The 72089-nt window shown below is 41.1% G+C and overlaps 1 protein-coding gene across 2 annotated transcripts; it reads right to left on the reverse strand.

The window, feature by feature from the left end:
* Nucleotides 1-30466: 30466 nt before the first annotated feature.
* Nucleotides 30467-37302, reverse strand: LOC123063152 (protein ESSENTIAL FOR POTEXVIRUS ACCUMULATION 1). 2 transcript variants are annotated; one of them, XM_044486891.1, is made up of 10 exons: nucleotides 36990-37301; nucleotides 36766-36837; nucleotides 36351-36421; nucleotides 35354-36199; nucleotides 35155-35248; nucleotides 34234-35061; nucleotides 32307-34127; nucleotides 31931-32213; nucleotides 31414-31565; nucleotides 30467-31086 (listed from the first exon to the last, which is right to left on the reverse strand). In XM_044486891.1, exons 1-10 carry the CDS (start codon nucleotides 37030-37032, stop codon nucleotides 30767-30769), a joined length of 4530 nt encoding a protein of 1509 aa, XP_044342826.1. In that variant the 5' UTR covers nucleotides 37033-37301; the 3' UTR covers nucleotides 30467-30766. The 2 variants fall into 2 exon arrangements, with proteins under 2 accessions (XP_044342826.1, XP_044342825.1); XM_044486890.1 differs by having other exon boundaries at nucleotides 31931-34127; nucleotides 36990-37302.
* Nucleotides 37303-72089: the final 34787 nt, after the last annotated feature.

Raw genomic sequence — 72089 nt, forward strand, 5'->3', positions numbered from 1 at the left:
CTTTGCTTGATCGGTTTTGGTCCTGTGCATAATTGCTCGTCGTAATGGGCTCAAATTATCTAATTTGGCCTAAAGACATGAACGAACTTTAGTGGGCCCATTAAGTTAATGGGTCGTTACTAGGCCGAAAGTTAATGGTCGGCCCTCTTACCTCCCGGGTCGTTAACAGACCGACATCGAAGCGGTGGCCCCAATTTATTTCACGGGCCGTTAACAGGCCGTTACTAAGTTTGGGCTACATATGGCCCAACTATATTGTAGGCCTTTAGCAGGCCGAAAGAGACAGCGGGCTTGTACTGGACCATGAAGAGCATGGGCCGCTAAGAGGCCGAAAGTCAGGTCGTATTGTAAACGGCCCAACTGTGTTGTGGGCCTTTAGCAGGCCGAAAGAGAAACCGGGCTGGTATTGGACCATCAAGGGCATGGGCCGTTAAAAGGCCAAAACTAAGGTCTGACTACAAATGGCCCAACTCATTTATGGTACGTTAACAGGCCAAAAGGCACACAGGGCCGGGAATTGGCCCAACACTTAAATGGGTCGCTAAAAGGCCAAAACTCAGGTCCGACTACAAATGGACCAACTGATTTATGGGCCGTCAACAGGATGAAAGTGACACCGGGCCAGAAATTGGCCCAACACTTAAATCGGCCGCTAAAAGGCCGAAACTCAGGTCCGACTACAAATGGCCCATCAGACTTATGGGCCGTCAACAGGCTGAAAGACACACTGGGCTGGAAATTAGCCCAACATTTAAATGGGTCGCTAAAAGGCCGAAAGATGTACATCCTGAAAATTGGCCCATCCATTAAATGGGCCGTTAACAGGCCGAAATCTCATCGGGCCGATATTGAGCCCAAATATATAGCGGGCTGTTAACGGGCTCGAACTGATGATGGGCTGCAATGGTGTCAAATCTTTAACGGGCCGTTGACGGGCCGAATTGGCACATCTCGTATGGGTCGTGGGCTTAAATGGACCTGACACAAGTAGGCCTTATATGGGCCGGCCTGCTAATTTTTATTGGGCCAGCCTTTTTCACCGGAATGGGCCACTATTGGGCCGTGCCACGTGTCGACCTATCATAGGCGCCTCCTGTCCAATGAGTGGATGACATCTGTCCCAACGGTGAGGCAACACGTGTTTCCTGCGGCCAACGATGATTTTACACGTGGAAAATCCCCATTGGTCCAGGCTGTTAACGGGTTATCGGATCCAAAACCGGGCCCGATAGCTTAACGGCGTTCCGTTACGGTGGATGCCACGTGTCGGTCACCCTTGACGAAAGCACTTACGTGACGCGCGATTTATTGTCATGGAAGTGGACACTTCCGTGATGATAATTTTGGTAATGTCATGGAACACTTCTACGACAGCACAGGTATGACTATCTTGATTCTGTCATAAAATCGTCATGGATGTACATGCATGACAAAAAACGTGACCTACTGTGACAAACACGTATCATCACGGAAGTGTATTTTTTGTAGTGGGAGTACCTAAAAAACTTGGAGATCCGGGAATACCAACTATACCTTGCTCCATCAAAAATAATTATGCCTTTCTCTTTATATAAAAGACTTGATTTGAATAAACTCAGACCTACAGAAATATCTTTGCAAATGGCTGACAAATTAACTGCCATACCTATTGGTATCCGTGAGGATGTGCCCGTTGTTGTTGCTAATGTTACTATTTTGACTGACTTTGTTATACTTGAGATGCCTGAGGACGACAACATGTCGATTTTCCTTGGTAGACCCTTCTTGAATACTGCAGGGGCTATTATTGATTGCCGCTGGGTGGGAGATGAGAGAGGGGTGTAAGCTATCACTGTCGCTGGCTTGCATTTTCCTGTTGTTCATTACTTTGTTATTTTCATTGCAAAATGCTTGCTTGCTAGAGAGAAGGTGAGTGCACTCAGCTGACCAGACCTTGCTGTTTTGCATCGTGCATTAGAGGGCGACAACACTTGTATCTTGGGAGCTATTGTGGCACGTCGCCTCCACATTAATAGGTCCAAGGGTAAAATACATGGTGGGATTTTTGCTACGCATTTGACGGCTCACTTCGAGGTTGAGATATGCCCTCATGATTACCCTCTGGCCAAGGTTTACCTAGATCGCGTGGCCATGGATCACCACCATTTTACTGATATCGAATCTCCTAACATCCCTATTCCATATAACCTGGTTTTCAGCGTTAACACTCGTGATATTATTCCCTTGCTTGATCCTGTTGTCAGGGGCGGATATAGGATTATGCCTGCGGACATCATCGCCTACTGGAACGATCAGGCTGCAGAGGAGGAGGAAGAGCCTCGGCAGTGGGATCAGTGGATGCCGCTCCTTAGTACCCCAACTACTATCCAGGCTTCTGATTGGTTACCAAGTTAGGCCAAAATCCTAAGCTTGGGGGAGTGATAACCCACAAGTATAGGGGATCAATTGTAGCCTCTTTCAATAATAAGACGGTCGAACCCAACGAGGAGCTAAAGGTAGAACAAATATTCCCTCAAGTTCTATCGACCACCGATACAACTCTATGCACGCTTAATGTTCGCTTTACCTAGAACAAGTATAAAACTAGAAGTACTTTGTAGGTGTAACGGGATAGGTTTGAAGAATATAAAGAGCACGTAAATAAAAACTAGGGGCTATTTTAGTTAAAGAAGCAATAAAGTTAGTATAGCGAGTGTGGAAAAGTCATGGTAGGAGTTGCGAAATTGTCCCTAAGCAATTGACTACGTTACTAGACCGATCGATAGCAAGTTTTATGTGGGAGAGGCCACTGCTAGCATGTCATCCCTGACTTGGAATTCTATGCACTTATGATTGGAACTATTAGCAAGCATCTGCAACTACTAACGTTCATTAAGGTAAAACCGAACCATAGCATTAAGATATATTGGTCCCCCTTCAATCCCGTATGCATTAATTTCTATGCTAGGTTGAAGCTTCTGTCACTCTTGCCCTCCAATACATAGTCCTATCAACATACAACTAACCCTATGATGTGATCCACGCATGCGCTCATATGATGGGCACCAAAGGATAGCAACATAACCACAAGCAGATTAAACCAATCATAGCAATTCACCAATTACCGATAGGACAACGAAAATCTACTCAGACATCATAGGATGGCAACCCATCATTGGATAATAATATGAAGAATAAAGCACCATGTTCAAGTAGAGGGTACACCGGGTTGCGGGAGAGTGGACCGTTGTAGATAGATGGGGGAAGGTGATGAAGATGTTGGTGAAGATGACAGAGGCATTGGTGTAGATTGCGGTGACGATGATGGCCGTTGTGGCGTTCCGGCGCCACCGGAAGAGAGGGGGAGAGGGGGCCCCTTCTTCTTCTTCCTTGACCTTCTCCCTAGATGGGAGAAGGGTTTCCCCTCTCGTCCATGGCCTCCATGGCGGTGGAGGGGCGAGAGCCCCTCCGAGATTAGATCTGTCTCTCCATCTCTCTCTGTTTCTGCGTTCCTGATTCTAGCCTTTCACCATTTCTTATATTCCCAGAGATCCGTAACTCCGATTGGGCTGAAATTTTAACACAAAATCTATCCGGATATTGGCTTTCTTGCGGCGAAAGAAGGGCACCAACAGCCTTATGTGGTGGCCATGAGGGTCAGGGGCGCGCCCACCCCCTGAGGCGCGCCCCTGCCTCGTGGCCCCCTCGGGCATCGTCTCGCGTTGATTCTTCTTCCCAAAAATCACATACATTCCAAAAAAAATCTCCGTAAGTTTTATCCCATTTGATATGGATTTTCTGTGAAGCAAAAAACATGCAACAAACAGGAACTGGCACTGGGCACTGGATCATTATGTTAGTCCCAAAAATAGTATAAAAAGTTGCCAAAAGTATATGAAAGTTGTATAATATTGGCATGGAACAATCAAAAATTATAGATATGACGGAGACGTATCAGCATCCCCAAGCTTAATTTCTGCTCGTCCTCGAGTAGGCAAATGATAAAAAAGATAATTTTTGATGTGGAATGCTACCTAGCATAATCTTGATCATGTAATCTAATCATGGAATGAATATTAAGACACGAGTAATTCAAAGCAATAGTCTATCATTTGACATTAAGACAATAATACTTCAAGCCAAGCAATTATGTCCTCTCAAAATAACATAGCCAAAGAAAGCTCGTCCCTACAAAATCATATAGTTTGGCCATGCTTAATTTTTGTCACACAAAATGCTCCCATCATGCACAACCCCGATGACAAGCCAAGCAATTGTTTCATACTTAGCATTTTCAAACTTTTTCAACTTTCATGCAATACATGAGCGCGAGCCATGGACATAGCACTATAGGTGGAATAGAATATGATGATGGAGGTTGTGTGGAGAAGACAAAAAAGGAGAAAGTCTCACATCGACGCGGCTAATCAATGGGCTATGGAGGTGCCCATCAATTGATGTCAATGCGAGGAGTAGGGATTGCCATGCAACGGATGCACTAGAGCTATAAATGTATGAAAGCTCAACAAAAGAAACTAAGTGGGTGTGCATCCAACTTGCTTGCTCACGAAGACCTAGGGCACTTGTGGAGGCCCATTGTTGGAATATACAAGCCAAGTTCTATAAGTGTATGAAATCTCAAATTGGATACTAAGTGGGTGTGCATTCAACTTGCTTGCTCATGAAGACCTCGGGATTTGAGGACGCCCATCATCAAAATATACAAGCCAAGTTATATAATGAAAATTCCCACTAGTATATGAAAGTGATAACTCAAGAGACTCTCTATATGAAGAACATGGTGCTACTTTGAAGCAAAAGTGTGGTAAAAGGATAGTAACATTGCCCCTTCTCTCTTTTTCTCTCAATTTTTTTTTTGGTGGGCTTCTTTGGCCTTTTTTTATTTGGGCTTCTTTGGCCCCTTTTATTTATTTTATTTTTTTAAGTCAGGAGTCTCATCCCGACTTGTGGGGGAATCATAGTCTCCATCATCCTTTCCTCACTGGGCAATGCTCTAATAATGATGATCATCACACTTTTATTTACTTACAACTCGATGTCTAGAACAAAGTATGACTCTATATGAATGCCTCCCACGGTGTACCGGGATGTGCAATGATCTAGCATAGCAATGACATCAAAACACGGACAAGCCATGAAAACATCATGCTAGCTATCTTACGATCATGCAAAGCAATATGACAATGAATGCTCAAGTCATGTATATGATGATGATGGAAGTTGCATGGCAATATATCTCAGAATGGCTATGGAAATGCCATAATAGGTAGGTATGGTGGCTGTTTTGAGGGAGGCTTATGTGTGATAGAGCATATCATATCACGGGGTTTGGATGCACCGGTGAAGTTTGCACCAACTCTCGGGGTGAGAAACGGTAATGCACGGTACCGAAGAGGCTAGCAATGATGGAAGGATGAGAATGCGTATAATCCATTGACTCAACGTTAGTCATAAAGAACTCACATACTTATTGCAGAAATCTACAAGTCATCAAAACCAAGCACTACACGCATGCTCCTAGGGGGATAGGTTGGTAGGAAAAGACCATCGCTCGTCCCCGACCGCCACTCATAAGGAAGGCAATCAGAGAAACACCTCATGCTTCAAATTTGTCACACAATGGTTACCATACGTGCATGCTACGGGACTTGCAAACCTCAACACAAGTATTTCTCAATTTCACAATTACTCAACTAGCACGACTCTGATATCACCACCTTTATATCGCAAAACTATTGCAAGGAATCAAACATATCATATTCAGTGATCTACACATTTTATGTAGGATTTTATGACTAACCATGTGAATGACCAATTCCTGTCAACTCTCTAAATAGATATAAGTGAAGCAAGAGAGTTTAATTCTTTCTACAACAGATATGCCCATGCTCTAACAAATATAAGTGAATCAAAAGAGCATTCTACAAATGGTGGTTTTCTAAGTGAAGAGAAACAGGCAATCCAAACTTCAAATGATATAAGTGAAGCACATGAAGCATTCTATAAAGCCATACTCAAAAGATATAAGTGAAGTGCAATGATCATTCTATAAATCAACCATGGACTATCTCATACCAGCATGGTGCATCAAAGAAAAGTGAAAACTAAATGCAAAAGATGCTCCAAGATTTGCACATATCACATGAACGAAACGAATCTGAAAACATACTGATACTTGTTGAAGAAAGATGGGATGCCTTCCGGGGCATCCCCAATCTTAGACGCTTGAGTCTACTTGAATATTTACTTGGGGTGCCTTGGGTATCCCCAATCTTGAGCTCTTGTCTCTCCTCCTTCTCCTCACATTGAGACATCCTCGATCTTCGAACACTTCATCCACATAAAACTCAACAGAAAGCTCAGTAAGATCCATTAGTATAATAAAGAAAATCACTACTCTAAGTATTGTTGAAAACCAATTCATATTTTGTTTTTGCATTTTAGCTACTGTAATATAACTTTTCCATGGCTTAATCCACTGATAGAAATCGATAGTTTCATCAAAACAAGCAAACAATGCATCAAAAACAGAATATGTCTTAAACAGGACATTCTGTAATAATATGAACATTCACCATACTTCTGGTACTCCAAACATTCTGAAAAAAATAGGAAAAATAAAAAAATTGTATAGAAAGACAGTGCAAAAAGTTTCAGAACCGTTTGACATTCCAGTAAAAAATGTAAAATCGCACACTACAGCCAAAGTTTCTGTCTTGCACCGCACAAACCAACAAGCAATGTAAACATCCTAAAGGCAAATCTTGGCACACTATTTTTATTTTAACACTTTATAAAAGCACACAACAGAAAAAAATGACTCTCTAAAACTTCCGGGTTGTCTCTCGGGCAGCGCTTTCTTTAAAGCCATTAAGCTTGGTATATAGTGCTCAAGTAATGGATCCACCCGGATCCCAAGGTATATCAAAGCCAATTTTAATTAACAATGATTTGTGATTTAGTAGTGAGAACAAAGTAACATATATCATGCAACAATGAAGTCTAACTCTCTTTCTATGCATCGGCATGTCATAAAAGAACAATTCATGCACACATAGTAAAGGCCAATGTATAGTATAAACAGTTTCTTGCAATTTTATCGTCTGGGAAACATAGAGAGGTGGAGATATAGTTCCTCTCTCATAATAATTGCAAGTAGGATCAGCAAGCACATGCATATTATATCTATCAAAATCATCATGTGTAGTAGTAAAATGCAACCCATCAATAGAATCCTTAATAAGAGCAAACTTCTCCGATATAGTGTAGCCGGGAGAATTCAAAAAGATGATAGGACTATCATGCGTGGGTGCAATATCAACCAATTCATGTTTAACATAAGGAAATATAGCAAGTTCATATCCATAAGAATAATTCATATTGGCATCTTGGCCACAAGCATAGCAAGCATCATCAAAAAGGGATATTTCAAAAGAATCAACGGGGTCGTAACAATCATCATAGCAATCATCCTTCGGTAAGCACGAAGGGAAATTCGACAATGTATGAGTTGAAGAGTTACTCTAATTAGAAGGTGGGCACGGGCACCTAATCCGCTCTTCCTCCTTTTGTTCTTCACTCTCCTCATCATCTTTTTCATCCAATGAGCTCATAGTTTCATCAATTTCTTCTTCCATAGACTCCTGCAAAATATTAGTCTCTTCTCGGACAGCGGAGACTTTCTCAATAAATTCATCAGTATCATAATTGTATTTATAATTCTCATAGCAATATTTAAGGATAGCTAAATTTTCAGGTCTATAAACTGAATCATCAAAATCTTCAAACTCTTTAAACAAAGATTCAATTTCACAAGCACCCTTAAAAGCAACAAATTCTTCTATTCGTTCCACATCATAGTAATCATATATACCATTATCATAAGAAGCTAAGGTTTCATTGTCATTAAATTTGCATGAAAAGGGAAGGTGTGGAGCCTTCATCCTATATCTCAAGCATAGTTGCCGAGCATACCAATGCAACATATGAATTTGATCCCATAATAGTTTCCATTTTTGAGTCAAGCCATAGTCCCTAAAGTATTCACATTGATCCAACGTGTCTCCCATTACATAATTGAATGGGGTTTTCTCGGGATTATCAAAGTTGTACATAATATCTTTCACATAATGAGATCGAGGGTTTTAGGAGGTTCCCCATCTCCATGAGTAGCAAGTAAACCTATTTTTTGGTATTTCGTGTTCCATATCCATAAATAAAGATAGAAAACAAGAGCACAGAATAAAAACTAGTTAGTGATAAAGCAAACAAGCACACATGAGAATATTCACCCCATGCTATAACTCCCCGGCAACGGTGCCAGAAAAAGGTCTTCATAACCCACAAGTGTAGGGGATCAATTGTAGCCTCTTTCGATAAGTAAGAGTGTCGAACCCAACGAGGAGCTAAAGGTAGAACAAATATTTCCTTCAAGTCCTATCGACCACCGATACAACTCTATGCACGCTTAACGTTCGCTTTACCTAGAACAAGTATAAAACTAGAAGTACTTTGTAGGTGTAACGGGATAGGTTTGCAAGAATATAAAGAGCACGTAAATAAAAACTAGGGGCTGTTTTAGGTAAAGAAGCAATAAAGTTAGTATAGTGAGTGTGGAAAAGTGGTGGTAGGAGTTGCGAAATTGTCCCTAAGCAATTGACTACATTACTAGACCGTTGGCAAGTTTTATGTGGGAGAGGCCACTGCTAGCATTTCATACCTGACTTGGAATTCTATGCACTTATGATTGGAACTATTAGCAAGCATCCGCAACTACTAACTTTCATTAAGGTAAAACCCAACCATAGCATTAAGATATATTGGTCCCCCTTCAATCCCGTATGCATCAATTTCTATGCTAGGTTGAAGCTTCTGTCACTCTTACCCTCCAATATATAGTCCTATCAACATACAACTAACCCTATGGTGTGATCCATGCGCGCGCTCATATGATGGGCACCAAAGGATAGCAACATAACCACAAGCAAATTAAACCAATCATAGCAATTCACCAATTACCGATAGGACAACGAAAATCTACTCAGACATCATAGGATGGCAACACATCATTGGATAATGATATGAAGCATAAAGCACCATGTTCAAGTAGAGGGTACAGCGGGTTGCGGGATAGTGGACCGTTGTAGATAGATGGGGGAAGGTTATGAAGATGTTGGTGAAGATGACGGAGGCATTGATGTAGATTGCGGTGATGATGATGGCCCCATCGGCGTTCCGGCGCCACCGGAAGAGGGGGGGCAGAGGGGCCCCCTTCTTCTTCTTCTTCCTTGACCTTATACCTAGATGGGAGAAGGGTTTCCCCTCTGGTCCATGGCCTCCATGGCGGCGGAGGGGAGAGAACCCCTCCGAGATTGGATTTGTCTCTCTATCTCTCTCTATTTCCGTGTTCCTGATTCTGGCCTTTCACCGTTTCTTATATTCTCGGAGATCCATAACTCCGATTGGGCTGAAATTTTAACATGATTTCTATCCGGATAATGCCTTTCTTGCGGCGAAAGAAGGGCACCAACCGCCTTAAAGGGTGGCCATGAGGGTCAGGGGCGCGCCCACCCCCCTGGGGCGCGCCCCCTACCTCGTGGCCCCCTCGGGCATCGTCTCACGTTGATTTTTCTTCCCAAAAATCACATATATTCCACACACAAAATCTTCGTGAGTTTTTATCCCGTTCGGACTCCGTTTGATATGGATTTTCTGTGAAACAAAAAGCATGCAACAAACAGGAACTGGCACTGGGCACTGGATCAATATGTTAGTCCCAAAAATAGTATAAAAAGTTGTCAAAAGTATATGAACGTTGTATAATATTGGCATGGAACAATCAAAAATTATAGATACGACGGAGACGTATTAGGGAGTACGTGTTTCTCACCGACATTACATTCATGTCCACTTATTCCAGTTGGCAGTGTTCACACTTTTTCATTGTATCATCCATGCTTAATTTATTTTCTTGCTTTCTTCTTGTGTGTTTGAAAAATCTTAGAGAAAACAAAAAACTTAGTTTGTAGTTAGTTTATTTTCTATGCATGCTTAGTTGTAATACTAAAAAGAAAACCCAAAAAGATTTCCTTGTTCTTCTTTTGCTTGTTGGGAGCTTTCCAATGTAAATAGTTTTTCTTGTTTTTGCTTTTCCCTTTTATTTGCTTGTTCAAGAAAACCAAAAATTCCAAAAATATTTTAGTGTGTTTCTCTAAATTTCTTTTCTTTTTATTCGAGTTGTACCAAGGAGAAGACCACGATGAAAATGTTGAGTGGCTCTCATTTGAATAATTGTTGATCTAATAAAGTGCCCATTTTACCTTGTCTTCTCCTGTTGGATAAAATGTTTGCAGAGTCCAGCTTAGTCCACGACACTCTTGCACTATTATTATTTTCACATCATTCGGTCATGCAAGTGAAAGGCAATAATGATGATATTCGATAAACTGACTATGGCAGAGAGAAACGGGTATGAACTTGACTTCTTCTGTTTGTGTAAATATGTTTAACCTAGTATCCATGATTCAGCCCATTATGATTAAACATGTTTGCAATGACAATTAGAGATTATAGTTTCTCATGCCATGCATAATTAGCTAGGAGTGGATAATGATTTATCTTGGATATCAACATTGCGTTAAAATGATTGTGATGTAGTATGATAATATGGTATCCTCCTCTGAATGTTCGAGTGGCATGACTTGGCACATGTTCATGCATGTAATTGAATCAAAACCAACATAGCCTCTATGATATTTATGTTCATGGTGTTCATATCCTACTCATGCTAGTGTCCAACGTTACTTATGCATAATGCATGTTCTTGACTGTTGTTGCTCTCTAGTTGGCCGCTTCTCAACCTATTTGCTAGCCTTCGGCCGTACTAAGTGGGAATTCTGCTTGTACATCAAAAACCTTGAACCCAAAGTTATTCCAGATGAGTCCACCATACCTACCTATATGCGGTATTACCATGCCATCCTAAGTAAATTTGCATGTGCCACCTCTAAAAACTAATAATAAATATTCTTTTTGTGTGCCTGGATCGTTCATGGAATGACAGGAGGTGGTTGGTATCTTCCATGCTAAGTGGGTTATTCTCAGGTCGAGTGTTTACTCACTCGTCGTCGCACGAGAAAAGGGTGGTAACAGGGATGCACAGTCCCAAACTGCAAATAGAAAAAGCTTACAAATAATCAAACAAAAGCTCCCAATGGAGTCAAAACCTTTACTTTTATTGCTTGGGAACCGCCACTAGAGTGCTTAGCATGGAAGATATTGATAACTGATAATTGTGAGGTAAATGAGAAGGGTGCATGTCTCAAAATATCATTTACCTCTGTTTTAAAAACTTGAGCTCTGGCACCTCTGCAAATCACTGCTTCCCTATGTGAAGGGGCTATCTATTTACTTTTATGTTGTGTCATCACCTTCTAAAACAAGTGCCAGAACTTGAGAGCACTGTTGTCATGACTTATGCATTGTGTGTAGATAATGTTGGGTGCATCATGACTGGATCTTTTCTACCATGAATTACAATGTTTAGTCCCTGCTTGAACTTTGGAGGTGCTCTGCATTTATGTTTTGCGGTCTCAGAAAGGGCTATCGAGATACCACTATTGTCATATTATATCATGGTTGTTTTGACAACGTGTTGCCGTTTGAGACATCTTATTATTGCTCGCTAGCTGATTATGTTATTGATATGAGTTAATATAATCTTTAAGAGTTATTGTCAGCATGGTTAGTTATAATGTTTGCTGAAAACCTGGGTGTTGTTTAAGCTTATTTATGCAAACAAGAGCAAAAGAGTTCGTAAAAGTTTTTCTTTTTCACTTTCAGTTTATCAACTGAATTGCTTGAGGACAAGCAAAGGTTTAAGCTTGGGGGAGTTGATACGTCTCCAACGTATCTACTTTTCCTAACGCTTTTCCTCTTGTTTTGGACTCTAATTTGTATGATTTGAATGAAACTAACCCTGGACTGACGTTGTTTTCAGCAGAACTACCATGGTGTTGTTTTTGTGCAAAAATAAAAGTTCTCGGAATGGAACGAAACTTTGCGAGGATTTTTTATACAATAAATAAGAATTTCTGGAGCGAAGATCCACCGGAGGGGGGCACCTGGGTGGGCACAACCCACCAGGGCGCCCAGGTAGATTGTCCCCACCTGGTGGCCCCGCAGACCCTGGAACCGACGCTATAAAATCCTATTTTTCTAGGGAAAAAATCAGGGAGAAAGAATTATAGCGATCCATGAGACGGAGCCGACGTCACCTCCTGTTCTTCATCGGGAGGCCAGATCTGGAGTCTGTTTGGGGCTCCGGAGAAGGGGATCTTCGTTCTTCGTCATCACCAACCCTTCTCCATCGCAAATTCCATGATGCTCCCCACCAGGAGTGAGTAATTCCTTCGTAGCCTCGCTGGTCGGTGAGGAGTTGGATGATATTCATCATGTAATTGAGTTAGTTTTGTTAGGGCTTGATCCCTAGTATCCACTATGTTCTAAGATTGATGTTGCTATGACTTTGCCATGCTTAATGCTTGTCACCTTGGGCCCGGGTGCCATGATTTTAGATTTGAACCGTTTATGTTATCACCATTATATCCATGTTCTAGATCCGATCTTGCAAGTTATAGTCGCCTACTACGTGTTATGATCCGGCAACCCTGGAGTGACAATAGTCAGGACCACTCCCGGTGATGACCGTAGTTTGAGGAGTTCATGTATTCACCGTGTGTTAATGCTTTGTTCTAGTTCTCTATTAAAAGGAGGCCTTAATATCCCTTAGTTTCCAATAGGACCCCGCTGCCATGGGAGGGTAGGACAAAAGATGGCATGCAAGTTCTTTCCATAAGCACATATGACTATTTACGAAATACATGCCTACATTATATTGATGAACTGGAGCTAGTGTTGTATCGCCCTAGGTTATAACTGTCTCATGATGAATATCATCCAACAAGTTACCGATCCAATGCCTATGAATTTATCTTATTTTGTTCTTGCTAAGTTACTACTGCTATCGTTACTGTTGCACTTGCTACAAAACTATTGCTATCACTGTTACCGTTACTGTTATTTCTATCACTATTATTAAAACTATCATATTACTTTGCTACTGATCATGTTGCTGCAGATAATTAATCTCCAAGTGTGGTTGAATTGACAACTCAGCTGCTAATACCTTCAAATATTCTTTGGCTCCCCTTGTGTCGAATCTATAAATTTGGGTTGAATACTCTATCCTCAAAAACTGTTGTGATCCCTATACTTGTGGGTTATCATCCCTCCATGTTGATGCCCGGAGCCGGTGCCAGTTCCTTCTCTGGCTACTCTGCCTCCTCGTCGTCTTCCTGATCCGCCACCTCCATCGGAGCCGGCAGCTGCTCCTCTCCCTCCTCCTCCTCTAGCTCTAGCGAGTCCGGAGGCAGCCCGGTAGCGATGCGGTCGGTGCGCCTCGCCTGGATCTCCTGCTCGATCTGGTACCGATACTCCAGCATGAGCATAGAATAGGTGGTTATCTTTTTCTTGGCCATGGCAAAGCCAGAGAGTGTGGGAAGGGTGCCAGAGCGGGAGGATTTATTGGCCTCGGGCGGCGAGCCGGACTAGCACCACGTACCATTCACCCCCCCCCCCCCGCCCACCCCACCCACCGGAGGAGACGTCCGTCGGACCACCGATTTCTGGGCGATCCTGCGTGGGACCCCGACATCAGTCCGACGTGGCGGACGCGCCCGAGCTCCCCATATCCGCCCCATATTTGGGTTGTATATGAGGCGTGCTAGTTGGCCTGGGCGTTTGAGGAGCCCGTCTGGGTCGAATTTCGTGACTGGACCATCCACCATGTTGTTTGAGGCGCGTTTGGGGCGTCTGGCTGTAGATGCTCTAGTTTCTCAAAAAAAGCGATAGATGCTCTTACGACTGCAAGCCCAGGGAATTTATGTTATTTTGTACATATATATTATATAACATAGGTTATGCATGAAATAGTAAGACGATGAGTTAGTCGAAAGATCACATGGTTTCACCTCTAGCCTACCCGAACTTGTTGTATAGGCTATGAATGAAACATAAGAGGAACTTCTTGAGTGCAGAAACAACGCCAGCGTCTAAACCTACTAGTATGTTCGATGATGTTGTGGTTCTACATGGGCAGTTTAATTTTATTCTTAATAACATGCAAATCACTGGCATTAGATCAACATGCAAAACAATACATATCATTATTCTCAGGAGGCGTGGTGAACAGCTCGTTTGCCACAGTTTCACATGGACCATAAAGTTTGAGGAGCTTTTAAGTGTGGCTGCACCCTGCATCATCATGCCGCATGCCACAACATTCCAAGCTCAACTTTGTAATCAAACTCATAGGCCTAGCATTTCATAGACAACATTCAGAACAAACTCTTAAAATACCATATATATACATATATATAAGTCAACATTCATGATTATGCATCTCATCAGAGCCAATATTTACTTCTGAATTGAACACACGAATAGGAAAAAATGATCGACGCTGCTCACAGCAAAGGGCGCCCCATTCCAAAATATAAAATGCATGTCTTCTGGCTAACATCAATGAGCAAAATTTGACAAGGTTTTCCAATTCCAAAATATCAAACGAATGTCTTCTTGCTAACATCAATGATTAAACTTTGACAAGGTTTTCCCATTCAAAATATCTAATGCCTATGATTGTGGAACGGGCGGGGTTTTTCATCAGTTCGCACATTGAGATGGAACATGGATCTGGATTACCCAGCTGATCTTTTTGTGCGGTTCCACTGAAATCAACCAATGTCTTGCGTAGCATGGTGGATATCATATTTATATGTTGCAAGGCATTCAAGACATTGGCATCTCCTTTCATGTAGATAGTCCGGTGGCTCAAGGTGACAACGAATGATTAGATAACCATTCAATGTATTGTGCATGATGAAGTATTATGGAGGACACGAACCATCTAAACATTTTGTGTGGTTCCACTAAAATCAAACTGAGCATCCCTGTCTCATAAATACAGAAAAAGTGTGATTAATATAATAGTGGTACTAGTTGATTAAACATACGCTCACAAATATAATCATCTTCATTATCTTAACAGGAAAAGATAGCAATACAATAGATCCAATTAAATATTTATTCAAAACAGTACCACAATATAAGTAGCACAACATAACAAAGCACGATCATGTCGATAAAGGCTGATACTGGCCTCATTTGTTATAGTTGTGCCAGCCACTGACTTGGTCATACCTTTCCTTATTATAGAATTTTGCACTTCACGTGTTGTTGAGTGCCACATGAGCTCTACAGACTAGTCGTGTCACCAGTGTCTACTAATACTCTCTAAAGCTTCTCGATTATTCCTTTTGTAATGTAGCACAAACAATGATTGCTTCAACTGCAAAGTGGAAAGATCAACTGGGCCCAATAATGCAACAGTTTGCCTTAAACACATTGGCTCCTTTTGTGCAGCTGAACTAAAATCAAAGTCAAAATAGCAACAAGCAGAAGTTTTGATATCCATGTATGCACAAATAGGAATAAAGGAAACAATTACTGACCAATAATGGTTGATGACTTATATGCCCACAAGAAAAAAAAACATCTACCTTATCTTAATGGGAATCAAAGCAGGACAGTAGCAATTCTCAAATAGTGTCATTCATTCATATTAACTGAGACATTATCTTATCAATACCTTGGTTGAAAATGTATAAAGAACAACAAAGCAGGAAAGTACCATTTCTAAATCAGTGTAACTGATTCATATTAATAGAGACATTATCTTAACAAAACCTTGGTTAAACATGCAGAAAGAACTACAAAGCAGGATAGTACCATTTCTAAAACACCGTAACCAATTCATAATAACAAAGACATTATCTCAACAATACATTTGTTAAACATGTACTCCTGCCGATCCCTAACAAGTGTTGTAGTTTTGAACTCAGAGTCAGTAGTTAATTCTAAGACTGGCATTGCTTAAATTTTACTAGTGGCATTAGATTAACAAAAATCATAAATAGTTGTAGGGGAAAGTGGGTGCAACAACACCATGTGCTTCCATAGACGTATAAAGGGGTGATGCAGAGTTTGTAATAACAAAGAAATAAGCATCATGCCTGAGTTGGTCCCATTTTTGTTCACTTAATGAGAAAAGGCAGCAATACAATAGTTTCAATTCAACATTTATTTAAAACAGTACCAATACAAGTAGCACAGCATCTCAAAGCACACTGCATAATCATGTGGATGAAGGCCGGTACTTACCTTTCACAGAGGTAAAAAGTGAAACAATTACTGGCCAATAAAGGAGGATGAAACATACGGCCACAAAAAGAAGCATCTACCTTATCTTAATGGACAACAAAGTAGGACAGTAGCATTTCTAAAATGGAGGCATTGATTCATATTAACACAGACATTCTCTTAAAATAACATTTGTTAAAAGTGTAATTTACTTTTAACAATGGCATTGCTTCAATTTTCCAGCGGCATTATTAGATTAACAACAACAAAATAGTTGTATGGGACATGGGACACGCCAGCACCATGTGCCTCCACATGTATAAATGGGTGATGCCGAGTATGTTGCCAAGCAGCATATCTGTGTTGGTCCCAAATTTGTTCCTTTTCAACCTTTCATGTGTGAGGGCAGCAAATCTAGTGTAGTGAGAGTGTGAAGAGTGCAAACCCTAGCAAACAAGCACTAAGGCTCCAGCTTATATAGTACTCGTATATAGTACTAATATAGTGGACTGGTTTTCTTTTCTACCCATAACAATTGTTTTAAATTATGTACGAAACGAAACTCTTTATTTAACGTACTAGTGAAGAAAACTACGATCAACTAACAATCCATGCGTCTTGGTCGCACTTTCTGTCATTCACGTGCGGTTTGCTCCGCCTCACTGTCCTCTGCCATGTGGTTCTTCCTTTCTCGATCTTGATTACCGAGAAGAAACAGACCACACTGATGATTTATCGAACTTTAGTGGTGCCTCACCCAAACTTGATGCCAAATGGATGATGCATCATCATGATGACCTACCGATGCTCATGATTGCGTCTCATGGTTGCATCGGCTGGTGAAGTTGATCGATGTTCAATGAAGAAGGAGATGTCTTCCATCAGTGCTCTTTGCTTGTTACCCACAAAGACAAAGATATCATTCATCAGTGCACCTTGGTTGCATTGGAGACATAGTCCTCTTTCATGTTGGTGCAATTTTTCTTTGGCAATGAACCAAATGTTTCCTCAGAAGCATCAGTGTTGGTACTAAGAGCAAAAGTTTTGTATTAATTTCTAAGCCTTCTCACAACTTTGTCTTCAGCTCCCGTGTAATTTTATTTGTTCGGCTATTAACTAAATGTTGGCTATGATCTATCAATCATTGAGTTGTATAAACCTTATATTTATGAGTTGGTTCTAAATTCTTGCGACTACTGAATTATGTTGCCATACTTTGATAAAAATATTACTCATGTAACTACATAAAAAATATGAAGCCGATAATATTTATTTTTTGTTGGCATGTATTAGCTGTTTGCTAGTTAAATATGTGGTTAGAATTTGATTAAAATATGATGTGGACTAAAAACCCGGATGGAGGTAGTACAAGATACGGTGGCACACTGATTTAGGCCGAACACAACAACCCATAATTGTGGGAGAGGGCAAATTGTACATACAAAATAATTGAAATTAAATTTCTTTATTTGTACACACTCTCAAACCTTTTCGATAATTTGGTGTGTGTGTGGTTGTCACTTAACGGAGGGTAGTCATGCCATGCCATGCTTAATTAGCTAGGAGTGGGTAATATGGTATCTCGAGTGTCAACATGCATTAAATTCATTATGATGCGGCATGTTAGGATGGTATCCTCCTCTGAAATTGTTAAGTGGCTTGACTTGGCACATGTTCACGCATGTAGTTGATTCAAACCCAATATTGCCTCCATGATATTTATGTTTGGAGTGTTTATATCCTCCTCATGCTAATGTTCAATGTTGATTATTCAAAATGCATGAGTGTGACCATTGTTACTCCCTAGTTGGTTGCTTCCCAGTCTGTTGCTACCCTTTGTTTGTACTAAGCAGAAATACTGCTTGTGCATCCAAAATTATAAAACAAATTTATGCCATCATAGTCCACTATATCTATCTATATGCGGTGTTACTCTATCGTACCAAGTAAGTTTGCATGTGCCACCTCTAAACCTTCAAACAAGCATCTGTGTTGTGTGCCCGAACAACTCATGGAGCGATGGGGTAGTCAATACCTTCCATTCTAAGTATGTTTAACTCACGACAAGAGTTTATTCACTCGTCAATCTTGAGGGAGGCTAGTAATAAGGATGCCAAGTACTAAATTATTTATACTCCCTCCCCCCCCCCACCCGATAGTTGAAAGTTGGCAGGCACCCATCCTATTTAGCTAGCCATGGTTTGTGTTAGTATGGTGGAGGGGGAGTAAAAAATTCATGGGAACCACCATTAACATGTTTAGCATGGAAAATATTGGAAACCTTTGTCGTAAACCGTTGATAGGAAAGGTACACCTCTCAAATTAAAAATATCAACTTACAAGCTCTAGCACATTGCAAATCTTTTTTTCCCTATGCGAAGGGCCTATCTTTTAATTTATTGTTGATTCATTCACCTTCTTATTCAAGCACCAAATTTGAGAGTGCTATTGTCATTGTTAGTGAAATATGCATTTGCTCTAATTAATGTTGTGTGTGAGCATGACTGGATGTTTTCTGCCATGAATTCAATGTTTAGTCACTGTTTGACCTCCAGAGGTGCTTTTCATTTATGTTTTATGGTCTCAGAAAGGGCTAGCGAGATACCATCATGTCATATTGTATTGTGGTCACTTTAACAAAGTGTTGGTATTTGGGATGTAGTATCATTGCTCGCTAGTTGGTTATGTTATTGATATGAGTAAATGTGGATACTAAGTGTTATCATATATGTGGTTACTTCACGGCCTTTCCTAAAACTTGATTGCTAATTAAACTTATGTACACCAACAAAATCAAAAGAGTTTGTAAAAGTCTTTTTCTTTATCACTTTTAGTTTGTCAACTGAATTGCTTGAGGATAAGCAATGAGTTAAGCTTGGGGGAGTTAATACGTGTTCATCTTATCTACTTTTCCAAACACTTTTGCTCTTGTTTTGCCCTCTAATTTGCATGATTTTAGTGAAACTAACGTGGATTGCCGTTGTTTTCAGCAGAACTACCCTGCTGTTGTTTTTGTGAAGAAATAGAAAGTTCTCGAAATTGGACAAAAAATACAGAGAAATATTTTGGAATAAACGAAAATACTGGAACTCGAATACATCATAGAAAGGCCATGGCCACCTGGTGATGTGGCCCCCTAGACCTGCATCTAACCCAAGTTGGAAAATCAATCAGGTCCTCAACATTCTTCTAGGGAGGAAAACTCAAAAGGAATTTCTTTTCACCAAGCTCTCCAATCTGCCATGGACATTCTTTGTTCTTACAAAAGATCTTGTTAAACTAAATTAGCAAATTAGAGGCAGGAACCCCACCCTTGACCACATTTAGATTATCAAAGTTCTTGAAGTTCAACCAACTAGACTCAGATGTAACAGGTATATATATACACATAATAAAAACCAAACCCTATAGCAGCACTACCAAAATATGTGGCAGTGGGTGATACGTCTCCAACGTATCTATAATTTTTTATTGTTCCATGTTGTTATATTATCAATCTTGGATGTTTTATAATCATTTTATAGTCATTTTATATCATTTTTGGTACTAACCTATTGACATAGTGCCAAGTGCCAATTGTTGTTTTTTCCATGTTTTTTACATCACAGAAAATCAATATCAAACGGAGTCCAAATGCCACGAAACTGTACGGAGAATTTTTATGGGCCAAAAGGAATACAACGGGCCCTGGCTGCGCCTAGGGGGTGCCCCGAGGGAGGCACAACCCACCAGGGCGCGCCTCCCAGACCGCCTCTTTGCTCTATAAATACCCCAATATTCCCAAAACCCTAGCGGAGTCGACGAAATATTCATCCAGCCGCCGCAGAGTCCAGAACCACCAAATCCAATCTAGACACCATCTCGGATGGGGTTCACCACCTCCATTGGTGCCTCTCCGATGATGCATGAGTAGTTCTTTGTAGACCTTCGTGTCCGCAGTTAGTAGCTAGATGGCTTCATCTCTCTCTCTCTCTTGATTCTCAATACAATGGTCTCTTGGAGATCCATATGATGTAACTCTTTTGTGGTGTGTTTGTTGGGATCGATGAACTTTGAGTTTATGATCAGATCTATCTTTTTATATCCATGAAAGTATTTGAGTTTCTTTGATCTCTTTTATGCATGATTGTTTATAGCCTCGTATTTCTTCTCCGATATTTGGGTTTTTTTGGCCAACTTGATCTATTTATCTTGCAACGGGAAGAGGTGCTTTGTAGTGGGTTCGATCTTACGGTGCTTGATCCCAGTGACAGAAGGGGAACCGACATGTATGTATCGTTGCTACTAAGGATAAAATGATGGGGTCTATCTCTACATAGATGGATCTTGTCTACATCATGTCATCGTTCTTATTGCATTACTTCGTTTCTCCATGAACTTAATACACTAGATGCATGTTGGATAGCGGTCGATGTGTGGAGTAATAGTAGTAGATGCAAGCAGGAGTCAGTCTACTAATCTTGGACGTGATGCCTATATAATGATCATTGCGTGGATATCCTCATGAGTATTTGAAGTTCTATCAATTGCCCAACAGTAATTTGTTCACCCACAGTTTGCTATTTTTCTCGAGAGAAGACACTAGTGAAACCTACGTCCCCCGGGTCTCTTTCTCATATTATTTGCCTTTGCAGTCTACTTTTATTTCCTTTTATTTTCAGATCTATTAATCCAAAAACCCAATAATACCTTGCAGCACTTTATTTTATTTGCGATCTATTTAGTCAATCTATTACAACTTTCTCCCGTCACGCATCAATTTCTGGCACCGTTACCCGAAAAGGATTGACAACCCCTTTAACACGTCGGGTTGCGAGGATTTGTTATCTGTGTCCGGGGGCTGTTTACGTTGTGTTGCTTGGTTCTCCTACTGGTTCGATAACCTTGATTTCATATTTGAGGGAAATACCTACCACCGATGTGCTGCATCATCCCTTCCTCTTTGGGAAAATACCGACGTAGCTTCATGCGACATCAAAAGGAATTTCTGGCGTCGTTGTCGGGGAGGATCTTCAACATATACCGGGTTCCTAATCACAAATCTCATCTCCTCGCAATTTACATTATTTCCCATTTTCCTCTCGTTTTCCTCTCCCCCACTTCACAAAAATTTGTTGTTTTATTCGCCCCTCTTTTCTGTTCGCCGTTTTCTTGCCGGATCTGTTTTTGAGTGCAATCTTGTTGTGTGGTCATCATGACTCAAGAGAACACCAACGTATGTGAATTCTCAAATACCAACAACAATGATTTTATTGGCACTCTGCTTGCTCCTCCCGCCACTAGTGCGGAGACTTGTGATATTAATACTGCTTTGCTGAATCTTGTTATGAAAGACCAATTTTCCGGTACTCCTAATGAGGATGTCGCGTCCCATCTTAATACCTTTAGGGAAATATGCGATATGAAAAATAAAAAATATGTGGACAATGATGTGGTCAAGATGAAATTATTTCCGTTTTCTTTGCGTGATTCTGCAAAAAAATTGGTACTCTTCTTTGCCGCGTAATAGTATCAATTCTTGGAATAAGTGCAAAGATGCTTTATCACTAAGTATTTTCGCCCACAAAATTTATTTCCCTTAGAACCCAGATCATGAATTTCAAGCAACTTGAACATGAGCATGTTGCACAATCTTGGGAAAGGATAAAAATGATGCTAAGGAATTGCCCAACACATGGGTTAAATCTTTGGATGATCATACAAAAAATTTATGCGGGGTTGAATTTTGTTTCTCGTAATCTTTTAGATTCCGCCGCGTGTGGTACTTTTATGGAAATTACTTTGGGTTAAGCCACCAAATTTCTTGATAATATTATGGCAAATTATTCGCAATGGCATACCGAAAGAGCTCCTACTAGTAAAAAAGTTAATTCGGTTGAAGAAATTTCTTCTTTGAGTGAAAAAGTTGATGCTCTTGTGAAATTGGTTGCTAGTAGAAGTGCTCCTATTGATCTTAATGATGTGCCTTTGTCTACTTTGATTGAGAAAAATAGTGATTCCATAGATGTGAATTTTATCTCTCGAAATAATTTCAACAACAATGCTTATAGAGGTAATTTTAATCCTAGGCCTTTTCCTAGTAATTCCTCTAATAATTATGGTAATTCCTATGGAAATCAACCTTCTAATAATAATAGGAACACCTCTGATCTTGAGAATAATATTAAAGAATTTATCAATACACAAAAAGTTTTCAACACTTCCATAGAAGAAAGTTGAGTAAGATTGATGATTTGTCTAGAAGTGTTGATAGAATTGCTCATGATGTGGAAAATCTCAAAATGAAAATTTTTGTGCCTAAGGTTGATGAATAAATTAAAGCTCTTTATATTTCTATGGATGAAAGTAAGAAAAGAACCGCTATGCTTAGATTAAAAGAGAATTTTTAGAAAAAAGTGTTTTCTAGTGATTTCTTTCGCAAAAGTGATGAAGATCTTAAAATGATTGGTGTTTCTTCTATTGATTCCTTGTTTAGTAAAGTTAATATTGATGAAAAAGGGACTGAAGAAGATTCAACTTTAGGTAGAAGGCGTCCCAATATTTCGGAGGGTGAAAATCTTGTTGAGAAAACTGATTAAAGTGGGTTTCAAGAGGTTAAAACTTTAGCTAGTGATGTGCCCACTCTTTTGGATTATAAAGACTATAATTATGATAGTTTCTCTTTGATTGATTGTATTTCTTTGTTGCAATCCATGATAAATTCACCCCATGCTTATGAACAAAATAAAGCTTTTACTAAACATATTGTTGATGCTATGATGAGAGCTTTAAAGAAAAGTTGGAATTAGAGGTTTCAATTCCTAGAAAATTGCATGATGAATAAGAACCTACTATCAAAGTCCAGATCAAAAATTATGAGTGTTTTGCTTTGTGTGACTTGGGTGCTAGTGTTTCTACTATTCCGAAATCTTTATGTGATGTGCTTGGTCTTACCGATCTTGAATCGTGTTCTTTGAATTTGCACTTGGTGGATTCCACTATTAAAAAGGCCATGGGAAGAATTAATGGCGTTCTTATTCTTGCAAATAGGAATTCTGTGCCAATAGATTTTTATTGTTCTTGATATTGATTGCAATCCGTCTTGTCCAATTATTCTTGGTAGGGCGTTTTTATGCACTATTGATGTCATGATTGATATGAAAGAAGGCAATATTAAGTTCCAATTTCCTTTTAGGAAGGGTATGGAACACTTTCCTAGAACAAGAATTAGGCCACCATATGAATCAATCATGAGGGCATCTTATGGATCTCGAACCAAAGATGACAAAACTTAGATCCTTGTTTTATGCCTAGTTAAGGGCGTAAAGATATAGCGCTTGTCGGAAGGCAACCCAATGAATAAAATTTATTTTTGCTTTTTGCTTCCTGTTCTTGAGTGTTAGCACAATTATGCTACTGTTATGATTGGGTTTTTTATGTTTAATTAGTGTTTGTGCCAAGTAAAGCCTTTAGGATCTTCTTGGGTGATAGTTGTTCGATCTTGCTAAAAAAACAGAAACTTTTACGCCCATGAAAATAATTTTCATTTTTTTACAAGAGAGCGATAAAATACACATTCCACCTGCAGTAGATCAGTATACAAATTGCTCAGGCCGTCCTAAGTTTTCAGAATGTTTGGAGTTACATAAGTATTCGAAATAGTCAGATTTCTATAGACTGTTCTGTTTTGACATATTCTATTTTCTTTGTGTTGTGTGCTTATTTTGATGGCTCTATGGTTTTCTTTGATGAGTTTTTGCCATAGAGAAGTTGGAATATAGTAGATATAATGCAAGAACAAAATATGAATTGGTTTAATACAGCACTTACAGTAGTGATTTATTATTCTTATACTAACGAATCTCACGAAGGTTTTATTGAGTTTTGTGTGATTGAAGTTTTCAAGTTTTGGGTTATCTTACGATGGATGAAGGAATAAGGAGTAGAAGAGCCTAAGCTTGGGGATGCCCCGGCATCCCAAGCTATTATCCAGAAATGAGCAACCAACTAAGCTTGGGGATGCCCCCGAGTGGCATCCCTTCTTTCTTCTAACGAACATCGGTATTTTACTCGAAACTATATTTTTATTCGTCACATACTATGTGTTTTGCTTGGAGCGTCTTGTATGATATGAGTCTTTGCTTGTTTTATTTTGTGTTTTAAAGTCTTGATTCCTTGCTGGACACACCTATTTGGGAGAGCCAAAATTATGTCATGATTTGTTAGAAATTGCTCTCTATGCTTCACTTAAATTTTTATGAGCTATGGAATTGCTCTAGTACTTCACATATATCTTTTTGAGCACGGTGTGCTTTAGTATTTTTAAAGAAATGTTATCTTGCTTCACTTAGATTTGTTTGAGACTTATTAAAATTTACAAGAAATTCTCTCTTGCTTCACTTCAATTAATTTGAGAGAAAGAAATATTATGCTCATGATCTTCACTTATATTTGTTTGAGCTTGTCAAAAGCAACATATGAAAACTAGTCCCAAAGTGATAGATATCCAAGAAGGATATAATAAAAACTTTCATGAAGATCATTGGACAAAATAAACTTGATTCTTAATAATAGTTTTGAGATATATGATGATGTGATATGTGAGTCATCTTGATAAGTAATTATGCTTTAGTAAGAATATTGGTGTTAAGGTTTGTGATTCCCTATGCAAGCACGAAAGTCAATAGTTATGAAATGAAATTACATCCTACTTATGGTGCATTATTCGGTGTTAGTTATGCTTAATGCGCGCTTATGAGATTATTCGTTTCTTGATTGGTCGCTTCTCAGTCTTTTGCTAGCCTTCATTTTGCACTAAGTATGATCACTATTTGTGCATCCAAAAATCTTTAAACCAGTTTTGCCACATGACTCCACTATATCTACCTATATGCGGTATTCTTTTGCCGTTCTAAGCAAATTTGTATGTGTCATCTCTAATTTTCAAAAATAAACATCTTTTTTGTGTGTTTGTTTCGCTCGCGGAGCGGTGAGGGGTGGCTAATATTTTCCGTGTTAGATGTGTTATTCTCAGGAGGTGGTAGATCTGGAACCCGAGCAGGGCCCGCCACCATTGATCCGGGGGGCACCCTCATGAGACGAATACCATGGCCAGACCTCCCTGCCATCGCCTCCAAATCTCTGTGTGCCGAAGTTCTTTTCCAACCAGGCTCTCGTCCCTTTCCATTAAAGACTTGACGGAATATTTGGTACAGGTCTCCTGACGACAATCGGCAACAATTAAAAGCAGGGAAGGGGGCGGGAAAGGGGATAGGCGAGCTGGGGCATTAACAGAAGACCCACTGCAGATGCACGATGTCCAAACATCTGCCGCGGGGCAAAAACCTGTTAACACCAACAACCAATACGCCGAAGTTCTTATAGTTTCCCGCAAGAGATTACACCTGAGAGCGTCTTGCACATAACCATGTTCCACAAAAATTATTGCAAAACGAACCTGAATAAAATTGTATCATCACTTGGTTGCCTCTCTTCTCCTCCCTGGAGGGCGGAGGGACAAGATTGGAATCTAGTATCAGCCACGCCACCCACGCCGCAAAATTAGAGCAGCCCGTCACCGTGCAGATTTCGCGTCCCGGCCGGGTGACTTCCATTTTGATCTTCTCCGCTGGACAAGGGGACGGGTGTTTGTGGAATTGTTAGGATTTAATTAATCTTATTAATCCCTACTTTTCCTAACCAAGGCAGTTGCTTCGCATCCCTTTGATCATACCTCTTCGGGGCTATATATATGTGTAAATGTCATCATCAATGAGAACGACGATTCACTTTCACATCTGTGCCAAGGCTCTCTGGATTGTCTCTCGTTTCCCTTTCAACACGTTATCAGCACGCTTCCGGTGGAGCGATCCCATCGACGACTGGCTACGACATCGCTTGCGAGTTCTACGACTGCAGCCCTCGGTTCGGCCTGTTGCCCGCTACCGCGGTGGCCCTCACCCCGGCGGAAAAGCTTCCAAGCGGCAGACTCGCCCCGTGCACGGCCAAGACAGAAATCTCTCGATCTCTAACTGCCTCTTCTTTCTCGAATACTAACTGCCTCTTCGAGAGCGATACCCTACAGGGAATGAATGAAGAATAGGAGCATTGGCGTCCATCGATCCGAAAAGAAATCGAGAACGTGAATCAAGGAAAGGTAAATTCCTGACTTAATTACCATCGTCATTGGATTTGGTGGTGGCGCTTGTCGCCATCAAGAACGTGAACGACGACGGCATCGGCTTCGTCTGGCCTCGGCTTGACCTCTGGCATCGTAAACGGTGGCGGGCCCTCAGGCGCTCGACTCCGACTCCCTGCCTCCATCACACGGAGACGCGCAGGATGACGCTCCCGAAAGTGGCCGTCAACCGCCCGGCGCTCCACAGCACGCGGTGTGTTGGCGCCCCCTTGCCACTTGGCTCGGCCTCGACTTCCGATGCGTGGCATGTCGACGTCCTCCGGCGCAGAGGCGGCTCTAAGAGCAGAGTGCCTGAGGACCGCAGCCTGCACGCGCAGGCGGCGACCTCGGCGAAGTCGCGGACCATGACAACGGCAAGGCGATGCCCTCGACCACTATCCCCCAGCGTGTGGTGGCGCGGCCCTGGACCAACTGGAAACACGGGGCTTCTCCCTCCGCCAGTGCACGGTGGAGCTGCCTTCCTAGGCGGCGACGGCAGCCCATGACCTGCACGTGGCATGGAGAAGCTCCTGCGCGGGCTGCGTCCCGGTGGCAATCTCTCATGTACTCGCTCACTAGCACCACACGTCCAGACAGGAGAAAAATACAAGGAAGCCTTATCTCTTCGCGAGTTTTGCAATATAGCCCTAGCGGCTTTACCTATTTTCGGAATAGGCCAAAACTTGTGTCTTAGCACATCATTTGCTATTCATTAGCATTCGTGACGTTTAGGACATGTAAAGATCTGCTATTAGCCTATTTTCTGTAGAGTTTTGAAATTCCAAAAATATGTGGTTGTTATTTGCTTGACCTATAACATGTTCTTTACCGGTACAATGACATTGTTCTGTGATTGAGATTAAATTTTCTCACACAACAATATAGATTTGCGATTGAGAATTATTTTCTCGCAAAACAATCTCATTACGATTGAGTTCAATTTTCTCTCGCAAATTATTAATTCACCCTGCTGAATTATCTTGCAACTTGATACAAGATCATCTCATTTAATTTGAGGTCTATACAATTCAAATTTTTCACTTGAGCATCAAGTTTACAACATCATTACTATTTATTATAATAGTAGTGTATATCTGTTGAGTACTGAGATGTATTCCAGATCTTAAGTTGATGTAATATATTTCCACGTTTATCACGTGTCAAGATTAATTACATCCATTTGCAACTGAGATTTTTTAATCTCTTGCAAAGATAAACTCGGTATCTATGTGGTATTGTTTCTCCGTTGAGTACTAGGTATTTTGAAATATTGTCTATGATGTATTTATTTTCATGTTAAACACATGTAGAGATTAATACATCTATTTGCAATTGAGATTTTTAATTTCTTGCAAATACAAATGCAAAATTCAAAATGGTTTCTTCAAATTGATGCTTGGGATCACAAGGTAGTCATATGGATCTACTGCCTACGCAGATTATCGATGACTACTGATAAAGCCTACATTTTGTCGTTTCGATATTATGATTGTTTTACAAAGTGCTCTCCATACATTTTACTAAATGATGACATAAGGCATTACGAGTAAGTGTCGACTGATTTCATCAGATTATACTCCCTAGTGCTGCGAGATCTACTCCATTTTGGAGATTATTTTCAAGGTGTCATATTTAGCAATTTGAGATTCACACTAATGGTTTCAAGATAACTTCTTGAAATACCCATTGATTTTGTTAAGTTCATTACAACATCATCCATGATGGTGTTTAATTTACTAGCTGTAAATTAATTATCTCTGGTTTACCCATAGAGGTAATATATGGCTATAAAATTGAAGGCATTCGTTCTCAATGGCCACCACTACCCTATCTGGGCCATGGACATCATGATCGCTCTATGTCTCGTGGGACAATGTGTGCAATCCTGGATTCACCTCTGGTTAGGATCACACCGCTAATAGAAAAATGTTGTCTTATACATCATAAGGCATTAGATTCAGATCTCAGCATCTGGTTATTCTGTATCAACAATTCCTGGGACACAATGAAACTCAAGGGCAAAGGTTTGAACTTTACTTCACCCTTTAACCCAACATCACCGGCTGTAAAGGGACCCTATGGGCACGGAGAATGTGATCGTTGAATATGCCTCAACCGACATGTTTGGACTATGAATAGTCTTTCAATCTCCTGAGTGGTCAATATAATTAATGTCCATTTACGATGTTATAACAACAACATAAGTATTGTTGTCATCATATATTGTATCAGCACTTTGATACAAATACATATGTATGTATTCTACATATCTGATAGTGATTTTCATATTGAGAATCTGCATGTCTATATATAGATTTTTACGGGATTCAATCCGATGAAAAATGATATGTACCTTGTGAACATATGCACCACAAACTCTATACTCAGGGAAGTCCAATGTTTCCACTCTCATTGAGAGAAAGGGGATATTTTTAAATCGCTAGACGCGATGAGGTATTTGTTGGCTCAACTCGAGTCATATTTACTATCCCTGTGAGTACTCGAGTAAGGTCGGGATGCTTTATTGCTTTCCGGGTTTAACTCGTACCCTACTTGACTATGGAGTATCCGTTAAAATAGTTTCCATAGCGAAACTTCTGATGACAACAAAGAGAAATAACTTCTCTTTACCATATGCAACGGATATGACAAGCACATTCTCTGTGCATCATTTGGATCGTACTACACATATGACACAACCCGTAGCACATGTTGCATACGAGATAGTTTTTCAGAATGTCTTGTACATGACAAACTTGGCATACTCGCCTTGGTATTGAGACATTTGGTTGAAACCGAAACTAGCAGCAATTCCAATAGTTTATGGTTATTATGATGCTAAATTCTAACAACATTTGGATTTTATGTGCACTACAAGTGACACAGGGAAGCTAATTTTAAGGCTTACATATCTTAAAGGCTACGCTGAACCACTCAGACTTCTTGCATCAGCCACGCCACCCACGCCGCAAAATTACAGCAGCCCGTCACCGTGCAGATTTCGCGTCCCGGCCGGGTGACTTCCATTTTGATCTTCTCCGCTGGACAAAGGGATGGGTGTTTGTGGAATGTTCGCGCCCCGGCCGGGTGACTTCCATTTTGATCTTCTCCGCTGGACAAAGGGATGGGTGTTTGTGGAATGTCTGTCCTGTCCTCCCCCCCCCCCCCCCCCCCCCCCTCCTGGCTGGCAGGCGGCACCACCGCTGGGTCGGGTCAGACAGATGAATAGATCCAATCTGGCTCGCATATTTCTCTCGCCGCGGCAACATGGCCCTGCTGCTGCTGCCGGTCTCTCTCTCTTCACCGTTGAGATCCCTGCACCTGAGACGGGATGGGTAGGTAGGATAGACTATGCCGTTTCTGCGTTTCAGCTGAGCGAGTTGCTAGTTTCCAATGTAGGACATGTGGGAACGGCGCGATACCAATTCTGTCCCGGCTTGCATGCATGTGCTCCATCTGCATACATGACACGACTCCCTGCTGAGCACATGCGTCCAAATCACCTGGGGAGAACGATGGATGCCATGATGGGGTCTGAGGAGAGCTGCTAAACTGTCTCGTTTTTCAGGGCCTCTTTGATTTTCACAAGAACGTAGAAGAAATAGAATAATAAGATTATTATTTTTCTTCCATGACACCAGTCATTCATTCTGATTCAAAGGAATGGCACGTAAGAGAAACGAAACAATTTAGCTTGCATTTTAGTTTCACAGTATAACAAAACAAAGATTCTTCAATCAACTCAAATCCCCTTTTGCACAAACAAGGCAAATGCCATTACTGAAATAGTAACAACAGCCTAATCTGACTAAGTTGTTTAGGATTCCATGTCTGCCTCCATAAACCTCGGTTTTACATATGCAATCTAATCTAATTACTGTGTTGAAGTTTTGACATCCTGCAAATCAGTCCTACAGCTCGACAAACCAGTCCTGAGACTCACATGCCAATCTAGACTGGATAATGCCGGGCTGCTATCTCAAAGATTGTAACCGACAAGTCATTATAAGGAACCTAGGCATGTTCAATCAGGAAGGGGAAGAAATGGCCTGAGGAATTAAGATGATACTTCCTTGCACTGCACAAGGAGATCACTGACATACATGCCCATGATTCCGGTGTCCTGTACAGATTCATGTATCCTGTATAAACTCGAGGGCGCAGGTACACACCAAAAAAAGCCCTCCCTCCTAATTTCAACTTGACATTCTGGCTGATCTGGGGTATCCTAAGGCTAATGGGAAAGAACAAAAGGGGGGCCATGGCCTCCACAGGAAGGAATGTTACCAAAAAACATGTGCAGAGTCTACAGAGGTGAGCATGTACACAAAATGGCACGACCCAAGCATGTTAGTCGTCAGGGCGGTGGATCTCGCCCATCAAGATGCGGTTGCTGTGGACCTTGAACCCGAGAAGCGAAGGGTCGATCTGCTTTCCTTTCTTTGCTTTCTTCTTTGTGCCCTTGCCGCCAGGGCCGCCGTCGGCGGATTCAGAGGCGTCATACTGCAAGGGGGGCTTCTTTGTGCTCTTGAGCATCTCACTGAACGAAGGACCAGAGGCGTCCTGATTGCTGCTAGGTGGGATGCCGAACGACCCTGCCTCTTTGTTGGCTGAAGCAGTGGCTTCAACGGCATGGGCTGCTGAGGTGACTCCAGATTCCATCTTATGCTCTGCACAACAAGATTACAATATCAGAGGTCAGAAACCATAAAATGGTATAAATCCTATACCGTTTTGTAGAATCCTCAAGTCAGAACAGCAAGCGGAACATTTGAAGCTATATTATAAATGAAGGTTCAGGTGGCTGAAACTGGCCTATATCCTTCCTTTTTACTATCCATCGAAAGCAAAGTGGTCTTCAGTTAATTCAATTAGCTATGCATGGATATTATTGGACTTAACATTAATGTGACTGCGGATATAAGAGTGTCACTGAAAAAAAACACATACTTTCCGCATGAGAAGAAAACCACACAGTTAGGTTGAACATGGCGTACCATCAGAAGATGCAGAAGAAGCATGGCCTGCCTTCTTGGACCTAATGGCTGAAGACAGATCCGTTGACGCTGCCTGCGAGGTAGCAGCGTGTGGGTTTGCTGTGCGCTTTAGCAGGGAATGGGAGCTTCCCTTTGGGATGCCAGTATCAACCCTGCATATTGAAAAGAAAAAAACTTGATTGAGCCTTGTACTAGAGAACCAACTGTGTGTTCACATGCCACCACTATGTGTAAACTGACAATAACAATTTGGACAAGTAAAATACCTAATGGCCTCTGGAGAAGTGAACATAAATAAAGAACATGGCATGTATATATATTAACAGAGTACTGAAGAATCACAAATCTTTGTCTAGAAGACATGGAAAGCCTAGATATCAGAACTTGGATGGGCATGCAAAAATAAAGTAATGATACTGTATATTTGTAGAAACTATATATCGGTAGTGAAAGTTCGTTGTGTGGCTTCAAAATGATAATGAAAATAGGAGTGCGGATGCAAAGTTAAGAAAAGTACCAGTTGCTGACCGCTTCAGAAAAATCAGTGTCCTCCACTGCCAAGTTTGCACTAGAACCCTGCCTTTTCCTCCTGGCTACATCATTGGCATTCCCAACCAATTGATTAGTTGATGCACTGCCACCCATCACATCTGGGAATTCTCCCCTTTGCATATCAAGCATTGTCGCAGAGCTTGATCTGAGGCCGAGTTTCCGGTTCATCTCAATATTGTTCGGTAAAATATCTAGAGTAGTTGGTCCATCCTGTCCCAAGTGCCCCATTTTTGAGAAATGTGACCTTTCTGCAAGTGGATCATCAAAAGACAACCTGTCAACAGATGATCTTAAAGGGTTATCTGCAGCAGGCTGTGCAAAGAGTGAAGAAGGGTCTTTACGTCCAAATGATACCGGCGCCGGAACATCAGGGAAACCACGAGATTGCTGTGCTTGAAGAACCAGTTTTTGATGAATCATATCACTCAATTCAGCTTCTGGGTTCCTCTCATTGTTCATAAGGGATGCCCATGCATGTGGGTTGTCAATGGGAAGGTTCATTTCCACATTCCTCCTCTGCTTCTCTGCTTCAATTTGCAACTGGTTGATGCGTGAAGCTTCCATCAGGCTATTTTGCAATTGCCCATTGGCATCTGACCAGTTCCTTTCCAGCCTTCCCATGTGAGAACCTGACAGCTGCTCCTGCAGCCTGTGTTGCTGGGGATGAACCCCTGAGGCATGCATAGGCATCTGGCCTGCAGAATATAGATCACCATGTGTTTCCATCTGACCGAGGCCATGATGACGTGCTAGGGCATTTACAACATCAGGATTTGGTAAAGGAGCCCCACCAGGCAAAGAGCCAGACCGCTCAAGGGAGTGAATACCTTGACCTCCCCTATGCAATCGTTCATGCATAGATAGGCTTCGGTCGAGATGGTCATGATGCTCCACAGATGACGACCTCTGAAGGGACTGCAGAAGATCGAATTGACCAAGTCTGGAGGCATGGCTTTGATTTGGACTAGTTCCTGTGCGGATAAATTGGCTAGGATCATCCATTGGCCAGCCCCCACTTAAATGCCGTTCTTCCTCCCTGCCCGCATGTTGTCTTATAGCATTGGCCAATTGTTGTGTTTGGAGCTGATCATGGTGCAGCCCTAAAAGAATTTGCTGCTCCAAAGGAAGCGCCTGCCTCTGGTTTGAACGTGAGAGAACATCTAGCATATCATTGTGTTGCTCCCTATGATGGCCATGCCCAAATTTTGCTTGAATGAGTTGTTCAATAGCTGCATCATGCTGCCTTTGAAAATGATGGGGTTGATGATGCAAGTCATTCAATAACTGTTCCCGGAGTAACACTTGATCGACCATGTTAGCTTGTCCGAAGTTTGAACTCTGCAACTGCTGCTGCAACATTTGTTCAAGAATCAGCTGCTGTTGTTGCTGCTGTTGCTGTTGCAGCAGCTGGGCTTGGCGCTGCTGAAGCTGCCTTTGGTGTTGCTCCTGCTGAAGCTGCCTCTGGTGCTGCTCTTGCTGAAGCTGCTGGCGGTGCTGCTCCTGCTGAAGCTGTTGGCGTCGCTGCTGGTGTTCAAGTTCAAACTGGACTCTCAAAAGGTGCTCCACCTCAGGAGCCGGTGGATTGATGGACTGTCTGTGTTGATGCAATGAATCAAACACCTGCCCTGCAAATTGTCCAGGAAATTCCAGATTGTTACGACCCATCATTTGTTCCTGCTGCAGTTGCTCCCTTCGAATCTGTGTAAGTAGCATTTGCTCCTCATAATTCAGATGACCTAGCTCAGGTTCAACCTGGGAAATTAGCCCTGACATGTTTGCATCATTGATGCTGTCCAGCCGTCCAAGGTTAACAGGCCACTCATCACGCACAACAGGGGCTTCATTCATCCGGCTAAGTGGCCCATGCCTGATATTTGCAGGTGGAATGTCCTTGGGAGCTGTCGGCTTGGGATTTCTCCGCTCATTTACACCAAGCACATTTGATGAGAGAGGCTGCTTTGGATGCATCCCTTCCAGCTCAGACCAAAGCAAACCAAGAGGGCTGAGTTCATTTTCTCTAGGGGCATCCTGCTTGGGCAAATTAGCTTCCCCCACCCCAGAACGGGAATCCAATGATGTCAATTGGAAATCTGCACGGTCATTATCAAAATCTGGTCGAGATTGACCCATGCCACTGGTAGGCCTCCCGGTGTACAACACTTCTGTAGCAAGTACAGAAAAGAATGTGAGCATTCAGAGTTTCAGACATGGATAGAGCAAGAGAATGTGAAGAAAAACACTATATAACTGAAAAGAAAGGAAACTAACCTTCAGCATCCTGACTCACAGTTTCAGGAATGCGCTGCTGACGAATATCTGGGTTTGCTTCAGTCTTTTGTGCTTCAACTGAGGGGAACCAACCAGTACGGGATTGTACCAGAGCTTCCTGGTCACCTCTTGTAGGATTGGCTGCATAATTTCCAGAGTCTGCCTTAGATGTCTGATCACTCTTCCCAAAAGAACCAGAAGTAGGAAGCGCATCTTCAAAATTGTTATGTACAGAATCCGGAGATTCAGCACTTCCACCATGGGATACAGGTGGGAGAGATTGGGGCTTATGTCCAAGGTACGGCATGAGGTCGGAAAGTGGGCGAAAAGGAGCATCATCTGGAGCCTGAGCTAGACGCACAGGTAGCTCCAATCCAAAATATCCATCTTCATACCAGGAGACTATATCAGTACCCATAAATGGACCCTGCACACCTCCTTGAGGATCCAGATAGTATAGGGTCAACTCCTCTGGGTAACTATCCTGGCCACCAGCTTTTGTTTCAGTGTAACTAGCCTGGCCAGTAGGATAGTCAACATTTACATTCAACTGAGCATTTGAATCATCAGGTAACTTAGTGCTAGGATCGATATCAGCACTTGGCTTGACCTCATTAAACTTTGTCTCTTCCCTGATGCCAGAAAGTCCATGTGGATGACTGGGAGCATTTTCCTCGGTAGGCTTCTTTGGTGGGCCTGTAATACCACCTGCGAACATCCCTTCATTGTAAAAAGCATCCTTCTCTGATATTAAGGCAGCAGATCCTTCATGACTTAACCCGCTAAATGCTTCAGCGCTTTTATCCTTGTTGGCATCAATACCAAAAGCTGGATTGGAATAACAATTGTTATATCAGATTTACACAAAGGAACAGAAGAATCATGACAGACGGTAATATATGCATTCCATGATGTGCATACCTTCAAGATCTTTGTTTCTCTCCTTTTGGAGTGCAGTTGTATTCGTCGCTTCACTGCTGGTGACCCTGCCCTTCCTAATATCTTCCAAAACAACCTGTATAGCACACAAACGGATAAATAAACTGGGTAGTAGTGATAAAAGTTAACAGGTGAACAGCCACTTTAAAAGAAACCATGAAGGACATTGCTAAAGTGTTACCTCTTCATTGTTATCAGGGGTGACAAAGGCTAGTGGCTTAACAGAAGTAGAGAGTGTTATGGGAGGAACTTCTTCCAGCATCCGTCGGCCATCTTCAAATGACTGCACAACCTTTTGTTGCCTGTATATGTCAAGAAGTTTACCCCTTGGGTAGCGAAAAGCACCAGCAGTTGCCGCACGCCTCCCATACACAGGTGGAGCACCAATTGGCCCAGCAGATGATGGACGGCTGAAGGATGGAACTGAGTTGGGGTTTGCCCTGCCTCTTCCAGGGGCAAAACCAACATTCGATTCCTTCACACGTCCTTTCTCCAATCCAAATCCTGGAGCAGCACGGTATGTCGCTGTACCACTGGTCTGAGTCTCCTGCCGGTGACGAGGTCTCCATTTATCACGGGAGTCTGACTCAGGCAGCAGCCTTACAGGAAGTGTCTGTTTCTCACCATGAGGTTCATCCTTTTCTGCATCCATCTTCTTTTCTGGTTTGGAGTCCTTCTCCTTGTCGTCAGGTCCCCATCTTAATGACCATTTTCCATCACGCCTACCTTCATTCCCTGAGTTTCGGGTGGAGCCATCATCCCACCTTCCAGATGTTGGAGCTGCCCGCGAATCATTGTTGTCCCTTGCAGAAACATTGTCAGATCGGCGATCGTTTTTACGGTTCTCCACCTCCCGGTCCACTTCCTTCTTGTGATCCCTCCTCCCAAGTAAGCTCGTCTCCCTCTCCTCATCAAGCCAACCAGCATCAAATGCATTCCGACGGCGCTCTTTCTTGGCCCCAGAACCTTCAAGCATCCTCACATCTTTCTCAGAAGGTTCAAGCAAGGACCCATGAGGCGCTGAAATCTGCAAAGAGGTGTTCTGCACAGTTAATACATGCTTGTAGCAGCTTGTACCAGCACCCAGTAAACACCCTAGGTAAATAACACTTACTTAAAACTCCTTACTACACGCACACAGTCTGAATGGATACAGAAATAGGACATCAGTGACAAACCTTGGCATCGCTTGGTTTGGCATAAAGCCACTGAGGGGACAGAGGAATGCTGTTCTCCAGGTGCTGCTGATCTGCAAGAGCAATAGATTTTCAGGGTCAACGACTCAGTAAAACCAAGCTATGTATCAAACACGTACTCAATAACAGCTCGCACACGCACTCAGACTGCCACCCAAAAGGCAAACAAGCAAGCACACAGTCGCGCGCACGAACACACAGGTCCACACGTGCACACACGCAAACACACTATCAGCAACCATTCCATTTCCCATGAACCAAATCCTACATACAGTAGAGCAAAAGACAGCCTACGTGCCATGGTAATCCCTCAACAGCTAATACCAAAACAAAACAAACGAACAAGACAGAACCGAAGCAGCAGTGATGTGGTTCCGGGAGAAACAAAGGTACGGACCTTTGGGATCGTCGACGAAACCCATGGCGGCGGCGGTGGACCTATCCTCCTCGATCCCGAGCGAGAGGACATCTGCGAAACAAGCACACATCAAATCGGGGGCGCGCACCAGCAGGCCACACAGATCTACCCATACGCTAACCAGGCCAACCGACGGGCGGGCGAGGCAGATCGGATCTCCCCGCCCGCAGGCCAGGGAGGGCGGCGGATCGGGCAGGGCTCACCTTTCCCGAGCGCCGCGAATCGATCCAGCTTCCTCTCGGCCATGGCGGATCCGAGCGCGCGAGGGAGGGAGTGAGCTAGGGTTTCGGGCTGGCGGCGGCGGCGGCGGCGGCGGCGGGGCACCGCGCGATCCGGGGCGAGCCGGCGGCGCCGGCGGAGGGGCGGGAGGGGGAGGGGGAGGGGCGGCTAGGGTTTTGCGGGGGAGGGAGGCGCGTGGTCGCCGGAGGCCGCGTGCGTGCAGGCAGGGGGGCGCGGGTTGGGTTGGGACTTGGGAACGGGGATGGGAACTGTGTGTTTCTGGGAGGAGACGGGGGAGGCGGGTTTGGAGGCGAGGCGATGGGGGGTGACGAGGGACGCTGATGAGAGGGGCGGATGGAGATGGGATAAAATCATAAAATTGTACTTTAGCGAACCCTTTTTCCCACCTTTATTTCTTTCTTAATTGGATCGTTGTTAAACAGGGAGGTTGTTAGGGCCTTGATCCTAAACGTCGATCTTGTATATTCGATTCTGAGGCTTTTGGATCTGGTTTCCCGAAAAAAGTGATTTCCCCGTCCCTCTGATGTTTGCGCTGCTGCTCGAGTGTTGGCTTCTTTTCTGGACTCTAAAATTGTTGAAGTGAAAACTTGCGTGAGAGCATATCCATGTCGCCCTCCATGATTGTCTCCGGTCGTCCAATGCTGGACTCTCACCAAATGGATAGTGGATTGCCCTCGTGTGGCGTCATCGGAACCCCCGTGCAAATCCTAAAACAACTCGGTTGCGGATCCGCCACGGCCCATTTCTGACCTCGACGGCCCGTCCTTCCTTTTCTGCCTTGCTTGACACTATTTTTGTCCCGTGGGTCCAAGTACCTTGTGATTTTCATCTCTTAGAGGGATATTTGTTATTACATGGGTTAATCAGAAAAATGTATTTTTTCCAAGATATTTTTAAATGGTGTGACCTCCAATCGTATGACACGTTGATGTGTGTATTTTCGGATTTATTACTTATAAAGTTTAAATCATACATTATATCGATCAAAACACATGGGGTTAATGGTATTGGTGTAGCATCCTTCCTACTACATTATCACCATGTAGGAAAGGTGTAGTCCACATGGCTTCTTTTCGAATTATATTGGACTATCATATTTTTTGAAAAAATATCACGACCTCTTATTATTTGCACAAACTAAAACTAATTTACGGGAATTGAAAGACAGGTATATATGACCGCATATGTGATTCCATAATATTATCATTTACTTTCCACACACAGTTGTACATCTTAGACTAAACATTAGTGTTTTTAAAAGTTGGGATTGATGAGATCTTCTATACAAAATGTAGTACAAAACCATTTCCTATAAGTTGTGGTATTACTATTTCACACAACCCACATAGTTTTTTCCAAGACTATAATACTTATAATACTGTGAAATTAATTGGAAATTCATGCATTGCTATGACACAACAATAAAACTGGATTTTGCTAAGTTAAATATAAAAAAGGTTGTTACATTCTTTTACAAATGCATGTGTAAAGCACGTGAAGAGTGTTGGGTGCATGGTTGCAGTGTAATTCACGCTATAATCTTCAGAGACCATCTAGCATCTCTATTGCTCACTCCCTTCTCATTTGCATCTCCTTCTATGTAAACTATGCACTAGGTATTCATGTTCTCCGCACAACCCTTGCCTTCGCCTTATGTTTCACTGTACAATGTCGCTTTGAGTTTGTTCCACGATCACATTGTGTCTTCTCCAACTCCAGGGGGCATTGCTCCCTTGGTCGTCCATGAAGGCCAAGGCACAAGTGGATGATTTCAAGTTTTACTTACCCCTAGGTAGAGGCCTAGACACATCAAGTCATGATACATGTTTCTTAAAAGTGTCGAGTCTGAATATAAGAATATCGTGTCCAACTAATTACTAAACCAATAAACTCGATAAGCAATCAAAATATGCATCATAATTAAGGAACAATAGTACCAATGGGAAACAAATAAAACAACAATATAATTCAAACATCATTCACCTTTTGCGTCACCACCACCAGCAGCGTGTGTTGGCATTCTACCCAATAGTCCCTAAGTGTTCGTCGGTTTGCTGGAGGCCTGGAGCTGAGACAATGTGCTTTGGCCACATAAAAAGTCATCATGATGCATCGACTATCAGAGCTCTAGCCATGTTGTCAGATAGTAAGAGTGAGACCAGGAATAGGGCCAACAATTTAGTATGTGTGTGTGGGGCAGGGGCGAGATCCACACTTGAGGTCTTACAGATGGATAAACACAGGTCGGGCCATAAAAAATATCAAAGCGTGCAAAAAATCATAAGCCTGAACTCAAATTGTACATCTTTAACAAGACAAGATTATTTTCCCAAGTTAGGATTGGATTTTTTTACCTATTGTAATAGTTGATTTCAAGTTTAATTTTCATGTCAATCAATTCATCCATATTAGATAACAAAAATTAGAGGATTGAATATAGGTTAACCATGAGAGCGGACATGCCATAGACAGGGCGTCATGCGGCGTCAGCCCCATGGTCTCTCACGGCGGTGATGCATCCCATGATAACCCCTTTATGATGGTTGATGGCATTGACCGACTGGGGTTCCCGGGAAGGCAAGGAAAAAATCATGCACCTATGCAGCTGTGGTGGATCTCGATCACCCTTTCTATGATCTTTGATTTGAAGGTGAAGCATTTTTTCTGTAGCGGCAGTAGGCGGACACTCAATCAAACACCAAGGAGAGAGATTACATGATGGCACAATCTGCGTGTGTTTTAGATGCAACAATAAAATTGTGTTGATCACAACAACAGGGGAAAGAAGGTAATGTGTGTGTGCGACTGTTGGTAAGTTTTGGACCATCTCCCCTATGTACTCGATTGTGGGCTTTTTCATTTGTTGGCTTTTGGTCTACTGTCTTTTGTGCATGGGTTGGGGTGGGGCATGGTGAAGGAAATATGCCCTAGAGGCAATAATAAAGTTGATATTTTATATTTTCTTATTCATGATAAAGGTTTATTATTCATGCTAGAATTGTATTGATGGGAAACTTAAATACATGTGTGAATACATAAACAAATCTTGTGTCCCTAGTAAGCCTCTACTTGACTAGCTCGTTGATTAAAGATGGTTAAGGTTTCCTAACCATAGACATGTGTTGTCATTTGATAACGGGATCACATCATTAGGAGAATGATGTGATGGACAAGACCCATATGTTAGCTTAACATATTGCTCATTCAGTTTATTGCTATTGCTTTCTAAATATCAAATACATATTCCTTCGACTATGAGATTATGCAACTCCCGGATACCAGAGGAATACCTTGTGTGCTATCAAACGTCACAACATAATTGGGTGATCATAAAGATGCTCTACAGGTATCTCCAAAGGTTTTTGTTGAGTTGGCATAGATCGAGATTAGGATTTGTCACTCCGAGTATCGGAGAGGTATCTCTGGGCCCTCTCGGTAATACACATCATAATTAAGCTTGCAAGCAAATAACTAAGGAGTTAGTCATAAGTGTTGGGGAACGCAGTAATTTCAAAAAAAATCCTACACACACGCAAGATCATGGTGATGCATAGCAACGAGAGGGAAGAGTGTTGTGTACGTACCCTCGTAGATCGTAGGCGGAAGTGTTATGACAATGCGGTTGATGTAGTCGTACGTCTTCATGATCGACCGATCCTAGCACCGAAGGTACGTCACCTCCGTGATCTGCACACGTTCGGCTCGGTGACGTCCCGCGAACTCACGATCCAGTAGAGTGTCGGGGAAGAGCTTCGTCAGCACGACGGCGTCATGATGGTGATGATGATGCTACCGGAACAGGGCTTCGCCTAAGCACCGCTACGATATGACCGAGGTGGATTATGGTGGAGGGGGCACCGCACACGGCTAAAAAATCAATGATCAACTTGTGTGTTTATGGGGTGCCCCCCTCCCCAGTATATAAAGGAGTGGAGGGGGGAGGGGGCCGGCCTCCTAGGCGCGCCCCAAGGGGAGTCCTACTCCCACCGAGAGTAGGATCCCCCCTTCCCTAGTTGGATTAGGAGAGAAGGAAGGGGGAGGAAGGAGGAAGGAAAGGGGGGCGGCCCCCTCCTTTGCTCCCTTCTCCTCTCTCCCACTATGGCCCAATAAGGCCATATACCTCCCGGGGGGTTCCGGTAACCTCCTGGTACATCGGTAAATGCCCGATCTCACCTGGAACCATTCTGATGTCCAAATATAGTCGTCCAATATATAGATCTTTATGTCTTGACCATTTCGAGACTCCTCGTCATGTCCGTGATCATATCAGGGACTCCGAACTACCTTCGGTACATCAAAACACATAAACTCATAATACGATCGTCACCGAACGTTAAGCGTGCAGACCCTACGGGTTCGAGAACTATGTAGACATGACCGAGACACGTGTCCGATCAATAACCAATAGCGGAACCTGGATGCTCATATTGGTTCCTACATATTCTATGAAGATCTTTACCGGTCAAACCGCATAACGATATACGCTGTTTCCTTTGTCATCGGTATGTTACTTGCCCGAGATTTGATCGTCGGTATCTCAATACCTAGTTCAATCTCGTTACCGGCAAGTCTCTTTACTCGTTCCGTAATGCTACATCCCGTAACTAACTCATTAGCTACATTGCTTGCAAGGCTTATAGTGATGTGCATTACCGAGAGGGCCCAGATATACCTCTCGGACAATCGAAGTGACAAATCCTAATCTCGATCTATGCCAACTCAACAAACACCATCGGGGACACCTGTAGAGCACCTTTATAATCACCCAGTTACGTCGTGACATTTGGTAGCACACAAAGTGTTCCTCCGGTATTCGGGAGTTGCATGATCTCATAGTCATAGGAACATGTATAAGTTATGGAGAAAGCAATAGCAACAAACTAAACGATCATCGTGCTAAGCTAACGGATGGGTCAAGTCAATCACATCATTCTCTAATGATGTGATCCCGTTAATCAAATGACAACTCATGTCTATGGTTAGGAAACATAACCATCATTGATTCAATGAGCTAGTCAAGTAGAGGAAAACTAGTGACACTCTGTTTGTCTATGTATTCACACATGTACTAAGTTTCCGGTTAATACAATTCTAGCATGAATAATAAACATTTATCATGATATAAGGAAATATAAATAACAACTTTATTATTGCCTCTAGGGCATATTTCCTTCAGTCTCCCACTTGCACTAGAGTCAATAATCTAGATTACATTGTAATGATTCTAACACCCATGGAGTCTTGGTGTTGATCATGTTTTGCTCGTGAGAGAGGCTTAGTCAACGGATCTGCAACATTCAGATTTGTATGTATCTTGCAAAGCTCTATGTATCCCTCCTTGACTTGATCGCGAATGGAATTGAAACGTCTCTTGATGTGTTTGGTTCTCTTGTGAAATCTGGATTCCTTTGCCAAGGCAATTGCACCAGTATTGTCACAAAAGATTTTCATTGGACCCGGTGCACTAGGTATGACACCTGGATCGGATATGAACTCCTTCATCCAGACTCCTTCATTTGCTGCTTCCGAAGCAGCTATGTATTCCGCTTCACATGTAGATCCCGCCACGACGCTCTGCTTGGAACTGCACAACTGACAGCTCCACCATTTAATAAAAACACGTATCCGGATTGTGACTTAGAGTCATCCGGATCAGTGTCAAAGCTTGCATCGACGTAACCATTTACGATGAGCTCTTTGTCACCTCCATATACGAGAAACATATCCTTAGTCCTTTTCAGGTGTTTCAGGATATTCTTGACCGCTGTCTAGTGATCCACTCCTGGATTACTTTGGTACCTCCCTGCTAAACTAATAGCAAGGCACACACCAGGTCTAGTACACAGCATTGCATACATAATAGAGCCTATGGTTGAAGCATAGGGAACACCTTTCATTTTCTATCTATCTTCTGCAGTGGTTGGGCATTGAGTCGGACTCAATTTCACACCTTGTAATACAGGCAAGAACCCTTTCTTTGCCTGGTCCATTTTGAACTTCTTCAAAACTTTATCAAGGTTGTGCTTTGTGAAAGTCCAATTAAGCGGCTTGATCTATCTCTATAGATCTTGATGCCCAATATATAAGCAGCTTCACCGAGGTCTTTCATTGAAAAATTCTTATTCAAGTATCCTTTTATGCTATTCAGAAACTTAGTATCATTTCCGATCAACAATATGTCATCTACATATAATATCAGAAATGCTACGGAGCTCCCACTCACTTTCTTGTAAATACAGGCTTCTCCAAAAGTCTATATAAAACCATATGCTTTGATCACATTATCAAAGCGTATATTCCAACTCCGAGAGGTTTGCACCAGTCCATAAATGGATTGCTGGAGCTTGCACACTTTGTTAGCACCTTTTGGATCGACAAAACCTTCTGGTTGCATCATATACAACTCTTCTTTAAGATATCCATTAAGAAATGCAGTTTTGACATCCATTTGCCAAATTTCATAATCATAAAATGCGGCAATTGCTAACATGACTCGGACGGACTTAAGCATCGCTACAGGTGAGAAGGTCTCATCGTAGTCAACTCCTTGAACTTGTCTAAAACCTTTTGCAACAAGTCAAGCTTTGTAGACAGTAATATTACCGTCAGCGTCAGTCTTCTTCTTGAAGATCCATTTATTCTCTATGGCCTGCCTATCATCGGGCAAGTCAACCAAAGTCCATACTTTGTTCTCATACATGGATCCCATCTCAGATTTCATGGCCTCAAGCCATTTTGCGAAATCTGGGCTCATCATCGCTTCCTCATAGTTCGTAGGTTCGTCATGGTCAAGTAACATGACTTCCAGAACAGGATTACTGTACCACTCTAGTGCGGATCTTACTTTGGTTGACCTACAAGGTTCGGTAGTAACTTGATCAGAAGTTTCATGATCATCATCATTAGCTTCCTCACTTACTGGTGTAGGAATCACTGGAACTGATTTCAGTGATGAACTACTTTCCAATAAGGGAGAAGGTACAATTACCTCGTCAAGTTCTACTTTCCTCCCACTCACTTCTTTCGAGAGAAACTCCTTCTCTAGAAAGGATCCATTCTTAGCAATGAATATCTTGCCTTCGGATCTGTGATAGAAGGTGTACCCAATAGTCTCCTTTGGGTATCCTATGAAGACACATTTCTCTGATTTGGGTTTGAGCTTATCAGGTTGAAGCTTTTTAACATAAGCATCGCAGTTCCAAACTTTAAGAAACGACAACTTGGGTTTCTTGCCAAACCACAGTTCATAAGGAGTCGTCTCAACGGATTTAGATGGTGCCCTATTTAACGTGAATGCAGTCGTCTCTAAAGCATAACCCCAAAACGATAGCGGTAAATCAGTGAGAGACATCATAGATCGCACCATATCTAATAAAGTGTGGTTACGACGTTCGGACACACCATTACGTTGTGGTGTTCGAGGTGGCGTGAGTTGCGAAACTATTCTGCATTGTTTCAAATGAAGTCCAAACTCATAACTCAAATATCCACCTCCACGATCAGATCGTAGAAACTTGATTTTCTTGTTACTATGATTTCCCACTTCACTCTGAAATTCTTTAAACTTTTCAAATGTTTTAGACTTATGTTTCATTAAGTAGATATACCCATATCTGCTCAAATCATCTGTGAAGGTGAGAAAATAACGATATCCGTCGCGAGCTTCAATCTTCATTGGACCACATACATCAGTATGTATGATTTCCAATAACTCTGTTGCTCGCTCCATTGTTCTGGAGAACGGAGTTTTAGTCATCTTGCCCATGAGGCATGGTTCGCAAGTACCAAGTGATTCATAATCAAGTGATTCCAGAAGTCCATCAAAATGGAGTTTCTTCATGCGCTTTACACCAATATGACCTAAACGGCAGTGCCACAAATAAGTTGCACTATCATTATCAACTCTGCATCTTTTGGCTTCAATGCTATGAACATGTGTATCACTACTATCAAGATTTAGTAAAAATAGACCACTCATCAAGGGTGCATGATCATAAAAGATACTCATATAAATAGAACAACCATTATTCTCTGATTTAAATGAATAACCATCTCGCGTCAAACAAGATCCAGATATAATGTTCATGCTCAACGCTGGCACCAAATAACAATTATTTAGGTCTAAAACTAATCCCAAAGGTAGATGTAGAGGTAGCGTGCCGACGGCGATCACATCGACTTTGGAACCATTTCCCACGTGCATCGTCACCTCATCCTTAGCCAATCTTCGCTTAATCCATAGCCCCTGTTTCGAGTTGCAAATGTTAGCAACTAAACCAGTATCAAATACCCAGGCACTACTGCGAGCATTAGTAAGGTACACATCAATAACATGTATATCTAATATACCTTTCACTTTGCCATCCTTCTTCTCCGCTAAATACTTGGGGCAGTTCCGCTTCAAGTGACCAGTTCCTTTGCAGTAGAAGCACTCGGTCTCAGGCTTAGGTCCAGACTTGGGTTTCTTCACTTGAGCAGCATTTGGCTTGCTGTTCTTCTTGAAGTTCCCCTTCTTCCCTTTACCCTTTTTCTTGAAACTGGTGGTCTTGTTGACCATCAACACTTGATGCTACTTCTTGATTTCTACCTCCGCAGCCTTTAGCATTGCGAAGAGCTCAGGAATCGTCTTATCCATCCCTTGCATATTATAGTTCATCACGAAGCTCTTGTAGCTTGGTGGCAGTGATTGAAGAACTCTCTCAATGACACTATCATCAGGAAGATTAACTCTCAGCTGAGTCAAGTGGTTGTGATACCCAGACATTCTGAGTATATGTTCACTGACAGAACTATTCTCCTCCATTTTGCAGTTGTAGAACTTATTGGAGACTTCATAACTCTCAATCCGGGCATTTGCTTGAAATATTAACTTCAACTCCTAGAACATCTCATATGCTCCATGACATTTAAAACGTCGTTGAAGTCCCGGTTCTAAGTCGTAAAGCATGCTAGACTGAACTATCGAGTAGTCATCAGCTTTGCGCTGCCAGGTGTTCACAACATCTGGCGTTGCTCCTGCAGCGGGTTTGTCACCTAGTGGTGCTTCCAGGACGTAATTCTTCTATGCAGCAATGAGGATAATCCTCAAGTTACTGACCCAGTCTGTGTAGTTGCTACATCATCTTTCAACTTAGCTTTCTCTAGGAACGCATTAAAATTCAACGGAACAACAAGACGGGCCATCTATCTACAACAACATAGACATGCAAAATACTATCAGGTACTAAGTTCATGATAAATTAAAGTTCAATTAATCAAATTACTTAAGAACTCCCACTTAGATAAACATCTCTCTAATCATATAAGTGATCACGTGATCCATATCAACTAAACCATGTCCGATCATCACGTGAGATGGAGTAGTTTTCAACGGTGAACATCACTATGTTGATCATATCTACTATATGATTCACGCTCGACCTTTCGGTCTCAGTGTTCTGAGGCCATATCTGCATATGCTAGGCTCGTCAAGTTTAACCTAAGTATTCCGCCTGTGCAAAACTGGCTTGCACTCGTTGTATGTGAACGTAGAGCTTATCACACCCGATCATCACGTCGTGTCTCGGCATGATGAACCGTAGCAACGGTGCATACTCCGGGAGAACACTTGTACCTTGAAATTTAGTGAGAGATCATCTTATAATGCTACCGTCGAACTAAGCAAAATAAGATGCATAAAGGATAAACATCACATGCAATCAATATAAGTGATATGATATGGCCATCATCATCTTGTGCCTTTGATCTCCATCTCCAAAGCACCGTCATGATCACCATCGTCATCGGCTTGACACCTTGATCTCCATCGAAGCATCATTGTCGTCTCGCCAACTATTGCTTCTACGACTATCCCTACCGCTTAGTGATAAAGTAAAGCAATTACATGGCGATTGGATTTCATACAATAAAGTGACAACCATATGGCTCCAGCCAGTTGCTGATAACTGTGTTACAAAACATGATCATCTCATACAATAAAATTTAGCATCATGTCTGGACCATTGATAACCCACAAGTATAGGGGATCGCAACAGTTTTCGAGGGTAGAGTATTCAACCCAAATTTATCGATTCGACACAAGGGGAGCCAAAGAATATTCTTAAGTATTAGCAGCTGAGTTGTCAATTCAACCACACCTGGAAAACTTAATATCTGTAGCAAAGTATTTAGTAGCAAAGTAATATGGAAGTAACAGTAACCGTGGCAAAAGTAACAGTATTGGTTTTGTAGTGATTGTAATAGTGGCAACGGGAAAGTAACTAAGCAGAGATCAATATGTGAAAAGCTCGTAGGCATTGGATCAGTGATGGATAATTATGCCGGATGCGATTCCTCATGCAACAGTTATAACATAGGGTGACACAAAACTAGCTCCAATTCATCAATGTAATGTATTTCTGAATATAGTCATACGTGCTTATGGAAAAGAACTTGCATGACATCTTTTGTCCTACCCTCCCGTGGTAGCGGGTGATAATCCCCAAGTGCAGGGAATCATCGTAGCAATTTCCAAAGGTGGAAGTGATAAGTATGGAGTGTCGAACCCACAAGGAGCTAAAGGTAAGATCAATATTCTCTCAAGCCATATCTGCCACTGATACGACTCCACGTACACCGAACGTTTGCTTCCAACTAGAAACGAGAAATAAAACTATGTTGTGGGTATGAAGAGGATAACTTTGCATGGTATCAGAGAGATAAAATATAAAAGTAGGTGTTGTTATCATAAAGTTAGAACATATTACTAAATATTATAAATAGCAAGTGTGGAATAATGGTGGATCGGTGTGCGGAATTGTCTTAGGCAATTGTTAACAAGACCGATAGTCGTCATTGCAATTTCATATGAGGGAGAGGCATAAGCTAACATACTTTCTCTTCTTGGATCATATGCACTTATGATTGGAACTCTAGCAAGCATCCGCAACTACTAAAGATCATTAAGGTAAAACCCAACCATAGCATTAAAGTATCAAGTCCTCTTTATTCCCATACGCCATGTCCCGCTTATCCGTGTTTGTGTTTCAGTCACTCACGCAACGCAGACAATAAGCAAAGCATGGACATATTGCAACACCCTACAGCGGGAATCCCTCACTCTTGCGCGACACGGAGGGCACCATAGGACAGCACCAAAGTAAAACATACAACTCATACGAATCTAGATCATCAATCAACCCAAAGACAAAGGATATCTACTCAAAACATCATAGGATGGCAACACATCATTGGATCATAATATGTGGCATAAAGCACCATGTTCAAGTAGGGATTACAGCGGGGGGTGGGAGAGTGGACCGCGTAAAAGAGATGAGGGTGATGTTGATGAAGACGATCACCGCGGCAATGATTCCCCTCTCGATGGCACTCCGGTGCCACCAAGAGAGAGGAGGAGAGGTTCTCCCCCTTGTGCTTCCTCCTCCATGCCCCCTGGATGGGGAGAGGTTCTCCCTCTGGTCCTTGGCCTTCATGGTGATGGTGGCCTCTCCGGGATCCTCCTCCATGCCCTCCGGTGATGATGGCCCCCTCCGGCAGGGTGCCAGAGAGGGCCTAGATTGATTTCTCGTGGCTATAGAGGCTTGCGGCGGTGGAACTTCCGATCTAGGTTAATTTTTGGAGGTTTCTATATATATAAGAGGTTTTGGCATCAAGAACAAGTCAGGGGGGTCTTTGGGCTGTCCACGAGGTAGGGGGGCGCGCCTAGGTGGGGTGGGCGTGCCTCCCACCCTTGTGGGCAGCCCGTGACTCTTCTGGCCCAACTCTTTTACTCCATGGCCTTCTTATGGTCCAAAAATAAGCTCCGTCAAGTTTCAGGTCAATTGGATTCCGTTTGGTTTTCCTTTTCTGCGATACTCTAAAACAAGGAAAAACATAAACTGGCACTGGGCTCTAGGTTAATAGGTTAGTCCCAAAACCATATAAATAGCATATAAATGCATATAAAACATCCAAGGTTGATAATATAGTAGCATGAATACTTCATAAATTATAGATACGTTGGAGATGTATGAGCATCCCCAAGCTTAATTCCTGCTCGTCCTCGAGTAGGTAAATGATAAAATAAATAATTTATGAAGTGTGAATGCTAGCAAGTGCATAAGTTTCATCAATGATAGTCCCAATCACTTTTTCTACCATCATTATATATCATAATATTAGCTCATCTTCATAAAACTTTTCACGATCAAGTAACAAGCTATTCACATGTTAAAGTATACATCATAAACTTTCTTGAAACTAACAAACTATATTCTCAGTCATCAAATAATTGCAATTCATCTTATTTTCAGGAAGGGTCTATGTCAGAGCTTTGATTTAGCAAACTCCACATACTCAACTATCATTTAATCTTTCACAATTGCTAACACTCACGTGATATTTATGAGTTCAAAGTTTTAATCGGACACAGAGAAAGATATGGGCTTATAGATTCGCCTCCTAACCTTTTACCTCAAGGGTAATGTCAACAATAATAGTTCATGATAACTTACATCCAATTGGATATATATATATATATATATATATATATATATATATATATATATCAGGATCTTTCCAACACAATGTGCTTGCCAAAGGATAAAATGTAAAAAGGAAAGGTGAAGATCACCATGACTCTTGCATAAGGGTAGAAGATAAAAGTAAAAGATAGGCCCTTCGCAGAGGGAAGCTGAGGTTGTCATGCGCTTTTATGGTTGGATGCACAAAATCTTAATGCAAAAGAACGTCACTTTATATTGCCACTTGTGATATGAACCTTTATTATGCAGTCTGTCGCTTTTATCTCTTCCACATCACAAGATCATATAAAGCTTGTTTTCTCCACATTAATAGATCATACATATTTAGAGGGCAATTTTTATTGCATGCATCGATGACAACTTACTTGAAGGATCTTACTCAATCCATAGGTAGGTATGGTGGACTCTCATGGCAAAACTGGTTTAAGGAATGTTTGGAAGCACAAGTAGTATCTCTACTTGGTGCAGAAAATTTGGCTAGCATGAGGGGGAAAAGCAAGCTCAACATGTTGGATGATCCAAGACAATATACTTTATTTCGGATATAAGAAAACATAACCCATTATGTTGTCTTCCTTGTCCGACGTCAACCTTTTAGCATGTCATATTTTAGTGAGTGCTCACAATTACAAAAGATGTCCAAGATAGTATATTTATATGTGAAACCTCTCTTCCTTCAATATTCTTTCATGAATTGTTCAAGTGACCAATTCTACGTTTGCTAACTTTCAATAAGTTTACTACCTATACTTATTCTGTGTGGAGTCATTACTCCCCATGGTATAAGCATATGAAACATATATAAATTCAGATTTATGATATCCAATTTGTTCAACCATTTACTCATAGGATATATATGAAGCACGTGAGTAAATGACAAACTACTCCAAAAAGATATAAGTGAAGGACACCGAGTAGTTAAATAATTAACTAGCCATGGGAGGATTCTTTTTTTCATTCAAGATTTCAGATCCAATGATTTTATCAAACAGCAAGTAAAATTGAAAATACGCTCCAAGCAAAACACATATCATGTGAAGAATAAAAATATAGCTCCAAGTAAGGTATACTGATAATTTTGAAGACGAAAGAGGGGATGCCTTCCGGGGCATCCCCAAGCTTAGGCGCTTGAGTCTTCCTTGAATATTACCTTGGGGTGCCTTGGGCATCCCCAAGCTTAGGGTCTTTCCACTCCTTATTCTCCTCATATCGATATCTCACCCAAAGCTTGAAAACTTCAATCACACAAAACTTAATGGAACTTCGTGAGATAGGTTAGTATGATAAAGAGTAAACCATTCACTTTGGTACTGTCAAAGACAAGGATAATAATTGTTCTCACACAATGCCTACTGTACCATATCATTTCTACAATTTATATTGAGGAATATAAGCCATAGAAACTAGAAAACAAGCAAACTATGCAATGAAAACAGAATCTGTCAGAAACAGAACAGTCTGTAATGATCTGAACACCAACCATACTTATGCTACTCCAAAAATTCTGAAATAAATTGGTGGACGTGAGGAATTTGTCTATTAATCTTTTGAAAAAGAATCAACTCAACCGCACTCTTCTGTAAAAATGGCAGCTAATCTAGTGAGCACACAATTTCTGTTTTTTACAGCAAGATCACATTAACTTTCACCCAAGTCTTCCCAAAGGTCTTACTTGGCACTTTATTGAAACAAAAGCTATAATACATGATTAATACAGTAGCTTAATCATGAGAACACACAAAAACAGTAAGGATAAATATTGGGTTGTCTCCCAACAAGGGCTTTTCTTTAATGCCTTTTAGCTAGGCATGATGATTTCAATGATGCTCACATAAAAGATAAGAATTGAAACATAAAGAGAGCATCATGAAGAATATGAATAGCACATTTAAATCTAACCCACTTCCTATGCCTAGGGATTTTGTGAGCACATAATTTATAGGAACAAGAATCAACTAGCATAGGAAGGAAACCAAGTTTAACTTCAAAACTTTAAGCATATAGAGAGGAAACTTGATATTATTACAACTCCTACAAACATGTATTCCTCCCTCATAATAATTTTCAGTAGCACCATGAATGAGTTCAACAATATTACCATCACATAAATCATTGTTTTCATGATCTACGAGCATAGAAATTTTACTACTCTCCACATAAGCAAAATTCTCCCCATTCGGAATGGCGGGATAACTAGTTCCTAAAGTTGACACTCTTCCCAACCCACTTTAGATGATAGTATTATTCATACTCCAAAATATATAAGTGAAGTTCATGGAGAGTTTTACAATTAATATAGACTAACCAATATCCAAGCTCAGAATGTGTAAGTGAAGCACACGAAGCATTCTATAAAGCCATACTCAAAAGATTTAAGTGAAGCTCAAAGAGCAATTCTATAAGATCATACTTAGAAAATATAAGTGAAGCACATGAAGTATTCTATAAATTGATGAAGGTACATATCATGCTAGCATGTTTCTTAAATAAAAAGAAAAACACAAAGGACACAAATCATGTGAACAAAACAAAAACTGAGGTATACCGATAATTGTTGAAGAAGAAAGATGGGATGCCAAGCGGGGCATCCCCAAGCTTAGATGCTTGAGTATCCTTAGAATATTTACTTGGGGTGCCTTGCTCATCCCCAAGCTTGAGCTCTTGCCTCTCTTTATTCTTCTCACATCGGTAACTCCTTGTTCTTCGAACACTTCATCCACACAAAACTTTAACAAAAACTTTGTGAGATCCGTTAGTACAATAAAGCAAATCACTACCTTTAGGTACTGTTTCAAACTCATTCCAATTTCATATTATAACTATATCTACTGTATTCCAACTGCTCTATGGTTCATACCCTCCGATACTAGCCATAGATGCATCAAAATAAGCAAACAATACACGAAAAACAGAATCTGTCTAAAACAGGACAGCCTGTAGTATTCTGGAGGTTTAGTAAACTTTTGTAACTCCAAAAATTATGATTTTTTTTTGAAAATTTGAACAATTTGTACAGAATTCATGTGCAAAAAGTTTCAGACCCATTTGACTTTCCAGCAAAAAATGTAAAATCACGCGCTACAGCCAAAGTTTCTGTTTTTGTTCTGCACATAGTAAGCAAGCAATCTAATCATCCTACAACTAAAGCTTGGCACATTATTTTTATAATACAAAGGATATATATAAGGGGATAATTATTTACAGAGAAACTTCCATGAAAAATTCTACATTGTTTCTGTGAGCATGAACACAAGTGCTCAAGGTCGACCTCACTTCTTCAATGCATAACTTTCCAATCACTTCTCTTTTTGAAAAACTTTTTAGGCATGAGAGGCAAGTATTTTTTTGTATTTTTATTCTTTAATTTTTTTTGTATGTTTCACCCACAACTAAATAGAAACAAAAATGAAAAACAAAATCTACTTAGTGAAGAAAGCTGATACGTCTCCGTCGTATCTACTTTTCCAAACACTTTTGCCCTTGTTTTGGACACTAACTTGCATGATTTGAATGGAACTAACCCGGACTGACGCTGTTTTCAGCAGAATTGCCATGGTGTTATTTATATGCAGAAACAAAAGTTCTCGGAATGACCTGAAACTCCACGGAGACTATTTTGGAAATAATAAAAAATACTGGCAAAGAATCAAGGCTAGGGGGCCCACACCCTAGCCACGAGGGTGGGGGCGCGCCCCCTGCCTCGTGGGCCCCCTGGAGCTACATCGACCTCAACTCCAACTCCATATATTCGTGTTCGGGGAGAAAAAAAATAAAGAAGAAGGATTCATCGCGTTTTACGATACGGAGCCGCCGCCAAGCCCTAAACTCTCTCGGGAGGGCTGATCTGGAGTCCGCTCGGGGCTCCGGAGAGGGCAATCCGTCGCCGTCGTCATCATCAACCATCCTCCATCACCAATTTCATGATGCTCACCGCCGTGCGTGAGTAATTACATCGTAGGCTTGCTGTACGGTGATTGGTTGGATGAGATTTATCATGTATCGAGTTAGTTTTGTTAGGGTTTGATGCCTAGTATCCACTATGTTCAGAGATTGATGTTGCTATGACTTTGCTATGCTTAATGCTTGTCACTAGGGCCCGAGTGCCATGATTTCAGATCTGAACCTATTATGTTTTCATGAATATATATGAGTTCTTGATCCTATCTTGCAAGTCTATAGTCACCTACTATGTGTTATGATCTGGCAACCCCGAAGTGACAATAATTGGGACCACTCCCGGTGATGACCGTAGTTTGAGGAGTTCATGTATTCACTATGTGTTAATGCTTTGGTCTGGAACTCTATTAAAAGGAGGCCTTAATATCCCTTAGTTTCCGCTAGGACCCCGCTGCCATGGGAGGGTAGGACAAAAGATGTCATGCAAGTTCTTTTCCATAAGCACGTATGACTATATTCGGAAGACATGCCTACATTACATTGATGAATTGGAGCTAGTTCTGTGTCACCCTATGTTATGACTATTACATGATGAACCTCATCCGACATAATTCTCTATCACCGATCCAATGCCTACGAGCTTTCCATATATTGTTCTTTGCTTATTTAATTTTTTGTTGCTATTATTATCATCACTATAAAACACCAAAAATATTACCTTTGCTACCGTTACCTTTTGCTATCGTTACCACTACTACCATATTACTTTGCTACTAAACACTTGCTGCAGATATTAAGTTTTCAGGTGTGATTGAATTGACAACTCAGCTGCTAATACTTGAGAATATTCTTTGGCTCCCCTTGTGTCGAATCAATAAATTTGGGTTGAATACTCTACCCTCGAAAACTGTTGCGATCCCCTATACTTGTGGGTTATCAAGACTATTTTCTGGCGCCGTTGCCGGGGGCATAGCTCTATTCTTTGAGTCACTTGGGATTTATATCTGCTGGTCACTATGAAGAACTTGAAAGACGTGAAAACAAAAAATTATCCCTCAACTACGCGGGGAGGTAAGGAACTGCCATCTAGCTCTGCACTTGATTCACCTTCTGTTTTGAGTAAGCTTGCGACACCTAAACCTGCTTCTGCTATTAATTCTGATATGTCACATATTATTGGCGATGCCACTTCTGCTATGCATGATACTTATGATAAAAACTACTTCTATACTTGATACTACTGTGCCACTTGGTGAATTTCTTGATGAACAACTTGCTAGAGCTAGAGAGAATGAAATTATTGAAACTGATAATATTGATGAAACTGATGATGAAGGCTCCCCTAATAAATATGAATTGCCAGCTGTGCCATAGGGCTATGTTATGGATGAAGAAACTAAAAGAGACTTTCTTGCATGCAATGATAGAAGTGATCTTAAGAAATTATTAGCTAAGCTTAAACAAAAAACTCTGAATGCTAGAATGAAATATGATCCTGCTTATGCTACTTCACCTATCTTTGTTACTGATAAGGATTATGAATTCTCTATTGATCCTGATATAATTACTTTGGTTGAATCTAATCCTTTTTATGGCTATGAATCTGAAACTGCTGTGGCACATCTTACTAAATTGAATGATATAGCCACCCTGTTCACTAATGATGGGAGAACTCGCTAGTTTTATATCCTTAAAATATTTCCGTTCTCATTAAAGGGTGATGCTAAGATATGGTTTAATTCTCTTGATCCTGGTTGTGTGCGTAGTCTCCAGGATATGATTTATTACTTCTCTGCTAAATATTTCCTTGCTCATAAGAAACAAGCTGCTTTAAGGGATATACATAATTTTGTGCAAATTATAGAAGAGAGTCTCCCACAAGCTTGGGGGAGGCTTCTCCAATTACTTAATGCTTTGCCTGATCATCCTCTTAAGAAAAATGAAATACCTGATATCTTTTATAATGGACTAATCGATGCTTCCAAAGACCACCTGGATAGTCGTGATGGTTTTGTTTTCAGGGAAAGAACACCGGATGAAGCTGAAATTCTATTGAATAATATGTTGACAAAAGAAAATAATTGGACACTTCTCGAGCCAACTCCTGAGCCTATTCCTAAACCAACCCTGAAGAAAAGAGGTGTTCTATTTCACAGTCCCGAAGATATGCAAGAGGTAAAGAAATCCATGAGAGAAAAGGGTATTAAAGCTGAAGATGTTAAGAAATTTACCTCCTATTGAAGAAATTCATGGTCTTAATTTACCGTCTGTTGAAGAAATATATGGTTTTAATCCATCTCCTATTGAAGAAACACATAGTCTTGATAACCCGACACAGGTAGTAAAGGTAAATTCTCTCTCTATATATGATAAAGGTGAAATCCCCCCTACTAAGTTTGCTAGCCAATGTTTGGATGAGTTTGATAACTTTATGGTTAAGCAAGAAGATTTCAATGCTTATTTTGGTAGACAATTGAAACAAAATGCTTATGTGATTGAACACTTGGGTGATTATATGTCTAGAGTTAAGGGTGAACTTAAACTCATTAGTAAACATGCTTCTATGGTTACCACTCAAGTAGAACAAGTACTTAAAGCTCAGAATGATTTGCTCAATGAATTAAATAATAAGAAGAATGATAATGTTGTTAGAGTTATGACTAGAGGTGGTAAAATGACCCAGGAACCTTTGTATCCTGAGGGCCACCCTAAGAGAATTGAGCAAGATTCTCAGAGAAATAATATAGATGCACCTAGTCCTTCTAAAAGGAAGAAAAAGAAAAATGATAGGACTTTGCATGCTTCTAGTGAACCAGTTATTGACACACCTGAGAATCCCAATGATATCTCTATTTCTGATGCTGAAACACAATCTGGTAATGAACATGAAACTAGTGATAATGTTAATGTTGATGCTCAACCTAGCAATGATAATGATATAGAAGCTGAACCTGCTGTTGATCTTGATAAACCACAATCAAAGAATCAACGTTATGATAAAAGAGACTTTGTTGCTAGGAAACACGGTAAGGAAAGAGAGCCTTGGGTTCAGAAACCCATGCCTTTTCCTCCTAAGCCATCCAAGAAAAAGGATGATGAGGATTTTGAGCGCTTTGCTGAGAGTATTAGACCTATCTTTTTGCGTATGCGTTTGACTGATATGCTTAAAATGAATCCCTATGCTAAGTACATGAAAGATATTGTTACTAATAAAAGAAAGATACCGGAAGCTGAAATTTCCACCATGCTTGCTAATTATACTTTTAAGGGTGGAATACCTAAGAAACTAGGAGATCCAGGAGTACCAACTATACCATGCTCCATTAAAAGAAACTATGTTAAAACTGCTTTATGTGATCTTGGAGCCGATGTTAGTGTTATGCCTCTCTCTTTATACCGTAGACTTGATTTGAATAAGTTGACACCTACTAAAATATCTTTGCAAATGGCTGATAAATCGACTGCTATACCTGTCGGTATTTGTGAGGATGTGCGTGTTGTGGTTGCAAATGTTACTATTCAATGGACTTTGTTATTCTTGATATTCCCGAGGACGATAGTATGTTTATTATTCTTGGAAGACACTTTTTGAATACTGCAGGGGCTGTTATTGATTGCACCAGAGGCAATGTCACTTTTCATGTTAATGGTAATGAGCATACGATACACTTTCCGAGGAAACAACCTCAAGTCCACAGTATCAATTCTATTGGAAAATTTCCATCGATTATTTTTGGAGGTTTCGAATTTCCTCTTCCTACTATTAAGAAGAAATATGATATTCTTATTATTGGGGATGTGCATATCCCCATTGAGGTAACATAGTGGCATTCGAAATTTCTCCAGTTTCATGTTACTCGAAATGAGTTTGTTAACATGACTTGATCAACCTTGTTAGTGGATTCCTTTTGATGAGCATGAGATAGATGAAGTTAGAAAGCACAACCTTCTGTACCCTCCTTTTACTTTCTGTTATTTAGTTGAAATAAAGTAAAAATTGTATTTTCTGTCTGTTTTCTGATTTATCCGTGCAATATAAAAATACCCTGAGAAGAAAAGTTCTCCAAATGCCCTGAAATTTAAATATGATTTTTTCTAGAATATTTGAGAATATCTGGCACTGAGAACACAACAAGGGGAGCAAGCACCTGGCCACGAGAGTCCAGGGCGCGCCCACCCCCTGGGCGCGCCCCCTGCCTCGTGGGCCCACGATGGCTCCCCTCCACTTATTCCTGCACCCACACACTTCTTCTTCCTCCCAAAAAAATCACCATCCAGCTCAAGCACGAGTTCTAGCTCATTTTGCTGCGATTTTCGATCTCCTTGCTCAAAGCACCTCTCACAAAACTGCTTTGGGGGATTGTTCCTTGGTATGTGACTCCTCCATTGGTCCAATTAGTTTTTGTTCTAGTGCTTTATTCATTGCAAATTTGTGCTTCCTATGTGACCATGTTCTTGAGCTTGCATGTCAAATTTTTATGGTTCCAAGTAGTTCTAATGCATGATATATGCTCTAGGCTCTTGTAGGAGTAGTTGCTATCAATCTTGTTGAGTTTGGTTTACTTTTATTTGAAGTTACTAAAAATTTCAGAAGTTTTTCAGAGGAAAAAATATGCTTAGGAAAATGTACCAAGGTGGTTCTTCAAGAAAGCAAGGACCCAGGCTTGCAATGCATGATGTTGATGATGAACCACCAAGGGACGCCCCAGTGCGGCCTTGTGAATGGCCTTCAGAGGACTTCATGGATCGAGTAGGAATTAAGGAAGAATTTAACGCATATTTGTGTAACGCTGATCTTGTGAGCTTCGAGGTAGATAAGTGCCGTCAGTACCACTATCTCACTAGTTCCTTTGTGAGGAGGTTTGAATTTTCATCTTCACGCTATTTTCAAACTGTCTTGTTTGATCTTTATGAAAATTCTTATACTATGGACTCAGAGGATTTTACCACTGCTTGCAAACTTCCACAATGGGGTAGTGCTAGTGAACCTCGCAAATCTGAATTTAGAGATTTTCTTGCTAATATAACTGTGGGGGAATCTAGGGATATAGCACAAGCTACCATAGGGAGCCTTCATTTTCCTTCTATACATTATTTTGCTCTCTTCATAGGTAGGTGCATAAATGGTAAGGATGAAGCATGTCACATGTGTGTCCCTGACCTCAGTATTCTTAGGAGTGCTGTGTTAGGAGATAAATCTTATAATTTGGGAGCCATTGTTGCACGTAGGTTGCATCATAATAGATTTAATGGAGATTTCTTTGGTGGAATTTATGCAACCAATATAGCTAATTTTTCTTGGTATAACCATACATGAGGATGATATTGAGTTGCCTCCTTCTTATTTGGATTATGAGGCTATGGTTCGTCATCATTTTGTTGAGAGGAACGATCAGTTCCTCCAGTACCGACTAATCTTTGAGAGACAACGCACCTATCACGTCGCTCTCCCTACTTCTACTTTCTTTGACTTTCAGGCAAAAGGGAGATATTTTATAACTAGAGAGGAGGCGGAAGAGTATAAGAGGAGGGATGAGATAGCTCGCCTCCAAGCTGCAGCCCACGATGCAATGACTGCTGCATCACAGTACAACCCCAACTACAACTTTGGATATCAGCAAGGCAATCCGTGGCAACAAACCAACTTAGGCCAAAAGCCTAAGCTTGGGGGAGTACGTATTTCTCACCGATATTACATTCATGTTCACACACTCATTGCTAGATGTCGGTGCTCATACTTTTTCATTGTAATATCCATGCTAGTTTATTTTTTATGCTTTCTTCTTGTGTGTTTGATAACCATTAAGAAAAACCAAAAAAATTAGTTGTAGCTTTTAGCTAGTTTTAATTTCCATGCTTGTAGTAGTAATTAAAAAGAAAACCCAAAAAGATTTCATGTTCTTCTTTTGCTTGTTGGGAGCTTTCCCATGTAAATAGTTTTATTTCTTTTCTTTTCTTTGGGGGTCGACAGGAGAAGACCATGATTAAATTGTTGAAGTGACTCCTATATGCGTTATTGTTGATTTAACCAAGAGTCCATATTGCCTTGTCTTCTCCTGTTTATTGAATGCCTGCAGATTCCAGCTTAGTCCAATGCACGTGCACTGTTATTATTATTCACATCATTCGGTCGTGCAAGTGAAAGGCAATTATGACGATATATGATGGACTGATTGAGATGGGAGAAGCTGGTATCCTCTCTTGTTTTTGTAAATATGATTAGTTCATCGTTCCTGATTCAGCCTATTATGAATAAACATGTTTGCAATGACAATTAGAGATTATAGTTGCTTATACCATGCTTAATTAGCTAGGAGCTTATAATGGTTTACCTTATGTGCCAACATGCTGATACGTCTCCAACGTATCTATAATTTTTGATTGTTCCATGCTATATTATATTCTGTTTTGGACATTATTGAGCTTTATTATACACTTCTATATTATTTTTGGGACTAACCTATTAACCGGAGGCCCAGCTCAGGATTGCTATTTTTTTGCCTATTTCAGAGTTTCGCAGAAAAAGAATATCAAACGGAGTCCAAACGGAATGAAACCTTCGGGAACGTGATTTTCGGAACGAACGTGACCCAGAGGACTTGGACCCTACGTCAAGACATCAACCAGGAGGCCACGAGGTAGGGGGGCGCGTCTACCCCCTGGGCACGCCCTCCACCCTCGTGGGCCCCCTGTTGCTCCACCGACGTACTCCTTCCTCCTATATATACCTACGTACCCCAAACTACCAGATACGGAGCCAAAACCCTGATTCCACTCCCGTAACTTTCTGTATCCACGAGATCCCATCTTGGGGCCTTTTCCGGAGCTCCGCCGGAGGGGGCATCGATCACGGAGGGCTTCTACATCAACAGCATAGCCCCTCCGATGAAGTGTGAGTAGTTTACCTCAGACCTTCGGGTCCATAGTTATTAGCTAGATGGCTTCTTCTCTCTTTTAGGATCTCAATACAAAGTTCTCCCCCTCTCTTGTGGAGATCTATTTGATGTAATCTTCTTTTGCGGTGTGTTTGTTGAGACCGATGAATTGTGGGTTTATGATCAAGTTTATCTATGAACAATATTTGAATCTTCTCTGAATTCTTTTATGTATGATTGGTTATCTTTGTAAGTCTCTTCGAATTATCAGTTTGGTTTGGCCTACTAGATTGATCTTTCTTGCAGTGGGAGAAGTGCTTAGCTTTGGGTTCAATCTTGCGGTGTCCTTTCCCAGTGACAGTAGGGGCAGCAAGGCACGTATTGTATTGTTGCCATTGAGGATAACAAGATGGGGTTTATATCATATTACATGAGTTTATCCCTCTACATCATGTCATCTTGCTTAAAGTGTTACTCTATTCTTATGAACTTAATACTCTAGATGCATGCTGGATAGCGGTTGATGTGTGGAGTAATAGTAGTAGATGCAGGCAGGAGTCGGTCTACTTGTCTCGGACGTGATGCCTATATACATGATCATACCTAGATATTCTCATAAATATGCTCAATTCTGTCAATTGCTCAACAGTAATTTGTTTACCCACTGTGAATACTTATGCTCTTGAGAGAAGCCACTAGTGAAACCTATGCCCCCCGGGTCTATTTTCCATCATATTAATCTTCCAACACTTAGTTATTTTTATTGCCTTTTATTTTACTTTGCATCTTTATCATAAAAAATACCAAAAATATTATCTTATCATATCTATCAGATCTCACTCTCGTAAGTGACCGTGTAGGGATTGACAACCCCTTATCGTGTTGGTTGCGAGGATTTATTTGTTTGTGTAGGTGCGAGGGACTCGTGCGTGGCCTCCTACTAGATTGATACATTGGTTCTCAAAAACTGAGGGAAATACTTACGCTACTTTGCTGCATCACCCTTTCCTCTTCAAGGGAAAACCAACGCAGTGCTCAAGAGGTAGCAAGAAGGATTTCTGGCACCGTTGCTGGGGAGGTCTACGCAAAAGTCAACACACCAAGTACCCATCACAGACCCTTATCTCCCGCATTACATTATTTGCCATTTGCTTCTCGTTTTCCTCTCCCCCACTTCAGCCTTGCCATTTTATTCGCCCTCTCTTTTCCGTTTGCCTCCTTTTGCCCGTCTCTTGTTTGCTCGTGTGTTGGATTGCTTGCTTGCCATGATGGCTCAAGATAATACTAAATTGTGTGACTTTACCAATACCAACAACAATGATTTCCTTAGCACTCCGATTGCTCCTCTTACCGATACTCAATCTTGTGAAATCAATGCTGCTTTGTTGAATCTTGTCATGAAAGATCAATTCGCCGACCTTCCTAGTGAAGATGCCGCTACCCATCTGAATAGCTTCGTTGATTTATGTGATATGCAAAAGAAGAAAGATGTGGATAATGATATTGTTAAATTGAAGCTATTCCCTTTTTCGCTTAGAGATCGTGCTAAAGCTTGGTTTTCGTCTTTGCCTAAAAATAGCATTGATTCGTGGAATAAGTGCAAAGATGCTTTTATCTCTAAGTATTTTCCTCCTGCTAAGATTATCTCTCTTAGAAACGATATTATGAACTTTAAGCAACTTGATCATGAACATGTTGCACAAGCTTGGGAGAGGATGAAATTAATGGTACGTAATTGCCCTACACATGGTTTGAATTTGTGGATGATTATACAAAAGTTTTATGCCAGATTGAATTTTGCTTCTAGAAATCTTTTAGATTCGGCTGCGGGAGGCACTTTTATGGAAATCACTTTAGGAGAAGCTACTAAACTCCTAGATAATATTATGGTTAATTATTCTCAATGGCACACTGAAAGATCTACTAATTAGAAAGTGCATGCGATAGAAGAAATTAATGTTTTGAGTGGAAAGATGGATGAACTTATGAAATTATTTGCTAATAAAAGTGTTTCTTATGATCCTAATGATATGCTTTTGTCTACTTTGATTGAGAATAATAATGAATCTATGGATGTGAATTTTGTTGGTAGGAATATTTTTGGTAACAACGCGTATAGTGGAAACTTTAATCCTAGGCCGTATCCTAGTAATTCCTCTAATAATTATGGTAATTCCTACAACAATTCTTATGGAAATTATAATAAGATGCCCTCTGATTTTGAATCTAATATTAAAGAATTTATTACTTTGCAAAATAATTTCAATGCTTTGATTGAAGAAAAATTGCTTAAGATTGATGAGTTGGCTAGGAACGTTGATAGAATTTCTCTTGATATTGATTCTTTGAAACTTAGATCTATTACACCTAAGCATGATATCAATGAGTCTCTCAAAGCCATGAGAATTTCCATTGATGAGTGCAAAGAAAGAACCGCTAGGATGCGTGCTAAGAAAGATTGCTTTATAAAAGTGTGTTCTTCTAGTTTCCATGATAATAAAGATGAAGATCTAAAAGTTATTGATGTGTCCCCTATTAAATCTTTGTTTTGAAATATGAATCTTGATAATGATGGGACTGAATATGATCCACCTTTACCTAGAAGGCGTTCCAAAAATTCGGAGTCTTTAGATCTTGATGCTAAAATTGTTAAAAGTGGGATTGAAGAAGTCAAAACTTTAAATATTAATGAACCCACTATTTTGGATTTCAAGGAATTTAATTATGATAATTTCTCTTTGATATATTGTATTTCCTTGTTGCAATCCATGCTAAATTCTCCTCATGCTTATAGTCAAAATAAAGCTTTTACTAAACATATCGTTGATGCTTTGATGCAATCTTATGAAGAAAAACTTGAGTTGGAAGTTTCTATCCCTAGAAAACTTAATGATGAGTGGGAACCTACTATTAAAATTAAAATTAAAGATCATGAATGCTATGCTTTGTGTGATTTGGGTGCTAGTGTTTCCACGATTCCAAAGACTTTGTGTGATTTGCTAGGTTTCCGTGATTTTGTTGATTGCTCTTTAAACTTGCACCTTGCGGATTCCACTATTAAACCTATGGGAAGAATTAATGATGTTCTTATTGTTGGAAATAGGAATTATGTGCCCATATATTTTATTGTTCTTGACATAGATTGCAATCCTTCATGTCCTATTATTCTTGGTAGACCTTTCCTTAGAATGATTGGTGCAATTATTGATATGAAGGAACGGAATATTAGATTCCAATTTCCATTAAAGAAAGGCATGGAACACTTCCCTAGAAAGAAAATTAAATTACCTTATTAATCTATTGTGAGAGCCACTTATGGATTGTTGGGTAACGTAGCAGAAATTCAAAATTTTCCTACGTGTCACCAAGATCTATCTACGGAGAGACCAGCAACGAGGGGAAGGAGAGTGCATCTACATACCCTTGTAGATCGCTAAGCGGAAGCGTTCAAGAGAACGGGGTTGATGGAGTCGTACTCGTCGTGATCCAAATCACCGATGACCAAGTGTCGAACGGACGTCACCTCCGCGTTCAACACATGTACAGCCCGGTGACGTCTCCCACACCTTGATCCAGCAAGGAGAGAGGGAGAGGTTGAGGAAGACTCCATCCAGCAGCAGCACAATGGCGTGGTGGTGGTGGAGGAGCGTGGCAATCCTGCAGGGCTTCGCCAAGCACCACGGGAGAGGAGAAGGACTTGGGAGAAGGGGAGGGCTGCACCAGAACATTGGTATGGCTGCCCTCCCACCCCCCACATATATATAGGGGAAAGGGAGAGGGGGGGAGGCGCAGCCTTGGCCCTTCCTCCAAGGAAGGGTGCGGCTAGGAGGAGTCCCTCCTCCCCAAGGCACCTCGGAGGTGCCTTCCCCCTTTAGGACTCTTCCTTTCCTTATCCTTTGGCGCATGGGCCTCTTGGGGCTGGTGCCCTTGGCTCATATAGGCCAAGGTGCACACCCCTACAGCCCATGTGGCCCCCCGGGGCAGGTGGCCCCAGTCGGTGGACCCCCAGGACCCTTCCGGTGGTCCCGGTACAATACCGATGACCCCGAAACTTGTCCGGTGACCAAAACAGGACTTCCCATATATAAATCTTTACCTCCGGACCATTCCGTAACTCCTCGTGATGTCCGGGATCTCATCCGGGACTCCGAACAACATTCGGTAACCACATACAAACTTCCTTTATAACCCTAGCGTCATCGAACCTTAAGTGTGTAGACCCTACGGGTTCGGGAGACATGCAGACATGACCGAGACGTTCTCCGGTCAATAACCAACAGCGGGATCTGGATACCCATGTTGGCTCCCACATGTTCCACGATGATCTCATCGGATGAACCACGATGTCAAGGACTTAATCAATCCCGTATGCAATTCCCTTTGTCTATCGGTACGATACTTGCCCGAGATTCGATCGTCGTATCCCGATACCTTTGTTCAATCTCGTTACCGGCAAGTCTCTTTACTCGTTCCGTAACACATCATCCCATGATAAACTCCTTGATCACATTGTGCACATTATGATGATGTCCTACCGAGTGGGCCCAGAGATACCTCTCCATCACACGGAGTGACAAATCCCAGTCTCGATTCGTGCCAACCCAACAGACACTTTCGGAGATACCCGTAGTGCACCTTTATAGTCAGCCAGTTACGTTGTGACGTTTGGCACACCCAAAGCACTCCTACGGTATCCGGGAGTTGCACAATCTCATGGTCTAAGGAAATGATACTTGACATTAGAAAAGCTTTAGCATACGAACTACACGATCTAGTGCTATGCTTAGGATTGGGTCTTGTCCATCACATCATTCTCCTAATGATGTGATCCCATTATCAACGACATCCAATGTCCATGGTCAGGAAACCGTAACCATCTATTGATCAACGAGCTAGTCAACTAGAGGCTTACTAGGGACATGGTGTTGTCTATGTATCCACACATGTATCTGAGTTTCCTATCAATACAATTCTAGCATGGATAATAAACGATTATCATGAACAAGGAAATATAATAATAATCAATTTATTATTGCCTCTAGGGCATGGAACACTTCCCTATAAAGAAAATTAAATTACCTTATTAATCTATTATGAGAGCCACTTATGGATTGCCTACCAAAGATGGCAATACCTAGATCTATCCTTGCTTTAATGCCTAGCTAGGGGCGTTAAACGATAGCACTTGTTGGGAGGCAACCAAATTTTATTTTTATTCGTTGATTTTTTATTCTGTTTATTAATAAATAATTTATCTAGCCTCTATTTTGGTTGTGTTTTTTGTGTTTAATTAGTGTTTGTGCCAAGTAGAACCGTTGGGAAGACTTGGGGAAAGTCTTTTTAATCTTGCTGTAAAAACAGAAACTTTAGCGCTCACGAGAATTGCTGCAATTTTTATTTGGAAAGTGATATTTAGTTAATTATTTTTGCAGATGATTAATATATAAATTCCTCACGTCCAGCAATTTATTTTAGAATTTTTGGGGTTCCAGATCTTGCGTTAGCTACAGATTACTACAGACTGTTCTGTTTTTGACAGATTCTGTTTTTCGTTTGTTGTTTGCTTATTTTAATGAATCTATGGCTAGTAAAATAGTTTATAAACCATAGAGAAGTTGGAATACAGTAGGTTTAACACCAATATAAATAAAAAATGAGTTCATTACAGTACCTTGAAGTGGTGTTTTGTTTTCTTTCGCTAACGGAGCTCATGAGATTTTCTACTTTAAGTTTTGTGTTGTGAAGTTTTCAAGTTTTGGGTGAAAGTTTTGATGGATTATGGAACAAGGAGTGGCAAGAGCCTAAGCTTGGGGATTCCTATGTCACCCCAAGATAATCTAAGGACACCTAAAAGCCAAAGCTTGGGGATGCCCCGGAAGGCATCCCCTCTTTCGTCTACTTCAATCGGTAACTTTACTTGGAGCTATTTTTTATTCACCACATGATATGTGTTTTGCTTGGAGCGTATTGTATGATTTGAGTCTTCGATTTTTAGTTTACCACAATCATCCTTTTTGTACACACCTTCTGAGAGACACGCACATGATTTAGAAATTATTAGAATACTCTATGTGCTTCACTTATATCTTTTGAGTTATATAGTTTTTGCTCTAGTACTTCACTTATATCTTTTAGAGCACGATGGTGGTTTTGTTTTATAGAAACTGTTATTCTATCATGCTTCACTTAGATTATTTTGAGAGTCTTAAATATCATGGTAATTTACTTAAATAATCCTAATATGCTAGGTATTCAAGACTAGTAAAAACTTTCTTATGAGTGTTGAATACTAAGAGAAGTTTGATGCTTGATGATTGTTTTGAGACATGGAGGTAGTGATATCAAAGTTGTGCTAGTTGAGTAGTTGTGATTTTGAAAAATACTTGTGTTGAAGTTTGCAAGTCCCGTAGCATGCACATATGGTAAACGTTATGTAACAAATTTGAAACGTGAGGTGTTGTTTGATTGTCCTCCTTATGAGTGGCGGTCGGGGACGAGCGATGGTCTTTTCCTACCAATCTACCCCCCTAGGAGCATGCGCGTAGTGCTTGGTTTTTGATGACTTGTAGATTTTTGCAATAAGTACGTGAGTTCTTTATGACTAATGTTGAGTCCATGGATTATACGCACTCTCACCTTTCCATCATTGCTAGCCTCTTCGGTACCATGCATTGCCCTTTCTCACATTGAGAGTTGGTGCAAAGTTCACCGGTGCATCCAAACCCCGTGATATGATACGCTCTATCACACATAAACCTTCTTATATCTTCCTCAAAACAGCCACCATACCTACCTATTATGGCATTCCCATAGCCATTCCTAGATATGTTGCCATGCAACTTTCCACCGTTCCGTTTATCATGACACGTTCATCATTGTCATATTGCTTTGCATGATCATGTAGTTGACATAGTATTTGTGGCAAAGCTACATTCATAATCCTTTCATACATGTCACTCTTGGTTCATTGCATATCCCGGTACACCGCCGGAGGCATTCATATAGAGTCATACTTCGTTCTAGTATCGAGTTGTAATCATTGAGTTGTAAATAAATAGAAGTGTGATGATCATCATTTTCTAGAGCATTGTCCCAAGTGAGGAAAAATAAAATAAAATAAAAAGAAAAGAAAAGATAAAGGCCATAAAAAATAGAAGGCCCAAAAAAATGAGAGAAAGAGAGAGAAGGGACAATGTTACTATCGTTTTTACCACACTTGTGCTTCAAAGTAGCACCATAATCTTCATGATAGAGAGTCTTTTGTTTTTTCACTTTCATATACTAGTGGGAACTTTTCATTATATAACTTGGCTTGTATATTCCAACAATGGGCTTCCTCAAATGCCCTAGGTCTTCGTGAGCAAGCAAGTTGGATGCACACCCACTTAATTAGTTTCTTTTGTTGAGCTTTCTTATATTTATAGCTCTAGTGCATCCGTTGCATGGCAATCCCTACTCCTTGCATTAACATCAATTGATGGGCATCTCCATAGCTCATTGATTAGCCTCGTTGATGTGAGACTTTCTCCCTTTTTTGTCTTCTCCACATAACCCCCATCATTATATTCTATTCCACCCATAGTGCTATATCCATGGCTCACGCTCATGTATTGCGTGAAGGTTGAAAAAGTTTGAGATTACTAAAGTATGAAACAATTGCTTGGCTTGCCATCGGGGTTGTGCATGATGAGAGCATTCTTGTGTGATGAAAATGGAGCATGACTAAACTATATGATTTTGTAGGGATGAACTTTCTTTGGCCATGTTATTTTGAGAGGACATAATTGCTTAGTTAGTATGCTTGAAGTATTATTATTTTTATGTCAATATTGAACTTTTATCTTGAATCTTTCGGATCTGAATATTCATACCACAATTAAGAAGAATTACATTGAAATTATGCCAAGTAGCATTCCACATCAAAAATTCTGTTTTTATCATTTACCTACTCGAGGATGATCAGGAATTAAGCTTGGGGATGCTTGATACGTCTCCAACGTATCTATAATTTTTGATTGTTACATGCTATATTATATTCTGCTTTGGACATTATTGGGCCTTATTATACACTTTTGTATTATTTTTGGGACCAACCTATTAACCAGAGGCCCAACCCAAAATTGCTGTTTTTTGCCTATTTTAGGGTTTCACAGAAAAAGAATATCAAACGGACTCCAAACGGAATGAAACCTTCGGGAATGTGATTTTTGGAACGAACATGATCCAGAGGACTTGGACCCTATGTCAAGCAATCAACGAGGAAGACACGAGGTAGGGGGGCGCGCCCTCCACCCTCGTGCCCCCCTGTTGCTCCACCGACGTACTCCTTCCTCCTATATATACATACGTACCCCCAAACTACAAGATACGGAGCCAAAACCCTAATTCCACCACCATAACTTTCTGTATCCACGAGATCCCATCTTGGGGCCTTTCCCGGAGCTCCGCCGGAGGGGGCATCGATCACGGAGGGCTTCTACATCAACATAATAGCCTCTCCGATGAAGTGTGAGTAGTTTACTTCAGACCTACGGGTCCATAGTTATTAGCTAGATGGCTTCTTCTCTCTTTTTGGATCTCAATACAAAGTTCTACCCCTCTCTTGTGGAGAACTATTCAATGTAATCTTCTTTTGTGGTGTGTTTGTTGAAGCCGATGAATTGTGGGTTTATGATCAAGTTTATCTATGAACAATATTTGAACCTTCTCTGAATTCTTTTATGTATGATTGGCTATCTTTGCAAGTCTCTTCGAATTATCAGTTTTGTTTGGCCTACTAGATTGATCTTTCTTGCAATGGGAGAAGTGCTTAGCTTTGGGTTTAATCTTGCGGTGTAGTTTCCCAGTGATAGTAGGGGCAGCACATCACGTATTGTATTGTTGCCATCGAGGATAACAAGATGGGGTTTATATCATATTGCATGAGTTTATCCCTCTACATCATGTCATATTGCTTAAAGCGTTACTCTATTCTCTTGAACTTAATACTCTAGATGCATGCTGGATAGCGGTCGATGTGTGGAGTAATAGTAGTAGATGCAAGCAGGAGTCGGTCTACTTGTTTCGGACGTGATGCCTATATACATGATCATACCTAGATACTCTCATAACTATGCTCAATTCTGTCAATTGCTCAACAGTAATTTGTTTACCCTCCGTAAATACTTATGCTCTTGAGAGAAGCCACTAGTGAAACCTATGGCCCCCAGGTCTATCTTCCATCATATTAATCTTTCAATACTTAGTTATTTTTATTACCTTTTATTTTACTTTGCATCTTTTATTTCTCTTTATCATAAAAATACCAAAAATATTATCTTATCATATCTATCAGATCTCACTCTCGTAAGTGACCGTGTAGGGATTGACAACCCCTTATCGCGTTGGTTGCGAGGATTTATTTGTTTGTGTAGGTGCGAGGGACTCGTGCGTGTTCTCCTACTGGATTGATACCTTGGTTCTCAAAAACTTAGGGAAATACTTACGCTACTTTGTTGCATCACCCTTTCCTCTTCAAGGGAAAACCAACACAAGTGCTCAAGAGGTAGCAGAAACTAAGGGATATTAAGGCCTCCTTTTAATAGAGTACCGGACCAAAGCATTAACACTTAGTGAATACATGAACTCCTCAAACTACGGTCATCACCAGTAAGTATCCCGATTGTTCTCACTTCGGGGTTAACGGATCATAACACATAATAGGTGACTATAGACTTGCAAGATAGGATCAAGAACTCACATATATTCATGAAAACATAATAGGTTCAGATCTGAAATCATGGCACTCGGGCCCTAGTGACAAGCATTAAGCATAGCAAAGTCATAGCAACATCAATCTCAGAACATAATGGATACTAGGGATCAAACCCTAACAAAACTAACTCAATTACATGATAAATCTCATCCAACCCATCACTGTCCAGCAAGCCTACGATGGAATTACTCACGCACGGCGGTGAGCATCATGAAATTGGTGATGGAGGAAGGTTGATGATGACGATGGCGACGGATTCCCCTCTCCAGAGCCCCGAACGGACTCCAGATCAGCCCTCCCGAGAGAGATTAGGGCTTGGCGACGGCTTCGTATCATAAAACACGATGAATCCTTCTCTCTGATTTTTTTCTCCCCGGACGTGAATATATAGAGTTGGAGTTGAGGTCGGTGGAGCACCAGGGGGCCCACGAGGCAGGGGGGCGCGCCCCCACCCTCGTGGAAAGGGTGTGGCCCCCCTGGCCTTGATTCTTTCGCCAATATTTTTTATATATTCCAAAAATATTCTCTATTGATTTTGAGGTCATTCCGAGAACTTTTATTTCTGCACAAAAATAACACCATGGCAATTCTGCTGAAAACAACATTAGTCCGGGTTAGTTGTATTCAAATCATGCAAGTTAGAGTCCAAAACAAGGGCAAAAGTGTTTGGAAAAGTAGATACGATGGAGACGTATCAACTCCCCCAAGCTTAAACCTTTGCTTGTCCTCAAGCAATTCTGTTGACAAACTAAAAGTGATAGAGAAAAACTTTTACAATCTCTGTTTGCTCTTGTTATTGTAAATATGTAAAGCCAGCATTCAAGTTTTCAGCAAAGATTATGAACTAACCATATTCACAATAACACTTAGGTCTCATGTTTACTCATATCAATGGCATAATCAACTAGCGAGCAATAATAATAAATCTTGAATGGCAACACTTTCTCAAAACAATCATAATATGATGTAACAAGATGGTATCTCGCTAGCCCTTTCTGAGACCGCAAAACATAAATGCAGAGCACCTCTGAAGATCAAGGACTGACTGGAAATAGTATTCATGGTAAAAGAGATCCAGGCACAGTCATACTCAATGTAAACTAATAATAATACATGCAAATGACAGCGGTGCTCTCCAACTGGTGCTTTTTAATAAGAGGATGATGACTCAACATAAAAGTAAATAGATAGGCCCTTCGCAGAGGGAAGCAGGGATTTGTAGAGGTGCCAGAGCTCGATTTTTGAAATAGAGATGAATAATATTTTGAGTGGTATACTTTCATTGTCAACATAACAACCGAGAGATCTCGATATCTTCCATGCTACACATATTATAGGCAGTTCCCAAGCAAAATGGTAAAGTTTATACTCCCTGATACGTCCATTTTGCATCATGCTTTTATATCGATATTTATTGCATTATGGGATGTTATTACACATTATGTCACAATACTTATGCCTATTCTCTCTTATTTTACAATGTTTGCATAAAGAGGGAGAATGGCGACAGCTGGAATTCTGGGTTGGAGAAGGAGCAAATATTAGAGACCTATTCTGCACAGCTCCAAAAGTCCTAAAACTTCACGGAAGTTATTTCCAGAATATATAAAAAATACTGAGCGCAAGAAGTACCAGAGGGGGGCCACCCACCAGCCACGAGGGTGGGGGCGCGCCCTACCCCCATGGGCGCGCCCCCTGCCTCGTGGCCCCCCTGGTGGCCCTCCAATGCCCATCTTCTGCTATATGGAGTCTTTCGTCGAGGAAAAAATCATAAGCAAGCTTTCGGGACGAAACTCCGCCGCCACGAGGCGGAACCTTGGCGGAACCAATCTAGGGCTCCGACGGAGCTGTTCTGCCGGGGACACTTCCCTCCGGGAGGGGGAAATCATCACCATCGTCATCACCAACGATCCTCTCATCGGGAGGGGGTCAATCTCCATCAACATCTTCACCAGCACCATCTCATCTCAAACCCTAGTTCATCTCTTGTATCCAATCTTTGTATCCAAACCTTAG

The sequence above is a fragment of the Triticum aestivum genome, chromosome 3A (assembly GCF_018294505.1).
Source record: "Triticum aestivum cultivar Chinese Spring chromosome 3A, IWGSC CS RefSeq v2.1, whole genome shotgun sequence".
Taxonomy (NCBI): domain Eukaryota; kingdom Viridiplantae; phylum Streptophyta; class Magnoliopsida; order Poales; family Poaceae; genus Triticum; species Triticum aestivum.

Coding starts and splice junctions, on each gene's coding strand:
- LOC123063152 (XM_044486890.1), bottom strand. CDS start 37,032: ATGGCCGAGAGGAAGCTGGATCGATTCGCGGCGCTCGGGAAAG. Junction 36,422..36,765: donor TTTCGTCGACGATCCCAAAG/GTCCGTACCTTT, acceptor TTGCTCTTGCAG/ATCAGCAGCACCTGGAGAAC. Junction 36,200..36,350: donor CCAAACCAAGCGATGCCAAG/GTTTGTCACTGA, acceptor ACCTCTTTGCAG/ATTTCAGCGCCTCATGGGTC.